The following is a 72,089-nucleotide window of genomic DNA, read 5'->3' as shown; positions in this document are numbered from 1 at the left end:
ACACGTTTTTAAGCAAATTTTTCTTTTTTTTTCATTTCAAAGAGGTTCATAATGGCCAAAAAAATATTGGCTACCTGGGAGCAACCTTTACTGCTGGGAGGAAATTATGGGTTTACGGTGTGTTTTGTGGCCAACATCATTCTTTCTAGTTTTGTCTGTGGCCTAAACTGAGAGAAAATAATTGGGAATGCTACGATGAAAATAATAGTGATTCCTCTTGTTGCTATGGTGACAAGAATACACTGAATCCATTACTCTGAAAAAACCTGCCTGGTAGTGTACTTCCGCGTTCTGCAGTGGGTGTATTTGTTAAGAATTTTAATCTGTCATCTTCCATCAAAATGGCACAGTGCTCAGAGAAATGTTTCACACCTGTACATTTAGCTGGTTTTGATTGTTTTAAAAGAAAACAGTGGAGAATAAATAGTCATGATTATATTGAAAATGTGAGTAATTTTTCTAAGTGTATTTTGCCAGGTACACACCTAAAAAGCACATTACAGCTTTGTTTCCACAGGAGCTTTGCATGAGTTTTCAGGTAATCCTATGACACAGGAATCAAAAGGTCTAGAACCCACAGGGCATGGCTCCCCTCTGTTCTTCTCACTCTCTCTTCTCTTCCTGGGAGTTATGAATCCCTGCAATGGTGTGTTTAACAACTTCTCCTGTCAGAAAAGCTTTTATACGCTCATTTGTTCGGGCTCCAGATGGTTTGTACCCATCTCCACTTGTGGTGCTCTCTGATGAAAAGTGAGGATTAACTATGCATCCTTTTCTAACTTCACATAGGCTTCTTTGGAACTTCACTGTTCAGTATTGCTTTAGGGATTCCCGGGTGGCGCAGCGGTAAAGAATCTGCTTGCTAATGCAGGAGATCCAAGAGACTCAGGTTTGATCCCTGGGTCAGGAAGATCCCCTGGAGGACGAAATGGCAACCCCTCCAGTATTCTTGCCTGGGAAGTTCCATGGACAGAGGGTTACAGTCCATGGGGTCACAAAGAGTTGGACACAACTGAGCAAATGAGCACACACACGCAGCACACAGTTGCTTTACGTCTCTGGTACAGATAAGCAGGAAATAAGGGGGCAAATATATTCTCATGCATTTAACTCAGGCTTTAAAAGTTTTTCCATTTATTTATTTTTGGCTGTGCTGGGTCTTTGTTGCTGCACGGGCTTTCTCTAGCTGTGGTGAGCAGGGCCTACTCTCTGGTTGCGGCACATGCGCTTCTTCCTGTGTTGGCTTTTTATGTTGCAGAGCACGGGCTCCAGGTGCGTGGCTTTCAATGGCTGCACGCGTGGGGTTGGGCAGTCACAGTGCACAACCTCCAGAGTGAGGGCACAGTAGTCATGGTGTATGGGCTCCGTCACTCCATGGCATGTGGGATCTTAGTTCCCACTCCAGGGATCAAGCCTGTGTCCCCTGCATTGGCAGGAGGATTGTTAACCACTGGACCACCAGCTGTTGTTGTTCAGTTGCTCAGTTGTGTCTAGCTCTTTGCAACCCGTGGGAAATCCCTTAACTCAAGACTTTACTTGTTCCTATGCGCTTTAGTTTTTGTTGCTACTGGAGGAATATTATTTCTTTTCAAGAAGTTCTGTTTCATCAGCTCTATAGAAGGATGGGCTTCCTTAGTTTCTAGACTAAGGACACTGTCTCCCCTTCTTCCTCATTTTGTGCTATATTATTGGCTTGGGCTTCCCAGGTGGTGCCAGAGGTAAAGAACATGCCTGCCAACACAGGAGACTTAAGAGATGAGGGTTCCATCCCTGGGTCAGGAAGATCCCCTGAGGGGAGGAGGGCATGGCAACGCACTCCAGTATTCTTGCCTGGAGAATCCCATGGGTATAGGACCCTGTCCACAACCACAGCGACTTAGCACGCATTGACCCAAAACACTTCTATTTAGATGATTCCAAAAAATGAAGTCAACTCTGATACTCTTTTTCTACTTTTCCCAAGAAAGGAAGGTTAACCACAATATGTTTTTGTGGCATTCTGAGATTTATTTCCTTGGAGTTGGTCGTGGTGATTAACTCAGATCACTGACGTCAGTGCTAGGAGACACATAACAAATCCCTCTCCAGAAAAGGAGCCTCCCCTTGGGAGTAGTAAAGGCACAAACTCTTCACCTTTAGGCTTCTTAAACACCTGAATCAGAGAAGAAGCATGTTTTCAGACATGCCAATGCAATCAATTTTGGTAACTTTCTCAGATCTGGAAAACTGAGTGAAAATCAAGGGGGAAATTTATGCATTGTACATATTCACCTTTTGAAGGACACAACTTAAGAGTGTTTCTTTTCATGTCTTTTTCTCTCAAGGAGGGGCCGGTTTTGAGGAGGGCCATTCACAGGTCCTCTGTCTCCTGCATGCCACTTGGCTATTGAGGGTCTCTGTTTTGCTGTGTCTTGATGAGGGCTCTTTGGGGGGGACAAGGAAACCTGCCCTGTCCCGCCGTGCTGCCCATTAGAAGACAGTCTAGGGGGAGCTGTGGGGGTTGAGGGTGGGGAGCACATTCAGAGAGCAAGGCTGACCTACTTTCTCTAGGACAAGTAGGATGATTCTGAGCTGTTTCTTAGTCTGGCTGGGCGCTGAAAGGCCCGGTCTTCTACGGGAGGGCTCAGCTGAGACCTTGCTGGGGAGGCAGTTTACTGTCAGCCAGAGGCTACTGCTGGGCAGAGAGCTTTCAGATACTGCCCAGCTCGGGAGTAGCCACCAGGCTCCTTGGCACCCCTGGACCAACTGACCCTGCAGCAGAGCTGGAAGTGGGGGATGATTTTGGAAACACCTCGTGCCTTGGATGCTGAGAAGTGTGACTGAAGAAGGGAACACTGGATGCCTGCACGTGACTCAGAGGACACACAGTTAAGCTAACAGATCCTGACCACCGTTCGCAGCACTCAAACTCTAGCTCTGTTGTTGTGGTTGTTTGTTTATTTAAATCTCTTGGCCACAGCTTGTGGGATCTTAGTTCCTCGACCAGGGATTGAACTTGCGCCCCCCTGCGTTGGGAAAATGGAGTCTTAACCACTGGATCACCAGAAAGCCCCTAAAATTCTAGTTCTTGAAGATTGGCATCATGGGTTGAATTGTCTTAGGCTTTCTGTGCTCCCTTTGGACCATTAACCTGATGAGTGCATCCTCAGTTCATGAGAATCTGACGCTCTGTGTGGAGTCACTATTTTGGCTCGAAGGGTGCGAATCTCCGTAGGGCAGGTCCCCCTCCATTCCAGCCCCAAATAAGGACCCTCTGGCAGTCCCAGAGAAGTTCTTTGCAACACATACAACAGACAGAAGTTTTGTGTCCAGAGTATAACTATGTCTGTAAAGCAGTAATAGGAAGATAATAGGAAATCAATGAAAAGAGTCACTAAGAGAAAGACCCAAGAAAGATGGGAAAAGACAGGAACAAGCATTTCACATTAGAGAGAACATAAATGGCTAATAAGCTTCTGAAAAATGTCACCCTCATTAGCAAGCAGGGAATTTTACATTTTAAAGCCATTCAGTTCAGTTCAGTTCAGTCGCTCAGTCATGTCCGTCTCTTTGTGACCCTATGGACAGCAGCATGCCAGGCTCCCCTGTCCATCTCCAACTCCTGGAGTTTACCCAAACTCATTTCCATTGAGTCAGTGATGCCATCCAGCCATCTCATCCTCTGTTGTCCCCTTCTCTTCCTGCCCTCAATCTTTCCCAGCATGAGGGTCTTTTCAAATGAGTCAGTTCTTTGCATCACGTGGCCAAAGTATTGGCGTTTCAGTTTCAACATCAGTCCTTTCAGTGAACACTCAGGTCTGATCTCCTTTAGGATGGACTGGTTGGATCTCCTTGCAGTCCAAGGGACTCTCTAAAGTCTTCTCCAACACCACAGTTCAAAAGCATCAATTCTTTGGTGCTCAGCTTTCTTTATAGTCCAACTCTCACATCCATACATGACTACTGGAAAAACCATAGCCTGGACTAGACAGACCTTTGTTGGCAAAATAATGTCGCCGCTTTTTAATAAGGTGTCTAGGTTGGTAATAGCTTTTCTTCCAAGGGGCAAGCGTCTTTTAATTTCACAGCTGCAGTCACCATCTGCAGTGATTTTGGAGCCCAAAAAATAAAGTCTGTCACTCTTTCCACTGTTTCCCCATCTATTTGCCATGAAGTAATGGACTGGATGCCATGATCTTAGTTTTCTGAATGTTGAGCTTTAAGCCAGCTTTTTCACTCTCCTCTTTCACTTTCATCAAGAGGCTCTTTAGTTCTTTGCTTTCTGCCATAAGGGTGGTGTGATCTGCATATCTGAGTTTACTGATATTTCTCCCGGCAATCTTGATTCCATCTTGCCATTACAGGAGACTAATTTATACCCATTTCATTGGCAAAAAAAAGCAAAACCAACTGTTGGTGAGTCAATGAGACAACAGGAACTCTCCTACAAGGCATTTAGGAGTGTATATTGGCACCATCACATCAGAAAACGAGTCAGCATGAACTAGTGACTCCTGCAACTCAGCGATTATACATCAGGGGATATAATGTGTAGAAGTATGTTTAGTATCATTATTTATAATAGTAAAAATTTGAAACAGCCAATATATCCTTCAACAGTAGATTGGATATATCAATTTTAATATGCTCATACAGCGGAGCACTACATAGCAAGGAAAATGAAGATAGTTTCATGTATCAATATTAGCAAATGCAAAAAACAAAGTGAAAAGAAACAAGCAAGTCACAGAAGAATGCGTCCAGCAAAATCTCATTATAAGTTGAAGGACAGGCAACAGTCAATAATACACTGTTTGGAGCTATGCATGCATGGGGTAGGACTGAAAGGAAAGTTGCAAACTAAGTAATATGAAAATCCTGGAGAAGGAAATGGCAACTCACTCTGATATTCTTGCCTGGAGAAATCCCATGGACAGAGGAGCCTGGTGGGCTACAGTCCATGGGGTCGCAAGTGTTGGACACGACTTAGCGAGTAACCACCACAAAAATGAAAATCAGAATGGTGCCCTCCATAGTGGAAATTGGAGAGGGGGTTTTTTGACAGAGATGGGCTCACAGAGGGTGTCAAAGTCACTGACAAAGTTCTGTGGTCTAAGCTGGGTAGTGGTTTGTTTGCTCTTGCTTTGTTACTATTTACTCGTTAAGCTATATATTACTTAAACACTATATGTATATGTGTATATAATTGGTCTGTGATGTTATTTCACAATTTAACAAATAGAGAAAGAGGAGGGGGAGGAACATTAAGTGATGTCCGGGGCCCATGTGAGGTGGATTCAGCTTTGGTGGGATGGGGTGGATATCCGAGAGGACTAATAAAGTGATATCTGCTCCGTTTCCACAGTGTCTGCTCTGGACTCCGAGTATATTCCTGATCAGATTGGGTCTCTGCGGTGCGAGACTGAGTCTACACACCTCTCCAATCTGTGTGCTCAGGGATGGCCTCCTGTAGAAGATGATGCTTGAACCGCGTCCTGAGGGGTGGGGGGCAATGTGTGTCCAAAAGCCTGGAGACTCATATTACAATGTAGTGTGGTTGCCATTTGTTCAAAAAATATTTATTGAGGTTCTATTAAAAAAAATAAAGGAATAGGGACACAGAAAGCTAGATAAAGCTCTATCTGAAAAGTGTCAGAAGTTTGCTTGAATGAAGTATTACAGAAACTGATGCAAAGAAGCTGCTGCTTTCAGTGGTAACAGAATCAGGAGTACCTCGGAAACATCATATTTCAGAGCTGGGAAGATGGGGAAGAAACAGTTGCTGAGCGGGGCTAGAGTCAGGCACTGTGTTCGGTGCTGTATGTATCAGGTGGGTGGAAAGGGCTTTCTAGGTGAAGGGGACGCCTGGGCAAAGGCCGGAGGAGGAAATTACAGGGTTCACTCAAGGAACGGTGAGCAGTTTGAGTGGAATAAAGCAAAATAATTTAGCGTTTATTGCAGGAGTCCAGCAGTTTTTCTGTAAAGGGCTAGATGGCAAATCTTTTAGGCTGTGGGGCAATGTGGTCTCTGCTGCAACCACTTAACTCTTAAGGTGCATCAGCAACGCATTCACACTCAGTGAGGGTGGGGTGTGTCTCAATAATATTTACAAACATAGGCAGTGGGCTGGTTTGGGCCCACCAGCCAGTTTACCAACCTTTGCTTCATTGAATCCTTGCCATGCGATGAAGGAGCTCTGTGTTAAGCACCGATGTGTTTTATCTCAGTCCTCATAACCGTCACAGAGCAGGACAGTGTCCATCACTACCATTCTCTTCCATTTACCGTGGAAACCTCCGAGAGATTAAGGTCGTTTAGTAAGGAGTGCTGGGGGGCAGGGTTCGAATCAGAGGATCAGGCTCTGATGTCACCTGTAATCACTGTGCTGCCTGAAAATTAGAGAGATTGTGGAGATCTTTGCTGCTGGGCCAAGAGTCATCTTGGTTGGACAAGTGAGAGCCATGGAAGGTTCTGGGTGGAGACGGATACACTCAGAGCTGTTGACACCTGCTTCTCCTCCACTGAAGTATAAGCTGTGGAGCAGCCTCTTACTTAGCTGTTTGCAGGCAGAGCGTCGAAGATAGATTTTAAGATCCTTTGAATTGGCCTTGCTGAGATATAAGCAACTCGGGTGACTGTCCAGTGCCGTGGGGAGAGGAGGACTGTCCAGTTGAGGAGAAAAGAAGCTTCTTCCCTGACAGGTGAGGAGTGGACAGCCTGCAATAAAGGCTGAAGCAGCTTCAGATAGACAGCCGTCGTTGCAGGCTTTCTGGACTTGCTATAACAGAGATAGGCTCTTTGGTTTCTGGCGACATGATTCGGGGACCCAAAGTCTACACTGTTAGCAGCTGCCCTGTGGCAGCCCTCTCCCCTCAGAGAGCAGTTTGGTGAGCCCATGTTTTTCATTTTCCAAGACTTCCCAAACATTCACATCATGTTGCTTCCGAATGGAAGGTTGACACTGTTTCCATCTCACCAGAAGGCAGTCACTTGCTAATCACCTCTCCATCTGAAAGACAAGGACCTGTGAGAAAGGGTCCTCACTAGCATATTTGAAGATGGGCTGGACAGAGGATGGGAGCCAATCACTAGTGATTTATATCCCAGTTCATGTCACCATAGCCGGAAGGAAAAGATTGAGGCCAGATTCTGAAGATCTTTACAAGATACAACTTCAGCTTCTTCAGCATTACTCAGTTCAGTCACTCAGTTGTGTCCGACTCTTTGCAACCCCATGGACCATAGCACGCCAGTCCTCCCTGTCCATCACCAACTCCCGTAGTCTACTCAAACTCATCTTCATTAAGTTGGTGATGCCATCCAACCATCTCATCCTCTGTCATCCCCTTCTCCTCCTGCCTTTGACCTTGCCCAGCATCAGGGTCTTTTCAAATGAGTCAGCTCTTCACATCACATGGTGAAAGTATTGGAGTTTCAGCTTTAACATCAGTCCTTCCAATGAACACTCAGGACTGATCTTTAGGATGGACTGGTTGGATCTCCTTGCAGTCCAAGGGACTCTCAAAAGTCTTCTCCAACACCACAGTTCAAAAGCATCAATTCTTCAGTGCTCAGCCTTCTTTATAGTCCAACTCTCATATCCATACATGACCAATGGAAAAATAATAGCTTTTACTAGACAGACCTTTTTTGGTAAAGTAATGTCTCTGCTCTTGAATATGCTGTCTAGGTTAGTCATAACTTTCCTTCCAAGAAGCAAGTGTCTTTTAATTTCATGGCTGCAGTCACCATCTGCTGTGATTTTGGAGCCCCCAAAAATAAAGTCAGCCACTGTTTCCACTGTTTCCCCATTTATTTGCCATGAAGTGATGGGACCAGATGCCATGATTTTAGTTTTTTGAATGTTGAGCTTTAAGCCAACTTTTCACTCTCTTCTTTCACTTTCATCAAGAGGTTCTTTAGTTCCTCTTCACTTTCTGCCATAAGGGTGGTGTCATCTGCATATCTGAGGTTATTGACATTTCTCCCGGCAATCTTGATTCCAGCTTGTGCTTCTCCAGCCCAGTGTTTCTCATGATGTACTCTGCATATAAGTTAAATAATCAGGGTGACAATACACAGTCTTGACATACTCCTTTTCCTATTTGGAACCAGTCTGTTGTTCCATGTCCAGTTCTAACTGTTGCTTCCTGACTTGCATACAGATTTCTCAATAGGCAGGGTAGGTGGTCTGGTATTCCCATCTCTTTCAGAATTTTCCACAGTTTATTGTGATCCACACAGTCAAAGGCTTTGACATAGTCAATAAAGCAGAAATAGATGTTTTTCTGGAACTCTCTTGCTCTTTCCATGATCCAGTAGATGTTGGCAATTTGATCTCTGGTTCCTCTGCCTTTTCTAAAACCAGCTTGAACATCTGGAAGTTCACGGTTCATGTATTGTTGAAGCCTGGCTTGGAGAATTTTGAGCATCACTTTACTAGTGTGTGAGATGAGTGCAATTGTGTGATAGTTTGAACATTCTTTGGCATTGCCTTTCTTTGGGATTGGAATGAAAACTGACCTTTTCCAGTCCTGTGGCCACTGCTGAGTTTTCCAAATTTGCTGGCATATCGAGTGCAGCACTTTCACAGCATTATCTTTTAGGATTTGAAATAGCTCAGCTGGAATTTCATCATCTCCACTAGCTTTGTTCATAGTGATGTTTCCTACGGCCCACTTGACTTCACATTCCAGGATGTCTGGCTCTAGGTGAGTGATCACACCATCGTGATTACCTGGGTTGTGAAGATCTTTTTTGTACAGTTCTTCTGTGTATTTTTGCCACCTCAAAAGGACCTCTAGTCTTTCCCATTCTATTATTTTCCTCTATCTCTTTGCACTGATCACTGAGGATGCCTTTCTTATCTCTCTTTGCTATTCTTTGGAACTCTGCATTCAAATGGATATATCTTTCCTTTTCTCCTTTGCTTTTCACTTCTCTTCTTTTCACAGCTATTTGTAAGGCCTCCTCAGACAGTCATTTTGCTATTTTGCATTTTTCAGCATTACTGGTCGGGGCATAGACTTGGATTACTGTCGTATTGAATGGTTTGCCTTGGAAACGAACAGAGGTCATTCTGTTGTTTTTGAGATTAAATCCAAGTACTGCATTTCGGACTCTTTTGTTGATTATGATGGCTACTCCATTTCTTCTAAGGGATTCTTGCCCATAGTAGTAGATATAATGGTCATCTGAATTGAATTTACCCATTCCAGTCCATTTTAGTTTGTTGATTCCTAAAATGCCAATGCTCACTCTTGCCATCTCCTGTTTGACCACTTCCAATTTGCCCTGATTCATGGACCTAACACTCCAGGTTCCTATGTAATATTGCCTTTTACCGCATTGGACTGTACTTCTATCACCAGTCACATCCACAGCTGGGTGTTGTTTTTGCTTTGGCTCTGTCTCTTCGTTCTTTCTGGAGTTATTTCTCTACTGATCTCCAGTAGCATATTGGGCACTGTCAACTACAAATTGGCACTTACCAAGAGCACTGCCAACGACTGAACAGCAAAGGCGTTTGCCATCTGCCTCTACGGAGACTGAAGCCCATGTTGCTGTAGCTGTTGACCTTCAACAACCCCTGAGGGAGTTCAGGGTGGAGTGAGGCGCTCTGTGCTCCAGGGAATCTGGTGGGACAGGTTCTTAGATAGTGGAACATTTTTAGGAACAGATTTTATGATCTCAATCCTTGGATCTCCTCATATCTAGAGAAGCACTAAATCCCTTCATGGTGATATCAGATCCTCATGGTATCATACAAAAAGCCTGAAAAATGAGCGCTTCATGGTATTCGACTCTTCCTTCACCAAACCTTATATACTGTCTTTCCCCCACTGCCGCTTTGGAGCAGTCTCTCAGAGCTCTCTGAGATGCTGCCTCCTGGGCTGCAGTCCTCAATTTGCCCCAAATAAAACTTAACTCACAGTTCTCAAGTTGTACATCTTTTTTTATCAACAGCACTTACCGACCTGGGGAGTTCATCTTTCAGTGTCCTACCTTTTTGCCTTGTCATACTGTTCATGGGGTTCTCAAGGCAAGAATGCTGAAGTGGTTGCCATTCCCTTCTCCAGTGGACCACGTTTTGTCAGAACTCTCCACCATGACCCGTCCATTTTGGGTGGCCCTACACAGCATGGCTCATAATTTCACTGAGTTAGACAAGACTGTGGTCCATGTGATCAGATTGCTTAGTTTTCTGTGACTATGGTTTTCATCCTGTTGCCCTCTGATGGAGAAGGATAAGAGGCTGATGGAAGTTTCCTGATGGGATAGACTGACTGAGGGGGAAATTGGGTCTTGTTCTGATGGGCGGGGCCGTGCTCAGTAAATCTTTAATCCAATTTTCTGTTGATGGGTGGGTCTGTGTTCCCCCACCTTGTTATTTGACCTGAGGCCAAACTATGGTGGAGGTAATGATAATGGAGACTTCCTTCAAAAGGTCCCATGCACAAAGTGCTCTGCTCAGTGCCCCAACCCCGCAGCAGGCCACCAGCCACGCATGCCTCTGCCGGATACTCCTGGACACTCCTGGGCAAGTCTGGGTTGGTCTCTTGTATGGTCACTGCTCCTTTCTCCCGGGTCCTGGTGCACAAGGTTCTCTTTGTTCCCCTCCAGAGTCTGTTTCCCAGTCCTGTCTAAGTTCTGGTGGCTCTATGGTGGGGTTAATGGAGACCTCCTTCAAGAAGGCTTCTGCCATACCCAGGTCTGCTGCACCCAGAGCCCCTGACCCCGCACAGTCCACTGCTGACCCGCACCTCCTCAGGAGACACCCAAACACAGTTCTGTCTCAGTCTCTGTGGGGTCTCTGGGTCCTGGTGTGCACAAGGTATGTTTGAGCCCTCTGAGCGTCTTTGGTGGGTATGGGGTTTGATTCTAAATGTGATTTTGCCCCTCCTACCAACTTGCTGGGGCTTCTCCTTTGCCCTTGGATGTGGGATATCTCCTCACAGTTGCTCCAGCAACACGCAGCTGCCGCTGCAAGACCTTCTAGAACTAACACCCAAAAAGATGTCCTTTTCTTTATAGGGGTCTGGAATGCAAAAGTAGGATGTCAAGAAATATCTGGAGCAATGGGCAAATTTGGCCTTGGAGTACAGGATGAAACATGGCAAAGGCTAACAGAGTTTTGCCAAGAGAACACACTGGTTATAGCAAACACCCTCTTCCAACAACACAAGAGAAGACTCTACACATGGATATCACTAGATGGTCAATACCAAAATCAGATTGATTATATTCTTTGCAGCCAAAGATGGAGAAGCTCTATACAGTCAGCAAAAACAAGACTGGGAGCTGACTGTGGCCCAATTATGAACTCTTTATTACCAAATTCAGACTTAAATTGAAGAAACTAGGGAAAATCACTAGACCATTCAGGTATGACCTAAATCAAATCCCTTATGACTATACAGTGGAAGTGAGAAATAGATTTAATGGACTAGATCTGATAAACAGAGTGCCTGATGAACTATGGATGGAGGTTCGTGACATTGTACAGGAGGCAGTGATCAAGACTATCCCCAAGAAAAAGAAATGCAAAAAGGCAAAATGGTTGTATGAGGAGGCCTTAGAAACAGCTGAGAAAAGAAGAGAAGCAAAAGGCAAAGGAGAAAAGAAAAGATATACCCATTTGAATGCAGAGTTCCAAACAATAGCAAGAAGAGATAAGAAAGCCTTCCTAAGTGATCAATGCAAAGAAATAAAGGAAAACAATAGAATGGGAAAGACTAGAGATCTCTTCAAGAAAATTAGAGATACCAAGGGAACTTTTCATGCAAAGATGGGCACAGTAAAGGACAGAAATAGTATGGACCTAACAGAAGCAAAAGATATAAAGAAGAGGTGGCAAGAATACACAGAACTGTACAAAAAAGATCTTCATGACCCAGGTAATCACGATGGTGTGATCACTCACCTAGAGCCAGACATTCTGGAATGTGAAGTCAAGTGGGCCTTAGGAAGCATCACTATGAACAAAGCTAGTGGAGGTGATGAAATTCCAGCTGAGCTATTTCAAATCCTGAAATATGATGCTGTGAAAGTGCTGCACTCAATTTGTCAGCAAATTTGGAAAACTCAGCAGTGGCCACAGGACTGGGAAAGGTCAGTTTTCATTGCAATTTCAAAGAAAGGCAATGCCAAAGATTGCTCAAACTACTGCACAATTGCTCTCATCTCACACACTAGTAAAGTAATGCTCAAAATTCTCCAAGCCAGGCTTCAACAGTATGTGAACCGTGAACTTCCAGATGTTCAAGCTGGATTTAGAAAAGACAGAGGAACCAGTGATCAAATTGCCAACACCCGTTAATCTTCAAAAAAAGCAAGAGCGTTCCAGAAAAGCATCTACTTCTGCTTTATTGACTACACTGAATCCTTTGACTTTGTGGATCACAACAAACTGGAAAATTCTTCAAGAGGTGGGAATACCAGACCACCTTACCTGCCTCCTGAGAAATCTGTATGCAGGTCAAGAAACAACAGTTAGAACTGGACATGGAATAACAGACTGGTTCCAAATTGGGAAAGGAGTATGTCAAGGCTGTATATTGTCACCCTGCTTATTTAACTTACATGCAGAGTACATCATGAGAAATGCTGGGCTGGATGAAGCACAAGCTAGAATCAAGATTTCTGGGAGAAATATCAATAACCTCAGATATGCAGATGACACCACCCTTATGGCAGAAAGTGAAGAGGAACTAAAGAGCCTCCTGATGAAAGTGAAAGAGGAAGTGAAAAAGTTGGCTTAAAACTCAACATTCAGAAAACTAAGATCATGGCATCTGGTCCCATTACTTCATGGCAAATAGATGGTAAAACAGTGGAAACAGGGAGAGACTTTATTTTCTTGGGCTCCAAAATCACTGTAGATGGTGACTGCAGCCATGAAATTAAAAGACGCTTGCTCCTTGGAAGAAAAGCTATGACCAATCTGGACAGCTTATTAAAAAGCAGAGACATTTCTTTGCCAACAAATGTCTGTCTAGTTAAAGCTTTGGTTTTTCCAGTAGTCATGTATGGATGTGAGTTGGACTATAAAGAAAGCTGAGTGGTAAAGAATTGATGGTTTTGAACTGTACTGTTGGAGAAGACTCTTGAGAGCCTCTTGGACAGCAAGGAGATCCAACCAGTCCATCCTAAAGGAAATCAGTCCTGAGTGTTCATTGGAAGGACTGAAGCTGAAGCAAAACTTAATACTTTTGCCACCTGACATGAAGAGCTGACTTATTGGAAAAGACCCTGATGTTGGGAAAGATCGAAGGTGGGAGAAGGGGATGACAGAGGGCGTGAGTTTGAGTAAACTCCAGGAGTTGGCGATGAACAGGGAGGCCTGGCGTGCTGCAGTCCATGGGGTCACAAAGAGTCAAATACGACTGAGCGACTGAACTGAACTTATAAGATACAAGGAAGGAAGGTTGACCCTTTAGGTCAGTGTCTTCTGAAGGGTGCTCCATAGAACCACACTCCCTTAAGATATTATTTAAACAGAGTCCCAGAATTGACATGTTATGTAAGGCTCATATGCTTCGATTTCCACAACTTGTAGCTTCACAGTGTGCGACAGGACTTTTAAGGCTCTGGGAAGTTTTACAGTAAAGAAGAGTCAATGTATCTTTGAACTTGGCTTCCCAAAATTAGTTGGCTATATAAAATCCTGACCTCAGTTAATATCTATTAAAATTTTGTTCTGAGTTCTCTGGCCCTCATTTTGGGAAATATTTTTGCAGATGATATAGGGTCAGTGGGGGTATTTTGGGAAAAGTAGGATCATCAGATAGATGATTTAGAAAAATAATTCAGGTAGTCAGTTAAAATTTGGGTTAGAGTTAGACTCAAGTTAGACAAAAGAATCTAAACAAATCAAGAAAATATTTTATCAGTCCAGGAAAAATGAAGGCCTAAAGTGTTGACAGTGATCACGAAGATTAAGAAAAACAGGTTTTGTCAGGATGTTTTTCTGAGACAGGATAAGATCATATGTGATGGACTGTATTCAGAAAAGGGAGTGATTTAAGGTTGTGCCAAGGTACCCAGCATGGTTGACCAGATGGACAGTTCACTGAGATGGTAAGTAGAGGAGTACCTCCAACATGGCTGTCTGGTAAAACAATGCTAACTCACAGTTTTCTGGTCCATACAGCTGATGTCACAGGACAAGTACAGGCAGGGTCAACACTGAAGCCTCAGGCTCTGGGATGTGGCAGAGACATTAGTTTATTGTCCCACAGATTCCTCCTCTTCTTTCATGCTTCTCTGTTCAATTTCAGTCTTCGGCTCAGGGTGTGAAAACTAGCAGGGCACACTGGCTAGAGACATAAGCAAGCCTCTTTCCTGTCAAAATGCTTAATTACTGCAATACATTATGACACAATTGGCCAGCCTGGTCTGTTGGAAAGGCTCAGAAACAAGAGCGATTGTTTCAGAGTGGGAGTTTCCAAGCTAATTTGTCAGAGAATTGTAGAAAGTCAGAGTGGGTAAAGTTTGTTAGAGGCAGCAATTAAAACTTGCCTCTGGATGTGTCTCAGGTGGGAGAATATTTAAAATCAGCATAAATATTGGATTGTGATTCTCCCCGTATTGGAAGAAACTGTAACAAAAAACATAATATTGTCTTTATGATCCTATTACAAAGAGGTAGTAGCTGAAAACTATGAAGGAAAGTACATGAATGACATCCATCCAAAATAGGAGGGCTCTGGCTTTTTGGAAAGGTCATGGGAGAGGTCAGTTTAATGGCACTATGACCACACGTTCTACTGCCAGGAATTTAAGGTTCATTGTTTCAAGCACCATTCTGTAATTTATAAATGTACTTCTGCACATTTCTCCTGTAGATATTAAAATGCCACAACTTAGACACTTTTACTAAGTTATATGTTCATATTTTAGCTTTAACATTTATGGAGGATTGATATTATTAGAAAGAGCTACAGGAAGAACATTTCTGCACCTTCATAAAATTCTTGAAGACACACACACACATATATCTATATTAATATTTTTGTTTTTTCATGGAAAAATTCACAATCACTTCTTTTAGGAATTCAGTACAAGAAAAAAGAAAATTATTGTTTTCTGAGCTACAACGATTTTTCTTTTTTGTTTTAATCTTAAAATAAATGACAGGAGGTTTAACAATTAATCACAGTAGATATTCTGTTTCCTACATCAGCATTGCGTTGAGTGGGGTCCAAGTAGCAGAGCCCCACCAGATCCTCTGTGCTTTAATACAACCGGGAAATACTGGACACCACAGTTCACAGTACATATGAATGTATCAAAGACCCAGAGAAGTCTGCAGAAAAGACACCTATGATGCTTTAGTCCATCTCCCTGCCTCCACCCCATAGAACAACTATTAACATTGCTCAGAATTAGTTTTCTATAAAATACACGCCTTTTATTGTGGTAAAATATAACATAAAATTTACCATTTTAACCATTTTTTAAGTGTAGTTCAGTGACATTAAGTCCATTCACATTGTTCTGCAGCTATAATACCATCACCGTCTTCAGAACATCTTTTCATCTTCCTTCAGTTCCCTCCCACAGGCACTGGCACCCACCATTCTACTTCCATAAAATACACTTTGGTACATACACATCTAACTGATTTGCGTTGGCCCCTTTGGATGTGGTTTTGGTTTGAAAGTTTACCTTCTTATGTTTTTACTGTTTTGTTAGCTGCTTTAAACCCTCTGACTCCTTTTAAAGATAAGTAGCTTATACATTTTATAACTAGAGATTCACCATACATATTAGCAGAGTAAAGACTGAGAATAGAGGCTTAATGAGAAACTGGAATCGTGACATCCTACCTGCATTTGTGTTACTTAACAGCGAATAATATGACCTTGCTCTTCCCGGGGAACGCCAAGATTCTGTGTGGCAGGCACACGTAAGCATCAGTAGTTAACCATGAACACCCTCCATTGGACCTGGACTTCACATACTGTTCCCTATGCTTGGAATGTCATCTTCATTCCCTCTACAAGCAGAGTTAAGTCCTCATTTCTTTTTCCATCTTTGTGTATAACTCTATTTAAGACACTCATGAACCATGTTTTACATAACTGTGACTGTTTCCCTGTGTGGCTGTGTCCTTCATTAGACTCTGAGGCCACAAAAGGTAGAGAGTGCTCTCTTTAGCTCTATGTAGCTAGCAGAAGATAGATTTTTCATAAATGCTTGTTAAATCATCTAGCCCAAACATCCAATACTGGAACAGTTTCCAGGACATGCTTACATTCTAGATGAGATGGCCTGTTTTAACAGTTACTAATATTTAGCATTATAATGGTGTTTTAGCCAATGCATAAAACACAAAAAAGGAATTTCCTAATTATTAGAAAGGAGTACACAAAATCTTTCACTTGTAACTGATAGAATTTTCTATCTAGAAAATCCAAGACAATGAATATATGATTCAAAATTAGAATGTTTAGTGAAGTTGCCTGCTAAAAAAGTAGTGTCTAAAAAATGATAGCCTCTTATATTCTAAAAATAAAGTCAATTAGTAAATATAATAAAAAGTCTTACCTGAAATAGCAGCAAAAATATGAGATATCTGGAAATAGTCTTCATAAACATGCAGGACCTATATAAAGAAAACAATGAAGCTGGTGAGATAATTGGTTAAATACTCACAAAAAAATAAGTTGGCTTTCTACCTTCTACCCTATACCAAAACAAATTTCATAAACAGGTAAATACAGATGCTGAAACTATTAAAGAGCCATGAAAATATATGTGAAAATATTGATCAGCTCTAGATAACAGTAACACTGTTATAAGCATGTATGTTTTTACCATAAGGAGAAAAGACCAGTGGACTTGATTACATTAAAATAAAAAACTTTTGCATCTCAAAAAACACCTTAAGCAATATTAAAGGTAAATGAAGTAAGGAAAATATTTCCAACATAAATGACATAAGAATTAAGCCCCAATTATCAAAAAGCTCATATAAACTGATAATAGGTAAACACTCCAATAGGAGCATGAATAAAAACTTGAATAAGTTACAAATGGCTACCAAGAATACAGTGGCCAGTAATCTTATGAAAACATCTCCAATATTATTAATAATAAAAAGGAATTCAAATTCAAATAGCAAGATGCCATTCTGTCCCAGCAAATGGATAAATCAATTAAAAGAAAGTAACATCCAGGGATGATAAAAATGAGATAATGTGGGACCATTCTCCCTTGTGGAAGGTGTGCAACCATTCAATAATGTGACTGGTGTGCAAAATTTCAGAATGTTTAATCCTTTGACCCAGTATCTTTATCTCTAGTAATTTATCTTAAATATATTGGGCTTCACTGGCAGCTCAGATGGTAAATCTACCTGCAATGCGGGAGACATGGATTTGATCCCTGGGTTAGGAGGATCTCCTGGAGAAGGAAATGGCAACCCACTCACTCCAATATTCTTGCCTGGAGAATTCCAGGGACAGAGGAGCCTGGCAGGCTGCAGTCCATGGGGTCGCAAAGAGTTGGATAGGACTGAGCGACTAACACTTTCACTTTCACCTCAAATTGTTAGTGGTGCCCCAACACCTCTTCTGAAAGCGGAACAGAGAGCTTTAGTCTTAACCTGGGCAATGGACCAACTAGCAGCAGAGAGAATCCTTGGGTAATAGCACCCGTGGTCCAGTGTCTCCAGCCAGACTAGATACTGAGAGATGAGACGGAACTTCACCTTGGCCAACTTGGTAACCAGCCCTCTGTGCCACATCTTTCAAAGCTGAAAACAGGCACACAAATACTACAGGTGAAAAAGGACCTGTATTGCTCAACAGCATGAAGTATTTAATACTATTGAACTGTACACTTAAAAGTGTTAAGAAGATATATTTTATGTTATGCGCATTCACAATGAAAAAAGTACATCTGTGCAGCAACATGGATACATGTTGAGAATATTACACTTAGTGAAATAAATCAGAGAGAAAAAGACAAATATGATATCATTTATATGTGGAATCTAAAAAATAATACAAATGAATCTATATATAAAACAGAAACAGACCAGACATGGAAAACAAACTTACGGTTACCAAACAGGAAAGGGAGTGGGGGAAGTATGGGATTAACATTTACAAACATACATAAAACACATAAACAACAAGGACCTGCTGTAGAGCACAGGGCATTATATTCAATATCTTGTAATAATCTACAATGGAAAATGATCTGAAGAAAGTATATAACTGAATCACTTGGCTGTATGCCTGAAACTAACTCAATATTCTAAATCAACTATACTTCAATAAAAATACATGTTATGTCATTAAAATGTAAAAATTCTCATGATGACCTGGTGTTTTAACAAAGGAGGTACTGAATTTATGGGCAGAGCTCATGGGTGCAGGGAATCTGTTGGCCAGCTCAAGTCAGCATTACTTCACAGGGGAAGCTTGTCTGTAATATACTTCCACATAATTTATAATTGCTTGTTAAATTGGTATTTTTCAAAATTACTATTAGGTTATGTCATATTCTCCATGCACAAAAATGGATCATTGATTCAAAACAGAGTAAAGTAATAATGTAAATATTATAACTCAGAGTAACAACATGAATGTGAATCAGGAACATGAAACATGGAATGCAGATCTGCATGAACTGGGAAAAATGTACCTGTGAGTGGGACTCAAAATCGGCTTAAGAAAAAACTGCAACCTACCTGACTTCAGGCTCTACTACAAAGCCACAGTTATCAAGACAGTATGGTACTGGCACAAAGACAGAAATATAGATTAATGGAACAAAATAGAAAGCCCAGAGATAAATCCACGCACATATGGACACCTTATCTTCGACAAAGGAGGCAAGAATATACAATGGATTAAAGACAATCTCTTTAACAAGTGGTGCTGGGAAATCTGGTCAACCACTTGTAAAAGAATGAAACTAGAACAGTTTCTAACACCATACACAAAAATAAACTCAGAATGGATTAAAGATCTAAACGTAAGACCAGAAACTATAAAACTCCTAGAGGAGAACATAGGCAAAACACTCTCTGACATACATCACAGCAGGATCCTCTATGACCCACCTCCCAGAATATTGGAAATAAAAGCAAAAATAAACAAATGGGACCTAATTAACCTTAAAAGCTTCTGCACATCAAAGGAAACTATTAGCAAGGTGAAAAGACAGCCTTCAGAATGGGAGAAGATAATAGCAAATGAAGCAACTGACAAACAACTAATCTCGAGAATATACAAGCAACTCCTACAGCTCAACTCCAGAAAAATAAATGACCCAATCAAAAAATGGGCCAAAGAACTAAATAGACATTTCTCCAAAGAAGACATACAGATGGCTAACAAACACATGAAAAGATGCTCAACATCACTCATTATCAGAGAAATGCAAATCAAAACCACTATGAGGTACCCTTTCACCCCAGTCAGAATGGCTGCGATCCAAAAGTCTACAAGTAATAAATGCTGAAGAGGGTGTGGAGAAAAGGGAACCCTCTTCCACTGTTGGTGGGAATGCAAACTAGTACAGCCACTATGGAGAACAGTGTGGAGATTCCTTTAAAAACTGGAAATAGAACTGCCTTATGATCCATCAATCCCACTGCTGGGCATACACACTGAGGAAACCAGAAGGGAAAGAGACACGTGCACCCCAATGTTCATCGCAGCACTGTTTATAATAGCCAGGACATGGAAGCAACCTAGATGTCCATCAGCAGATGAATGGATAAGAAAGCAGTGGTACATATACACAATGGAGTATTACTCAGCCATTAAAAAGAATACATTTGAATCAGTTCTAATGAGGTGGACGAAACTGGAGCCTATTATACAGAGTGAAGTAAGCCAGAAAGAAAAACACCGATACAGTATACTAATGCATATATATGGAATTTAGAAAGATGGTAACAATAACCCTGTGTACGAGACAGCAAAAGAGACACTGATGTATAGAACAGTCTTATGTACTCTGTGGGAGAGGGAGAAGGTGGGGAGATTTGGGAGAATGGCATTGAAACATGTAAAATATCATGTATGAAACGAGTCGCCAGTCCAGGTTCGATGCACGATACTGGATGCTTGCGGCTGGTGCACTGGGACGACCCAGAGGGATGGAATGGGGAGGGAGGAGGGAGGAGGGTTCAGGATGGGGAACACATGTATACCTGTGGTGGATTCATTTTGATATTTGGCAAAATGAATACAATTATGTAAAGTTTAAAAATAAAATAAAATTACAAAAAAAAAAAAGAAAAAACTGCAGATGGGAAATGCAATTAAAAAAAAAATAAAACCCCTTATTTTTACTGGACCATTTGCAATCTCTTCCTGGGTTTATTTTTTTTTTCCCCAAACTTTTCTGATAGCAGCATGCATGAGTGTTCAGTTGCTCATCTGTGTCTGACTCTTTGGGACCCCAAGGGCTGTAGCCCACCAGGCTCCATGTCCATGGAGTTTTCCAGGCAAGACTACTGGGGTGGGTTTCCATTTCCTTCTCCAGGGGATCTTCCTAACTCAGGGATCGAACCTGGGTCTCCTGCATTGGCAGGAGGATTCTTTACCACTGAGCCACCTGGGAAGCCCGTTAGCAGCATATAACTATTAATTTGTTCATATCATTTTCTAATAAAGCACAGTGACCACCTGATAGACCCAGTTTTTATTTTCATCTTCCCAAGGGACACATAATGCCTTCCAACTTGAAACAAATAAATTTTACCACTAAAAGTGGAGATGAGACCAAAATGCATAGACTTTATTCAAAGTCAAATTCTTTATGGCTAAGATATCATTAATCCCACTGTCAAGGAAGAGCTGGTTAGACCAAGCTACAGAAATGAATGCCATGAAGTACTGTGCAGGGAGAAAACAGAATCAGCCATCGCCTAAACTCCTGTATCAACTGATGCTGCAGGATGTCACATAAGTTATGTGGCATAAAATATGTAAAAGTACCTAACTAAAAAGCAGTAGTTTTGCTTTATAGTTGGACAAATGTGCAGCTCTTGAAAAAGATGGAGTACAGAAAATTTGATGACACTTTGTTCTGCTTCTCACTGAAAACTCATACTGTGGAAGAAGAAAACTTAAAATCGTGTTATTGACTATTTTGTCAATGACAAGTGATACAGAGTAGACAGTGTGATGATTGGGGCAGGGTTGAAGGAAACCAGCTACTAAAAGAAATGGTACTGAAGCGACACTCCACAGAAAACAGCTGGGGTCAGTAACAGGCCTCTGGTCTTGGGCACTGAAGGAAGGACTTTTAAAAATATGACTGTAAAATCCATGCAACCATGTATGCTCCTCAGCACACATCTTTTCAGTAAACCAGGAGAGTGGATGGGCAGAGATGACAAATGCTGCTTTCCCACGCTCAAGTTCACTGTCTCTCAAGGGGGAGGATGCTTATATAGCTTTTAAAATGAGGGCTAAGAGAAAGACTGTCCTTCAAGCAAGATACCCTCATATCAGTACACTCTGCGACTCTTGGTTCAAGCTGTCAGCCCAGGTGGTGAATCTGAAAGACTGCAAAGCCTGTATCTATCACTCCAGGGATGAAATGTTATTTTTTGTTACACTGAGCTAAGGTATCATCAGTTTATTTAAAAGGCAAGCGTAGTGTAAAAGACTAGGTGACTGAGTTTAATTCTTTTCCTTTGTCAGAAAAAGAAACTGATAATGTATAATAAAGACTATTTAAATCGTGTGTCCAAATGCTGAATAAATAAAAAGAAATACTTTCCAGAGCTGATATAATCAAAGAGTGAACTAAAACTTTATCCCTTGTTCCCTCCCACGTTTTAAGGATGCGATTCTCCTTAGCCTCGCATTAATGCAGAATGGAAAGTTGTCTTATGTAAAAAAATTCTCCATAATTTCTGGGTTCTTTTTCAATCTGAATATCCAAAACTACTTTGTCTGTGTTACTGTCAATTTCCTGACTGTGATGTTCTGCCAGAGTTTTTCTGCAAGATGTTCCTCTTGTGGGAAACTGGGCAATGGGTTCATGGCATCTTTCACTATTTCTTACAACCGCATGTTAATCTCAAAATAAAAGAGGTTAATTTTTAAAAGTTCACATCTATTCATGATAAAAATTCTTACCAAAGTAGGTTTGGAGGGAACCTATCTCAACATAACAAAAGTTATTTTATGACAAAACCACAACCAATATAATACTCAATGGTGAAAGGCTGAAAGCCTTCCCATGAAAATCTGAAACAAGATAAGGATACCCCCCTCACCACTTCTATTCAACATAGTATTGGGTCTCCTAGCCACTGCAATCTGATAATAAAAAGAAATAAAAGGTATCTAAACTGGAAGGGAAGAGGTATGCAGATGACATAATACCATATATGCTGCTGCTGCTGCTGCTGCTTCTGCTGCTAAGTCACTTCAGTCGTGTCCAACTCTGTGCGACCCCATAGACGGCAGCCCACCAGGCCCCACCGTCCCTGGGATTCTCCAGGCAAGAGTACTGGAGTGGGTTGCCATTTCCTCCTCCAATGCATGAAAGTGAAAAGTGAAAGTGAAGTCGCCCAGTTGTGTCTGACTCTTAGCAACCCCATGGACTGCAGCCTACCAGGCCCCTCCATCCATGGGATTTTCCAGGCAAGAGTACTGGAGTGGGTTGCCATTGCCTTCTCCGAATACCATGTATAGAAAACCCTAAAGATGCCACACAAAAATGACTGGAACTGATAAGTGAATTCAGCAGGGTGGCAGTTTATAAGAGTAACATACAGAAATTAGCTGTATTTCTTTACACTAACTATGAAATATCAAAATCGAATGTTTAAAAAAATCCCTTTTAAAATCACATCAAAAAAAATACTTAAGAATAAACCTTATCAAAAGAGGTGAAAGACATGCTGAGAACTATAAAACATTAATAAAGGAAACTGTAGATGACTCAAAAAAATGGAAAGATATCTCATGTCTTTCAGTTCAGTTGCTCAGTCATGTCTTGACTCTTTGCAACCCATGAATCGCAGCACACCAGGCCTCCCTGTCCATCACCAACTCCCGGAGTCCACCCAAACCCATGTCCATTGTGCTGGTGATGCCATCCACCATCTCATCCTCTGTCGTCCCCTTCTCCTCCTGCCCTCAATCTTTCCCAGATTCAGGGTCTTTTCAAATGAGTCAGCTCTTCACATCAGGTGGCCAAAGTATTGGAGTGTCAGCTTCAACATCAGTCCCTCCAGTGAACACACAGGACTGATCTCCTTTAGAATGGACTGGTTAGATTTCTAAGAATTAATATTGTGAATATGGCCATACTATCCAAAGCAGTCTACAGATTTAATACAATACCTATCAAAATACCTATGACATTTTCCACAGAACTACAACAAACAAGCTTAAAATTTATATGGAACCATAAAAGACCCAGAATTGCCAAAGCCATCCTGAAGGAGAAGAACAAAGCAGGAGGCAGAACCCTCCCAGACTTCAGACAATCAATGAAGTTAGAACATACCCTTGCACAACATGCAAAAAGAAACTCAAGACCGCTGAAGACTTAAAATTAAGACATGACATCATATAACTTCTAGAAGTCAACATAGACAAAACATTCTCTGACATAAATCATACTAATATTTTCTTAGGTCATTCTTCCAAATAAATAGAAATGAAAGCAAAAATAAGCATATAAGACCTAACTGAATTTACAAGCTTTTGTACAGCAGAGGAAACTATAAACAAAATGAAAAGAGAACCTACAGGATAGGAGAAAATATTTGCAAATGAAGCAACTAACAAGGGCTTAATTTCCAAAATATACAAACAACTCATACAACCCAATAACAACAACAACAACAAACAAACAAACAACCCAATGGAAGGATGAGCAGAAGACCTAAACAGGCATTTCTCCCAAGAAGATATACAAGATGGTCAACAGGCACATGAAAAGATGTTTACCATCAATAATTATTCAGTTCAGTTCAGTCGCTCAGTCGTGTCCGACTCTTTGCAACCCCATGAATCGCAGCACGCCAGGCCTCCCTGTCCATCATCAACTCCCGGAGTTCACTCAAACTCATGTGCATCGAGTCGGTGATGCCATCCAGCCATCTCATCCTCTGTCATCCCCTTTTCCTCCTGCCCCCAATCCATCCCAGCATCAGAGTCTTTTCCAATGAGTCAACTCTTCGCATGAGGTGGCCAAAGTATTGGAGTTTCAGCTTTAGCATCATTCCTTCCAAAGAACACCCAGGACTGATCTCCTTTAGGATGGACTGGATGGATCTCCTTGCAGTCCAAGGGACTCTCAAGAGTCTTCTCCAACACCACAGTTCAAAAGCATCCATTCTTCAGTGCTCAGCTTTCTTCACAGTCCAACTCTCACATCCATACATGACCACTGGAAAAACCATAGCCTTGACTAGACGGACCTTTGTTGGCGAGAAATGCAAATCAAAACTACAATGAGGTACCAGTTGATGCTGGTTAGAATGGCCATCATTAAAAAGTCTATAAACAATAAATGCTGGAGACATTGTGGAGAAAAGGGAACCCTCTTATACTATTGGTGTGAAGGTAAATTGGTGCAGCCGCTATGGAAAACAGTATGAAGGTTCCTTAAAATACTGAAAATAGAATTGCCATATGATCCAGCAATCCCACTCCTGGGCATATATCTGGACAAAATTGTAGTTCAAAAAGACACACACACCCCAATGTTTGTGTCAGCGCTATTTACATAGCCAAGATGTGAAAATAACCTAAATATTTAGCCACCGATGGTTGACTAGATAAAGAAGATGAGGTCCATATATACAATAGAATATTACCCAGCAATGAAAAAGAATGAAATAACACCACCCGCAAAATACGGATTGACCTAGAGATTATCATACCACGTGAAGTCAGAAAGAGAAATACAATATGGCATCACTTCTGTGTGGAATCTAAACTATGACACAAATGAAACAGACAGACATAGAGAATAGACTTGTGGTTGACACAGGAGAGAAGAGGTGGAAGAGGGATGGATTGGGAGTTTGGGATTAGCTGATGCAAACGACTATGTATAAGATGAATAAACAACCAAGTTTTACTATATAGCACAGGGAACTATATTTAATATCCTGTGATGAATCACAATGGAAAACAGTATGAAAAAGAATGTGTGTGTGTGTGTGTGTGTACATATGAAAGTGAAAGTCACCCAGTCGTGTCTGACCCTTTGCAACCTCATGGACTATACAGTCCATGGAATTCTCCAGGCCTGAATACTGGAGTGGGTAGCCTGTCCCTTCTGCAGTGGATCTTCCCAACCCAGGAATCAAACTGGGGTTTCCTGCATTGCAGGCGGATTCTTTACCAACTGACCTATCCTATCTCTTTATATATCTAAATCACTTTGCTGTACAGCAGAAATTAACACAACATTGTAAATCAACCATACTTGAATGAAGTAAATTTTAAAAAATTAATTGTACAAGAAAAGAAAGTTCAAACAGCAAAAATAATAATACCGTGATGAATAAATCTTCGTACAACTCTAAGCTTCCTCAAGTAGAATTATTGGATCAATCCTGGCCTCATAAAAAAAGAACAGTGAGCCAAGCTCAACAGACTATATCAATGTCAGTTTCGAGGTTGTGATATTGTATATAGTTACCAAGAGGTTATCGCTGAGGGAAAGCCAGTGAAGATATACAGAACTTCTATTATATCTTACAACCGTGTGTAAATTTATAACTATCTCAAAAAGTTAAAGTTCAGCATCTTATGATTTAAAAACAAAACAAAAATAAAATTCTTAGCTTTCTTGGCTTTTAAGCAAACTTCTTTATTTTATAAAGGGTACTGACAAGAAACCTTATGGTAAACTTAATAGTTACTGGCATAATATTAAAAGTGTGTGTGTGCTCAGTCATGTCTAACTCTGCAACCCCATGGACTGTAGCCCCACCAGGCTCCTCTGTCCGTGGGATTTCCCTGGCAAGAACACTGGAGTGGGATCTTCCTGACCCAGGGATCTAATCTGTGTCTCCTGCTTTGGAGGCTGATTCTTGACTACTTGAGCTATCAGGAATATTAAAAGTATCTCCTTTAAAATCAGAATCACAGTGAGGATATTCTCTGTTGCCACTTCTATTCAACACCGCACTGAAGGGTCAGCCTGAAAACTCTGAGAGCCTTGAAAGATGGACCTGTGTCAGGCATTGAGTCCTGTGTCTTCTAATTTAATCCTTGTAGCCAACCTTTGACCTGATTAGGTCCATTCAGAAACACAGTGACTAAGGTTTCGAGAGATGAAGTCACTTGCTCAAGGACACAGTAATAACAGTGATAAAACTAACTACTATTCACTGAGCACCTACTTCCCGCCGGACATGGCACTGAACTCTTGGAAACGTTTAAATCTCTAGCTCCTTCCTGCAGCACATCTTTGTGAAGTGTACAGCCCCATCCCAGGCATCGTCATCCTAAATCCTGGGGATCCACTGTGGAGAACAGGCTCCGCCCACAGAGCTTGCACTGTACGTCTTGACACAGACAGGAAACAAACAAGGGAGTCAAATGTTACAGCGGTGTTCACAGCTATTGAGAAAAATCAATCAGGGAAGGGAGAGAGGGAATGCTGGGATGAGGAGGGGAGGGCAGGACCGGAGAGGGTCTGAGCTGCAATCATTTGGTGAGGGAAGGCCTCCTTGAAGGCAGGCCAAGACTGAGGGTGGGAAGAGATGGGTGGCCGTGGGGAAGGGCAACCAGGCTCATCTCTGTTTCACAGAAGAAGATTCTGAGCTCTGGGAGGTCCAGTGACCTGCCCACGGCCACACAGCTCTTCACAATAATGAGACAACTGTGTGGAAGGTGCTTTAAAGACATCTTTTAAACCATTACAATAACCCTGTCAAATAATGATTATATTAACATTTTATATCATATATAGATATATTTCATAAAGTAGATTATTAATATCGGTGAGCTCCTTGCTTTAGAGGGGTAAAGACCTGCCAGACAGTGGTCCTTGGCACAGCCAGGGTCCCAGCCCAGGTCTCCATACATATGCCCTTTCCACGGCCACTTCATTACAAAAGTCAGACACAGACACGAGGGTGGGTCCCTGGGTGTCAGTTTCTGGGAGAGAAAGTTGTCTCACCTGCGGAAGTATCACAAAGCTCCCTCTCTTCTATCCAAAGAGCGTTGGTTACACTTGAGGGCCAGCTGGAAGCTTATCGACAATCTATTTCCTTTTCTCTGTAAATCCTCCTGTGCTGTTCTCAGCTGCTCAGTCCTGTCCAACCCTTTGCTACCCCGAGGACTGTAGCCCTGCCAGGTTCTTCTGTCTACAGGATTTCCCTGGCAAGAATCCTGGAATGGGTCGCCATTTCCTCCTCCAGAGGATCTTCCTGACCCAGGGATTGAACCGGAGTCTCGGGTGTTTCCTGAGTTGGCAGTGGGTTCTTCACCACTATGCCAAGTGCCCTTGGGTCCCACTAATTTTACTGATCATTAGAGTGTAAGGGCTGGCAGGAGGTGCAGGATAAATTTTTATCCGATCATCTTCTTCCCTGAAGAATCAGTTACTTTCACAAACACTCCCTTGATTACAGGTGAAGCTAATATTTGATTTCAAACATATTAAAAAAAATAGTTTATTGACGGTAATTTATCTGTTCAGCATTTGTCTGTCACAAACTGTGGGAGTTTGCCATCTAGTGGCTTCCTGCTACATCTACTTTTCCCCTGGAGTTCAGTGTTGGGTAGAGCATTTAGAAACAGAAAATCATCAGACAGAGTAGTATGAATGAGCAAATCTTTCTTATTCAAAAATGCAATTTTAAACAGGAACTCTACACGCACAGAGAACTAGATGGTAAGAGAATTAACAATTTCAGTATACATTTCCTGGTGTTATTGAACCCCTAATATTAAATTGTCCTTGATTTTCTAAAAACATTTACATAATTGGGAGATTGAGAAATAATGAGTGTCTAGCAGGTTTCAATCATGGAAAGACTCAGTTACAGGGCTCTTAATTTTAAATTCTGGTGAAAGTACAGGTAATATTTCTCAGAATATTGAGATCTAAGGATTTGATTGAGGTCTCATTAAAAGTAAAAAAAAAAAAAGAAAGGTTTATCCACCCAACTCCCATCTGTTACTGGGTGACCTTTGGCTTCTCCTTCCCCGCCCGCTGCACCCCCAACTAGGATGGAGAGCTCTGGGAGGTTGTCTTTCCTGTTGTTGTTTTTAAATTAATAAGTTATTTATTTTTGGCTGCACTGGGTCTTCGTTGCTGCGTGGGCTTTTCTCTAGTTGCAAGGAGCAGGAGGCCACTCTCTAGCTGTGGTGCTGGGGCTTCTCACTGTGGTGGCTTCTCCTGTTGCAGAGCACAGGCTGTAGGCACACGGGCTTCAGTAGTTTCTCAGTTTCCAGAGAGAGCCTCTGGAGACTCTCTCAATTAGTTGTGGCTCACGGGCTTAGTTGATTCGAGGCGTGTGGGATCTTCCTGGACCAGGGATTGAACCCGTGTCTCCTGCACTGGAAGGCAGATTCTTTACCACTGAGCCACCAGGGAAGCCCTTTCCTGTGCTTCTGATCACAAGCATCTCTGCAATACAGTGGGTCCCAGAGCCAGACGCTCTGGATTTGACCTTGGGCAAGTCGATGAGGTCGTGTCTCAGTGTCCTCACTCGTCAGGGTCGTTGTGAGGATCACAAGAGCCGGTGTATGTAACGTGTCTAGCACTGTGCCTGACACACCTCAGCGCCATGCACAGCACTGCTCTCGGGATTCTGCCCCCTTGCAGCGCCTGCCGCTTTCTTCCTCAGGCTCACCCCGGTCCAGCCCTTGTGGTGAGGGTGACTGTGAGGTCTTGGTGGCCAGGCGGCCCCGTGGAGATGGCTCAGCATGTGGATGGTGTCACCTGCTGGATCGCACAGGGCAAGTACGCTTCTGCCCCGAGGATGCTCCGTAGGTCCAAGCAGCCAAAACCTCTGATGCTGTGAAGTGATGACATTGGACTTGATGGTCTCTGGGGTCTCTTCCCTACTCTGCTGTCCTCTGGCTCAAGCAGGAAGCGATTGTTCCAGCAGGAGTGACGGACAAGGTCTTTCAAGCCAGGAATAAAAGGCTGATACTGAAGGAAATCCTAGCTGCCTTGGACATCCATCCTGAGCCCAAACTCCAGGCAACTAACTCCTGGTGACCAACCTTGCTATTCATCTGCCCGCATGCCGAGCAGATGCCTACTGAACTGCCACCCTGAGATCATGCCAACCGGCGGGCCAGGTAAGTGCAGGAAGGCACGATTCTGTTGTGAACAAGAGTGACATGCTTTTTGTGCCTCCAATAGTGTCTCCCCCAGAACCAGGCATCTTTGAGGTTTTGATAAATAAAACATGAGCTGAATACATGAGGCTGGAGTTCAGTGTCAGCTGGACGCCCTGGGATGTAGTAGAATGCATTCAATACTTGTACCAGAGGCATTGGTAAGTGCTGACTCTGCTCCTGGGCTATTTTGGGGAAGTAACTTAACACCTCTGAGCCTTGTCTGTTTAATGGAATTCAGATGCCCACTTACGCGGGTTTAGATTATTCTGGCTGCATGAGACAGGAACTCTGACTCCAACTGGTGGACAAGGAAATGCAGTCCCTCCTGTAAGGGAGAATTTTTTTTACAGGAACCAACTCACATCCAACCACCAGGCTATCCCTGAGAGGAAAAGGAGTTGATTCACCCCCTTTTAATCATGAGCTGCCTCTGGACTTCCCAGGTGGTACAGTGGTAAAGAATCTGCCTGTCAAAGCAGGAGTCACAAGAGACGTGGGTTCAATCCCTGGGTTGGGAGATTCCCCTGGAGTAGGAAATGGCAACCTGCTCCAGCATGCTTGCCTGGGAAAATCCCATGGACAGAGGGCTACAGTCCCTGGGGTTGCAAAGAGTCAGACACGGCTGAGCACTCACACACGTGCCTCCATGTGTGCGTGTGCACACACATGCCCTCCACAGGGTTGTGTGCCATAACTGCCTTGAACTGAGGAGTAGGGTCCCTACACACTGATGCTTCCAGAGTGGCTGCACCATTTTACATTCCCACCAACGGTGTACCAGGGTTATGGAGACATTTTTGATGGTTATAAATAGAGGGTAGTGCTCCTGGCATCTAATGGGTAGAGGCTGGGGATGCTGTTAAACACCCCATGGTGCTTGGTACAGTCCCCACAACGCAGAGTTCATCAGCCCTACAAATCAGGAATGCCAAGCTGGAGAAACCCTGATGGTGAGTGAAGCTGACCAGTCAACAGATCCTGTCTTTGATGAGAAATTTCTAGTTACCGCTTCTATTACCTCATTGTAAAATTTGACCAGGGGCTTCCCTGGTGGTATGGCAGTAAGGAATCTGTCTTGCAATGCAGGGGACACCCGTTTGATCACTGGTCCGGGAACATTCCACATGCCACGGAGCAATTAAGCCTGGGCACCACTGCTTCGGAGCCCATGCACCCGAGCCTGTGCTCCATGATCAGAAGCCGGTGCACTGCAACAAGAGAAAAGTCCTTGCAGAGCAATGAAGACTCAGCACAACCAAAAATAAATAAACTCAATTGCTAAAAAAAATTGACCAGATAGTTGATGAGAGACTATGACATGAAAAAGAAACATCTTTCCTGATCAACACAAAAATAATGCCTGAAGAAATAGAGACAGTACAGGGAACTAAAGGGAATTAAAAGCACACATCCACACCACCGTCAGCAGTAACTTCTGTTGTCTCTTCAAGGAGATTTGAGAAGATGCCTATCTCTGTACAAAGTATCACAGAAGAGGAGCAATTACAGAAAGGAAGCTCTCCTGGAAATTAAAAATACACCTGCCAAATGTGAGCGTCAACAGAAAGAGCAGGCTGGCTTTTCTCTGTGAGACCTCCAGACCCTCTCTCGGCTCTGTTCTGCCTTGATGGGAGCCTGGCACACTGCCTTCTACAAATCAGAGTGTCTGGTGTTTTGTGGTATCCATCTTCTGGTTTCTGCTACTGCTGCTGCTAAGTCACTTCAGTCGTGTCCGACTCTGTGTGACCCCATAGACGGCAGCCCACCAGGCTCCTCTGTGCATGGGATTCTCCAGGCAAGAACACTGGAGTGGGTTGCCATTTCCTCCTCCAATGCATGAAAGTAAAAAGTCAAAGTGAAGTCACTCAGTCGTGTCTGACTCTTAGCAACCCCATGGACTGTAGCCTACCAGGCTCCTCTGTTCATGGGATTTGCCAGGCAAGAGTACTGGAGTGGGGTGCCATTGCCTTCTCCAATTGTCTTCTGGTTTGGTTCAGCCAATGAAAGGAGCTGCCGGTGATCCGAAGACAGGCATCTTCGCTATTCCCAGATTTCACCTATGAGAATTAGCCTTCCTGCTAATTTATAACCCCCACATCAACACTCATGTCGCTTCCCCCTCATTTATGGACAGAGAACCAAGAATTTTACTTGCCGGACGTACACATTCCCAGCTGAGGTCCAACCAGGCGAGCTCAGCCTTCTTGTTTAAGCTCTTAACTATTAACAAGTGTCCGTTCTGTGGCCTATTTGGTGCCACGGTTTCACGTTTTTGTGCTTTTTATTGGTCATTTTGCTGTTTCAGATGGCCTCCAAGCATGGTGCCGAGGGTGCCTTGCAGAGGAAATACATGTGTTAGACGAGCTTTGTTCAGGCATGAATTACAGGGCTGCTGGCTTTGAGTTCAATATTAATGACCAATATATAGGAAATAAAGAAAAGAAAGTTAAGTCGCTCAGTTGAGTCCGACTCTTTGTGACCCTGTGAACTGTAGCCTACAGGCTCCTCCCAGGCTCTTCCATCCATGGGATTTTCCAGGCAAGAATACTGGAGCGGTTGCCATTTCCTTCTCCAGGGAATCTTCCCGATGCAGGGATTGAACCCAGGTCTCCTGCATTGTGAGCAGACACTTTACCATCTGAGCCACTAGGGAAGCTCCACACAGGAAATTAGAGGTCCTTAAATAGAAACACACAAGAAGCAAGGTTCTGTATGGTATGTTGACATACAGCAGCCAGAGGCTTCCAGAAACCTCACCTGGTATTTTTCCTAGGGGCGATGGTTCAGTATTCACGACTTAGTGTTTGTGGTGACTTTATAGAAAATAATTATTGGAATAAAGAGATCGAGTGCAGGAGCCTCGGGTTCGACCCCTGGGTTGGGAAGATCCCCTGAAGAAAGAAATGGCAACCCGCTTCAGTATTCTTGCCTGGAGAATCCCATGGACAGAGGAGCCTGGTGGGTTATGGTCCATGGGGTCACAAGAGTCAGACACGACCTAGCAGCTATCAAGGAGATTGACTTCCTGCCTCCCGCCTCAGCCCCTCCTGTGCTGAGTTCTGGTTCTGGAAGGGCTGCTTCTCTTCCTGTGGCCACAGCTCCCGTCAGATGGCCCCTCTTTCACGGCAACTGAAAGTCCGATACCAGTGGCCTCTCTTCTGCCTCTCACCACCCCCAGGCTCCAGGTCAGAGGTGCCTTGCGCTGCTGCTGGTCTACGCAGGTCTCCCCATCCTTTGTTGGTTTTTTAATCCTCTGTAAAGTTCCTTCATCACTGTTTCTTTGGTCCCTCTTTTGCACATGCCATTTTTTTCCTGCCAAGATCCTGATAATCTAGTTAAATAGAAAATGTACTCTAGGAATTCTCTTGTATGTAGAACAAAAGATAATGAGTTTGTTTTTTTTTTTTTAATGAAGGAAAGAAAAAAATTTACATAGAATCAGTCCAGGAGCTAGATTCCTGACCGACAGGAATTCAGGCTAGAGGGAGGAGAGTTAACAGAGGATTGGAAAATATCACCAATACAAGACCATATTTCATAGAATGAAAGGAGAGCGGGAAGGTTCTAATTGAACGATCCAAGTAAAGTTAATGTCAAAAACCCTCCTCAAGCTATTCAGGGCATTGAGTATAAAGAAAAGATGCCAAAAAGTTTCAGAGAAAAAAACAGAAGATAACAAGGATAATCTACAAGTGAAGAGGAATCACATCAGAATTTGGGATCTTATTAACAGCACAGATGCTATAAGCAATGGAACAAAGCCATCAAATTTCTAAAGGGAACTAACTGCAATTCTAATCTGAATCATCAAAGGTAAGAGAAGAATGAAATACCTTTAAATAACTGAAAACTCAACATCCTGACTTTTCAAGCACTAAGCACCTTTTCTTAGGAAGTTACTTGTGGGTGTTTTAGGAAATTGTACATTCAATCCAGGCATCACCAACTCAATGGACATGAGTTTGAGTCAACTTCAGGAGCTGGTGATGGACAGGGAGGCCTGGTGTGCTGCAGTCCATGGGATCGCAAAAAGTCAGACACGACTGAGCAACTGAACTGAACTGAACATTCAATCCAGAGGAGTCGTGGAGAAAAGTTCCAAGTCGGCAGCTCCAGAGAAGGTCTGGAGAATTAGTCCATATAAGAAGAGGAGCATGGAGATTAGAAGAGGAGACCAACAGAAGATGCTCGTCTAGGAAAAAAGGGGACAACTTGTACGATCAATAGCTTGGAATAACCCGGCTATGATCAAGCTACATGATGAAGAAAATAGTCCTTAACTCAGGGAAACAGTACGTCATACAAGAGAGGCACAAATCCTAAAAGAGAACCAAACCACGGTATGATTTTGAACAACCGGAGTAAACTATTGAGCAGTCGAGCCATCCTGAAGCACAGTGACCTCTGTAACTGCAAAGCTGCCGGACTTGCCAGATTTGCAGATTCAGCTGGTGAGGAGACCCTGAGCCCAGAGGGACCTAGACAGCTCATCACTGCAGCAGAGCAGGCTGCAGAGTTTCGTGGCCATGTTGGGTCCCTTTGCTCCCCTACCTTGGCTCATGGGGACTGTGGAGCAGGCTCAGGTGAATGCCGCGCACCTGATGGGTTTGTACACAGCGAGCAGCGCAGAGCCTGGGAGATGCTGATCTCCTGTGAGAATTGCTGATCTCCCATGAGAATTGCCATCAAACCTGTCCCCCTCTCCTTCCAGGGAGAGAAATTAGCTTTATTACCCTGGAAGATCTCAAGGAGCAAAGGGAGAAGTGTCCGGCTTCAGTACTCTAGACTAGTGGCTCTGGAGAGAGACTTCTCTACAGCAAGCTGGAGAGATCACTGTCCTTAAGAATGAATCTGCCCTCCAAGGATGGAGACGCTATCTCCAGGTTCCCAGGCTGTCTGTGAGGCAAACATCCCTGAACAAAGCTGCTGCTCCCCTTCGCTCAGCAGATGTTTCTGATGCAGAAACCCCAGAATGATCTCTCAGCGAAGGCAGGAAGCTGCATGTGGGCTGGGGGCGGGGTGCCTTCTCCTTTGTGTAGTGTTGAAGGAATTAGCATAGAGAAGGAAGTGTGAGTGTTCTTGGGCTTCCCTAGTGGCTCAGCTGGTTAAGAATCTACCTGCAATGCAGGAGACCCCAGTTCAATTTCTGAGTCGGGAAGATCCACTTCAGAAGGGATAGGCTACCCACGCCAGTATTCTTGAGCTTCCCTCGTGGCTCAGCTGGTAAAGAATCCACCTGCAATGTGGGAGACCTGGGTTCGATCCCTGGGTTGGGAAGATCCCCTGGAGAAGGGAACGGCTACCCACTCCAGTATTCTGTCCTGGAGAATCCCATGGACTGTTTAGTCCACGGGATTGCAGAGAGTTGGACACCACTGAGTAACTTTTACTTTCAGGAAGTGTGATCATAGCCATCGCTTGATGTTGCATTAATTATACTTACACGGCTGTGATCTACGTGGTTTTCAGATTCAGAATCTATCCAGAGAAATCGTGAAAGTCTCACCAACAGTTATTATAAAGACTGTTAAGTGTTGATAATATACAAATAAAGGCCAGGCTCACAGAGATTGGGAGACTGGAGGAGAGGGTGAGAAAAGGGTGGGCGTGCTGATACCTCACTGCACAAAGTGAGGAATTACTGTCTTGAATGGTAACTCAAGCTACGAGCTGCTGAATACATGCCACAAGCCATGTTCAATATTGTTTTAAGTGCTTTTCTTGTGTTAATGTGTTCACAACAGACTTATTAGCCACAAACTAATATCAATTTCACAAACTAATATTAATTTCACTTTAGAGAGGAGGAGACTGACATACAAGGTCACACTGATAAAGAAATGGTGGGTTTACTATGATATCTGAACGCTCCAGGGTGACAAATGGAAGAAACAAGAGTCAGGTGGGTGAGATGGACCTAGAGATTACAAAATTAGGTGAAGTCAGAGATCAACAAACATCATATGATATCACTTACATGTGGGATCTAAAAAAATGATATAAATGAACTTATTTACAAAACAGAAATAGATTCGTAGACATAGAAAACTTATGTTATCAAAGTGGGGGAGGGATAAATAAGGAGTTTGGGATTAGATGGTACACACTACTGGATATAAAATAAACAAGGACCTACTGTACAGCACAAGGAGCTATACTCAATATCTTGTAATGACCTATAATGGAAAAGAATCTGAAAAATAATATATGCACATGTATACATATATTCTGCTCTATATATAGAACCAACTCACTGTGCTGTCTGAGTGCTCGGTAGTGTCTGACTCTACTTGAAACTAACACAGAATTGTAAATTAACTATACCTCAACTTAAAAATAGATGTTTTTCTGGAACTGTCTTGCTTTTTTGATGATCCAGCAGATGTTGGCAATTTGATCTCTGGTTCCTTTGCCTTTTCTAAAACCAGCTTGAACATCTGGAAGTTCACAGTTCACGTATTGCTGAAGCCTGGCTTGGAGAATGGATCATCCAGCAGCCTGGCTTGCCGCTGGATCATCGAAAAAGCAAGAGAGTTCCAGAAAAACATCTATTTCTGCTTTATTGACTATGCCAAAGCCTTTGACTGTGTGGACCACAATAAACTGTGGAAAATTCTGAAAGAGATGGGAATACCAGACCACCTTACCTGTCTCTTGAGAAACCTATATGCAGGTCAGGAAGCAACAGTTAGAACTGGACATGGAACAACAGACTGGTTCCAAATAGGAAAAGGAGTACATCAAAGCTGTATATTGTCACCCTGCTTATTTAACTTATATGCAGAGTACATCATGAGAAACGCTGGACTGGAAGAAACACAAGCTGAAATCAAGATTGCCGGGAGAAATATTAATAACCTCAGATATGCAGATGACACCACCCTTATGGCAGAAAGTGAAGAGGAACTAAAGAGCCTCTTGATGAAAGTAAAAGAGGAGAGTGAAAAAGTTGGCTTAAAGCTCAACATTCAGAAAACGAAGATCATGGCATCCAGTCCCATCACTTCATGGGAAATAGATGGGGAAACAGTGGAAACAGTGTCAGACTTTATTTTTTTGGGCTCCAAAATCACTGTAGATGGTGACTGCAGCCATGAAATTAAGACACTTACTCCTTGGAAGGAAAGTTATGACCAACCTAAACAGCATATTCAAAAGCAGAGACATTACTTTGTCAACAAAGGTCCATCTAGTCAAGGCTATGGTTTTTCCAGTGGTTATTTATGGATGTGAGAGTTGGACTATAAAGAAAGCTGAGCTCAAAATAATTGATGCTTTTGAACTGTGGTTTTGGAGAAGACTCTTGAGAGTCCCTTGGACTGCAAGGAGATCCAACCAGTCCATCCTAAAAAAGACCAGTTCTGGGTGTTCATTGGAAGGACTGATGCTGAGGCTGAAACTCCAATACTTTGGCCACCTCATGAGAAGGGTTGACTCATTGGAAAAGACCCTGATGCTGGGAGGAATTGGGGGCAGGAGGAGAAGGGGACAACAGAGGATGAGATGGCTGGATGGCATCACCGACTTGCACATGAGTTTGGGTGAACTCCGGGAGTTGGTGATAGACAGGGAGGCCTGGTGTGCTGCGATTCATGGGGTCGCAAAGAGTCAGACACGACTGAGCGACTGAACAACTTAAAAAAATCGTTCACCTTTTCTGCGTCAGGTGGGTGATGCAGGCTAGGGAGGACCGCCACTGGGGTGTGTGTGTCATGGAGCAGGAGGCTGCAGGAGCAGGGGCGGTCACAGATGCAGACTTCTCACGGTGGGTGGGAAGGTGGCTCATCGAAAAGTGGGGGCATTCTGGAAGGGGCAGGTGTGGAATGTCGTGAGTGGGGGTGTTGATAAGACCTTACGGCTTCACCCAAAGTGACTCTTCTGACACCCAGTTCCCAGGTGGATTGGAAGGTGATGGAGGGAGAAAGGTGAGGAGGGAGGGATGGGTAGATGAATGAATGGGTACAAAGATGGATGGATGGATACACAGATAAACACACACATTCACATACATGCAGAGCACACAGGGATTGAATTTCCTGCTTTAGAAGGGAGAGGGCTCACATGTTTCAGCCGAGTATTCTGGCGTTTGTATTAATTTTCCATCCTCTGTCTCTCTAATTGTATTCCTATCTTTTTTTTTTTAAAGGCTTTAATGCCTCAGTCACTGACTTAGATTTACATTATTTGCTTCTATTTACACAACTGTATGAACAGTGTTTCCATTTCCACCTTTGGATATGTGACAAATGTAACTCTTTGATTTTTCTTCTTTTAAAGATGTAACATGTGTTATGTTGCAATTACAAATCACATATATGAAAATCTAGCCAGTCCATCCTAAAGGAAATCAGTCCTGAATATTCACTGGAAGGACTGATGCTGAAGCTGAAACTCCAATCCTTTGGCCACCTGATGCGAAGAGCCGACTCATTGGAAAAGACCCTGATGCTGGGAAAGATTGAGGGTAGGAGGAGAAGGGGGCGACAGAGGATGAGATGGTTGGATGGCGTCACTGACTCAATGGACATGAGTTTGAGTAAACTCTGGGAGTTAGTGACGGACAGGGAGGCCTGGCGTGCTGCAGTCCATGGGGTCGCAAAGAGGCGGACACGACTGAGCGACTGAACTGAACTGAACTGATATAAGAAAAAGGAAGAAATAATGAAACCTCCTAATTCCACATGATTTTTTTTTCCATTTTAAAACAGTTTTACTGATTTATTTTTGGCGGTGCTAGGTCTTGGCTGCTGTGTGGGCTTTTCTCCAGTTACGGCGAGCGGGGCTGCTGCCTCGTTTCCGTGTGTGAGCTTCTCACCGTGGGGCTTCTCTCGTCGTGGAGACAGGCTCTAGCGCACGTGGGCTTCAGTAGTTGCTGCTCCCCGGCTCGTGAGCACAGGCTCAGTAGTTGTGGTGCGTGGGCTTCGTTGCCCTGAGGCATGTGGGATCAGACCACTGTCTCCTGCATTGGCAGGCAGCTTCTTTACCACTGAGCCTCCAGGGAAGCCCCACACAATTTTTTTGTCCACAGGAGAGAAGGGGAAGACTTGTTTTCTGTTTTGTGATTTCACAGTAATGAACACTGTCGAAGAAGAAAACAACAAGAAAATAAAGGATGGACATGAGGACAACGTGGTTATTTTTTTAGGGTGCCCTTCTGAAATGGAACTGGGAATTATTTAATCTCACATATGTGAGCACTTGCACCTGCAAAGGGGAGCACTGAGGCCGTGTGTCGGGTAAACACAACCCCGAGGGACAATTCAGCTTGCCCATCCTCACGGAGGGCGCAACCAGAGAAAAGAGGGTGGTCGCAGGCTTTTTCTGCAGCTCAGCCCGAGGCCGAGGGGAGGGGCCCAGCCCTGGTCCATTTCGTCTCTCACTGTACCTGCCTCGGGGAGGGGGGCCTGGATTTCAGCATCGAGAGGGTTAATCCATCACTGGCCCTTTTCCAAAGCTCATACCAAACGCTGGGCCAGATCAATAGCCCTGAAACACTCAGGTCTGGCGTAGAAGGGAGGAAGTCAGAAGACGCTTTAATGGAACAAGGCCAGACGTGCTCAGAGGGAGGCAGGCATCAGAAGTAGAAGCCTGATGCTTAGAGACAGTCATACTAAGTGAAGAAAGTCAGAAGAACAAAGACAAATACTGTATGGAATATGTGGAATCTAAAGTGCGACACAAATTAATTTATCTGCAACATGGACTCACAGACATGGAGAACAGATTGTGGTTGCCAACTATTATATATATAGGATGGATAAATAATAAGGTCATAGTGTATAGTACAGGGAACTATAATCAATAGTCTGGGATAAATCACAATGGAAAAGAATATAATGTGCAGATATACATGTGTGTGTGTGTGTATATATATGTGTGTGTGTGTGTACACATATACAAGAGCTTCCCAGGGGACAGAATGGTAAATAATCATCTGCCGGCCAATGCAGGAGACTAGGGTTTGATCCCTGGGTGGGGAAGATCCCCTGGAGAAGGGAATATGGCAACCTGCTCCAATATTCTTGCCTGGAGAATCCGATGGACAGAGGAGCCTGGCGAGCTACAGTCCATGGGGTCACAAAGAGTTGGACACAACTGAGCAGGCTCACACACACACACACATACGTATAACTGAGTCATTTGCAGTACAGCAGAAATTAATACAAGACTGTAAATCAACTATACTTCAATAAAATAAATTAAAAAAAAAGAAGTGGAGGCCTGATGGCTTCATTAGAGCCACTCCTGGCCGCTCCCCTCCCCCCTCACCGGCCGCGGGGTGTCTCTAGCCCGTTAGAATTGCCCGAACCAACAGGGGCTCCCCGGCTTGTGGGACCTACAAACTCGTCAGGCTGGGGGTTGATTTGAACTTCACCGCAGTGTGAACTGGGCCTGGTGCTTCTGATGTAACAGTTGCAGACATGAGATGAATCCAACCCTTGGTGGTGTCACCTGGAAAGGGCGAGCTTTTGCAATTTTTTTTTTTTTTTTTAAAGGAAAAGTCCTCCAATTTACCACTGACCCTGGAGACAAACGATGGCCCTCTGTGTGTTGCTTTCAGATCTCTGGAGGGAGGCAGGAAGTGTTGAGGGGAAGGAGCCTGAACGGGAGGATGCACTGAGTCTCCTTCACTCTCGCACTCACACCACCTCTGGCACCAGGCCTGTGTGTTTGCCCATGAAATGATTCTGGCACTAACTGTCTGGTGTTAGCCTTCAGGTCGAGGGCTCAATCCCACGAGACTCCCCCCCCCTCCCCTCAGATGTCAATGGCAGTATCCCGGAACCCAGGGAATCACTGACTTAGGTTGACCAGTTTATTATGTAACAAAGGATATGATAAAGGACACGGATGAGCAAGAAGAGACACAAAGGGTGAAGTCTGGGAGGGTCTCCCTCCAGAGTTGGGGTGCACCACCCTCCCAGCACGGAGATGTGTCTGCCAAGCCGGAAGTTCTCTGAACCTCGTGCTTTGGGGATTTTCTACAACCTTCATCACGTAGGTGTGTGTGTGTGTGTGTTAGTTATTCAGTCATGTCCCACTCTTTGCGACTTCATGGACTGTATAGCCTGCCAGGCTCCTCTGTCCATGGCATTCTCCAGGCAAGAATACTGGAGTGGGTTGCCTTTCCTTTCTCCCAGAGATCTTCCTGACCCAGGGGTTGAACCCAGGTCTCCTGCATTGCCGGCAGATTCTTTACCATATGAGCTACCAGGGAAGCCCAAGGTGTGAGTGATCATTACTTAATCTCCAGTCTGTTTCTCCTCCCTTGAGGATGGAGGTGCAACTGAAAATACCAAACTTCTAATCCTGGCTTGGTCTTTTCAGCAATGAGCCCCCAGTCCTCAAGTATCTAGGAGCCACCAGGAGACTTTAGAACTAAGACACTTCTAATCACACAGGAAATTTCAAGGATCTAGGAGCCCTGTGTTAGTAACTGGGGAGCAGAGACCTGCATATATATTTCTACTATCTCACAAGTGCTCAGAAAGGAAAAGATGCACGTGTGCTCAGTCGTGTCCGACTCTTTGTGAACCCATGGACTGCAGCCCACCAGACTCCTCTGTCCATGGGATTTTCCAGGCAAAATACCACAGTGGGTTGCCATTTCCTACTCCAGGGGATATTTCCGACTCAGGGATCGAAGCCTCGCCTCCTGCGTCTCCTGCATTGGCAGGCGGATTGTTTACCACTGAGCCACCTCTTTGTGAAAGTCTGGAAATAGTCAGTCCATAACAGCAATACTTTGTCTACCAAGTCTCCTGATGTACGACTCTTTCAGTGCTCAGTATCAAAGCCTCTTATTTCCTCTACCTATAATCATGCTTCAGAGACGTATCATATAACTATCAAGTCTATCTATATCATTATATATGATTTCAATGATTTTGTATATACATATAATTATGTCAATATGGTTACATATATAATTCTATATACATGAAACACAAATTTACATCTCCAGTTCTGTGTTCCCGATTGGTATAATTGGGTACCTACTGAATATCTTTGGGTTCCCCTGGTGGCTCAGACAGTAAAGAATCTGCCTGCAATGTGGGAGACCTGGGTTTAATCCCTGGGTTGGGAAGATCCCTTGGAGGAGGGCATGGCAACCCACTCCAGTATTCTTGCCTGGAGAATTCCATGGGCAGAGGAGCCTGGAAGGCTGCGGTCCATGGGGTCGCAAAGAGTCGGACACGACTGAGTGACTAAGTGACTGAATATCTTATAGGTGTCTTGAACAGAGTGGATTTGAAACAAAGCTCTTGATTTGCAAATCCTCCCACCTCCATGACCTGCCTCTCCCTTTCAATCATTTCAGACTAAAATCTTAGCATGATCTTACATTTAGGATATAATTTAATTGATATGTCCTTTAATATTAGGCTTTTAAGATTTTTCTTTGCTCTTATAAAATACACTTTAGATTTCATCTTTGTGCATGAAGCTTTGTTAGCATTTCTGATGATGTCTTTTGAATAGACATCCAAAGAATCAGGTTCTTCCCAATTTACTGGGCCCAGGAAAAGGGTATGCATGCGTGTGTGACCCCTCTTTGTGACCCCAAGGATTGTAGCCCACCAGGCTCCTCTGTCCAGGGAGTTCTCCAGGCAAGAATACTGGAGTTGGGTTGCCATTTCCTTCTCCAGTGGATCTTCCTGATCCAGGGATTGAACCCATGTATCTTATGTCTCCTGCATTGGGAGGAAGGTTCTCTACCTCTAGCGCCACCTGGGAAGCCTCAGGCAAGATGTTCAGTTCAGTTCAGTCACTCAGTTGTGTCTGACTCTTTGCGACCCCATGAACCGCAGCATGGCAGGCCTCCCTGTCCATCAACAGCTCCTGGAGTTTACCCAAACTCATGTGCATTGAGTCAGTGATGCCATCCAACCATCTCATCCTCTGTTGTCCCCTTCTCCTCCTACCCTCAATCTTTCCCAGAATCAGGGTCTTTTCCAATGAGTCGGTTCTTCACATCAGGTGGCCAAAGTATTGGAGTTTCAGCTTCAGCATCAGTCCTTCCAATGAACACCCAGGACTGATCTCCTTTAGGATGGACTGGTTGGATCTCCTTGCAGTCCAAGGGACTCTCAAGAGTCTTCTCCAACACCACAGTTCAAAAGCATCAATTCTTCAGTGCTCAGCTTTCTTTATAGTCCAACTCTCACATCCATACGTGACCACTGGAAAAACCATAGCCTTGACTAGACCGACCTTTGTTGACAATGTCTCTGCTTTTTAATATGCTGTCTAGACAAAGTATAAATGTGTCTAAATATTTAAAAGTTATAAATTTAATAAGAAAACACTTAAACTATGTGCTAGCCTTCTACTTTGACAAATACACCTTCCTAATGCCCTGAAATGCCAGGTTCAACTTGAGAAGTTTTAGATTCCCTGGAGTCCTCTGATCAAACACCCTGGTGTGAGAACAGGGCGCTGGCACCGCCACGTGGCCTGACCCCTCCCCACTTTGTTTCCCTCTGTGAGGGGCTTGTATGTGAGTGTGTGTGTTCACACCCTGGGCTGCACACTGAAGCGCTCTCCTTCCCGGCCAACATTCACACTCTGCTTACCCTAAGGGTGTAAGAGACATGAGACAGCCCTGGAGGCTGTCTGGGGGCTGTCTGGCAGGGCTTCCAGAGTTCCAGGTCTCTGGAGGGGGGTCTAGGTGGGGAAGTGGGCTCCTGGCCTTGTGGGGGAGACCACAAGAGAAGAGGGTGAGAACAAGGTGTTCTCTAAACTGCAGGGGAAGAGGAAGGACCCGTCCCCTCCACCTGATTCTTCAGAACTAAGTCCATCTGAGAGGCAGTCCAAATGCTAAGTGTTTGATCGTTTTCCCGGGAGTCTTCCATAAAGACGGGACCACTTTCTATGCCTTCTAGGCTTCCCTTTCTGGAATTCCCAAGCATTTGTTCGCTGTGTGGCCCTGGGCAAGGGGAGTCTGCTCTCCAGGCCTCTGTTTGCTCATCTGTAAAAGACACTCCTTTCTGGCTCTAGCCTTCTCTGGTTCTCTGAAGCCAAGCCTTGTGATTTGTCCACTCGTGGCCTGAATTTCTGCAGCCTCCCGTGGTCTGTCACAGTCTCTCCAATGCTCGTATCTAAATACACACGTGTGTGCTTCCTCAGACACACCAAAGCTCGCACCATAAATTCCTGCCAGGCCAGGAGCCAGCATCCGGAACCAGGCAGGCTTCCTGCTGTCTTTACCAGTCCACCGAAGGTTCAGGAAAACAGCAGCCTCTCACTTGCGATCCAGGCAACTTTGATTCCTGCTTTCAAGTTTTCCTCTCTTCCAGCCATCTGTCATAAAATTTACAGCTGTGAAACAAGGAAGCTGCCCCCTCTCTGGTTCCCAGAGCACTAAATCCTAGTGCCTCTGTGGTTATCTGGAAGATTTATTACGTTTCACGGCAAGGAGCTGCCCCGTGTTTATCCTCTGCCTCACCTACTCTGCTCCAAACGTAAAGGAGAGATTTATCTTCAAACCCCGGGACAGCTTTAGGTCACTTGGAGCTACATATGGAGGGCTTTACAAAGAGAGACTTTTCGTTTCCTGAAGATGGCACTGCAATTTTACTTCTGTTCCACAGATACTGCGTCACACATGGAAATATGCAGTAGGGGCAGCTGCAGATTCGTGTCAGTGAAAACTGTCCAACGGCATGACTGCGTGAATGGACATGCCTATGGTGGAGATGTAAAACTGGTGAGAATATGCATCTGGAAAGGGAACTCAGGATCAGTTAATGTTTTTTTCCTAAAGTGTTGCTTTTTTAAAAAACTCCGTCCTCGAGGATCTAGACCTACATCCTGTTTGGACAAACTGAAGAGAAAAATTATCAAGTGACCAGAAAAGAACCAGAGCAAACTCACTTTGCTGTGTTTTCAATCCCTTCATCTACCAGCTTCACACCATTTAAATCTAAATCAAACACGATTTACTACAATTAATTATTTCAGATGGAGTGAGTGACATCTCAATTTAATCCAGATGTCCTTACAGTCTCTGCCCAAGAAAAGTGGGCATCCCTTCTACTCCTTCCCCACATCCCACCTGTCTAAAGACTCATAAGCCACCCTCCCCCGCTTGCCCATCTGTCTTCAGATTCTGGTGGCAGTTATGACATTTGGGCTGCAGGACCCAGTGGTAGATCAGACCCTATCCCAGTGGAAACCCGTGTGTCCAGAGGCTTTGGGCAGCTGGGCATCTTGAGGTCTGTTCTCTACTCTCTTAAGACAACTGGCAGGGAGTCTGGTGCCACTTCCACCAAAGGAGACCATGAAAGAAGGTGCTCATTTCCAGGAACATTCAAATCCATCCAGATGCCAGAACAACTTGTGAGTCATGAGCTCTTTGAGAGCATCATACAATGTATTATCGTCTATATCAAAACTAAACAATCAAACAGCTAAGTCTGTATTCAATCGAGAGCATCTTGGTCTATGTTCCAGAATAGAGAACATTACGATAACCAAAGGTTTAATAAAACTTATGAGAAAACATGAATTTGGGCAAACTTTGGGAGATAGTGGAGGACAGGGGAGCCTGGCGTGCTGCAGTCCATGGGGTTGCAAAGAGTCGGACAAGACTTAGCTACTGAACAACAACAACAACTAGAAAAAAGCCTTGAAAAAAGACACAAATCTATTTTCATCAGCCTAGTCCTGCAGAATGTATGAAAGGTGGGGGTCCCTAACACAGGCTCGCTGCGGGGCACCCAGGACTGGTGGGGACCAATTGGCCTTGATGTCTTTTCTGTGTTATAGCCTTCGATACTCTCAACCACTCTGTGATGCTTAATTCTGTGGATGCCCACATATTTCATCAAAGATGATTCTGTGTATGTCTGTGAGGGTGTTTCTGGATGAGATTAACATTTGAGTCTGTAGATCGAGGAACGCAGACTGCTCTCCCCAGTGCTGGTGGGAATCAGCCTGTCTGTTGAAGGCCTGAATAGAACAAAAAGTCTGAGCAGGGGAAAGCCCCTCTCTCTGCCTGACTGTCTTTAAGTTAGGATATTGGTTTTGCCTCTGAACTCGGACGTGGGTTGGAATCATACCATGAGCTCTCCTGGGTCTCCAGCTTGCCAGCTGCAGGTTTTGGGACCTGTCAGCTTCTCTAACCATGGAGCCAATCCTGCATAATAAATCTCTTTATGTACATGCATATGACCCTCAACAACACGGGTCTGGACTGAGCAGGTCCATTTATACAGGGATGCTTTTCAGCAGCAAATACTGCAGTACTACTCCATCTGTGATTGGTCGAATCCACAGATGCACAACCACAGATACGGAGAGCCCAGCATGGGGAGGACCGACTATACGTTATACCAGGATTCTCCACTGTGCAGAGGGCTGGCGCCCCAAACCCCATGTTGTTCAAAGGTCGACTGCACTTCCTATCGGTTCTGTCTCTCAGAAGAACCCAGGCTTGCACACACTCCATGGGGGCCATGTCCTTATTTCCACTTTCCATGAGGGGACTGAATATTCACTGGAAGGACTGATGCTGAAGCTGAAGCTCCAATCCTTTGGCCACCTGAGGCGAAGAGCCGACTCACTGGAAAAGACCCTGATGCTGGGAGAGATTGAGTAGGAGAAGGGGATGACAGAGGATGAGATGGTTGTTGGATGGCATCACTGACTCAATGGACATGAGTTTTGAGCAAACGCAAGGAGATGGTGAAGGTCAGGGAAGCCTGGCACGCTGCAGTCCATGGGGTCGCAAAGAGTCGGACACGACTGAGCGACTGAAGAACAATGAGGGGACTGAGATGCAGCTGGGTGGTTAAGCGATCTGTGTGCGGTCTGAGTTGGGGCTGGCAGGGGAGAGAGCTCGTGCAGCCCACTGCCCCCAGCCCAGGGCTGGGACCCTGGCCTGTGGGTGCTCCCTGCATGCGGGCCCCTTAAACAGGTCCCCAGCCTCCCTCCTGCCCCCCAGCCTCCCTCCTGCCCCCACCCCCGCCTCTCTCCCCGTCCCCAGCCTCCCACTGCCAGCCTCCATTCCTAACCCTTAGCCCTGGGTGAGGAGGAGGGGGTCCTCTGCTTGGGTAGTCTGCTCATCCTCCCACAGACTAGAAACAAGCCTTAAACAAAGGACACGTTCAAAAGGAGACTCTTGACTTGAGTTGGGGAGACTCTCATTTTGCAAGATGTAACTGGACCACTGACTGCTGCCAAATGGCCTCCTATATGACAGGGCCTCCTGGACACATTCAATTTTCCCGGAACTCTGACATAATGCTATCAGATCGAAAGGGAGGGGCTGAAGAAAGGGGGTATGATGGTCAGGCAGGAAGAAAAGGCCAGCAAGGCACCCAGGAGCCATCCTGGGCTTAGGACGGCCCGGCTGGCCCAGCCCTGACCACCGGTGCCCCTTGGGCTCTGTGCCACGGTCCCAGCTTCTCTGCTTCCCCTGGTCCTCGTCTGGGGGTGGGGACACCGGTGGGAGAGCACTGACAAAAGTGACAAAGCTTCCTGAAGGTCACAAGGCCCTTCCAGCAGCTGAAGATCACTTTCAGGGGTCCTTACCAGGCTCTGGGGGACACTCAGGGTGGGTGTCTGCCGGGGTCCAGCCCCGGCTGATCCAGGGAATTCGAAGGAGAGACGGCTAGGCGAGGGTCAGGGAACAACTGCTTAATTACACTTTAATTAAGGATACAAAGAGTAATAGAATAAGGATAGCTCAGTGAGGAAATTCAGTGGAGAAAAGCGGCTGAAATAAGGATAGCTCAGTAGGAAAATTCAGTGGAGAAAAGAAGCTGAGTGGCTTGGTTTACGCGGAAAATCAATATAACCCGTGACACCAGGTTAGCTCTGACCACGGAGGCCGCAGGCGCCCTCTCGAATAGCGGAAGGTGCCCCACCTTAGACACCTTCTCGAGTGGGTCTTAGAAGCCCAGGCAAATAAATGGTCGCAGAGGACATCCGCGCTCCAGATGGACACTCAGCTGGAAGTTAAAGGGAAGAATGACATGGGGAGACCAAATTTCAGTGAACAAGGCCCGCACTTTATTTTCCAAAGTAGTTTTTATACCTTAAGTTATGCATAGAGGATAATGGGGGAAGGGGTAGAGTCATGCAGCAAGCCAGGCTTTTTTCCTGTAAACTTATCATATGCAAAAGTTCAGGTGATAGACATCATCTTCTGGCCAGGAGGCCTGTTAACATTTTAAGAAACTTATCTTTCTCTAAAGGTGATTATTCCAAAGTCAGGCGCCAGCCTTCCAAAAAGCATTGGACAAAGCTGCATTTTACATTTCTATACACCCATTATATCAATCAATACACTGCCAAGGACACAGTAGGTAAGGAGTATGGAGACTTAGCAGCAAACGTTGGCCCAACAAGTGAAAAACCCTTCACCAATACAATTTCTAATCAATCTTTTAGCTACTCAAAGGAATCTGTGTTTAGGCAGTTTAGAACATCTCCTGCCTCTCACAGTTGGGAGGCTCTGAACAATCACATGTGGCCGGAAAAACCCATTCAGGCAGGCTAGAGGATTTCCAAAGGAGTTTGTAGGTTGAAACACTGTCACATCCAGGAATTATTAACTGGAGCTGTAAGCTAGCTCTCTTTTCAGAGAGAGGTAGTGGGGGACAGCCCCCCGTAAAGTCAGAGGTGTAGGTGAAAGCACAAGGCAGAAAGTAGGCAGACTCTGGTTTTGGGGGTAGATGCTCGAGAATTTCCAGGGGGACTCCTGAGGCTCGATCCCGCCTTTGCGTATGCCGAGCCTCCTTCCTCATGACCTTTGTCATGGGCGGAGTGCCTCACGCTGGCTCCCGGCAGTGATAGAATTCCAGTTGAGCTATTCCAGATCCTCACTCAATATGCAATATGCCGGCTCCCGGCAGGTGTCCCCCAGAGTGAGCGTCTAGTTCAGTCACCTTGGACCTCTCCAGCTCTCCCTTCTTTCAACAGAACCGAGCCCTCTCCGAGAAGGTTGTTCTGGGCAATTGCAATCAGCCCAGCCTCTCCAAAAACCATGTACACACGCAGCCCGAGGAAGGTGGCTGTAAGCCCACGTGGGTGAACAAAAGCATTTAAAAAGAGGACTATGTGGGTCTTGGGATCTGAGAGCCGAGTGGCGCTGTAGGGGGCTGCTGAGGGTCTACGGCGCAGGCCCCGGGTCATGCGCAGCGGAGCGGGTAGGGGAGAGGTAGAGCGGAGGGGAGGAGCACAGAAAGAGAAGGTGTTCTCTGCTCCAGCCCCTGAGACCTGGAATGAGCCCTGATGGCCCTGTTTCGATAAACAGCTTCATTTACTATTTCCTGGATGTTACACCGGTCCTGAGCGGCTCTCATCCAGGGTCCCGCGGGTACCTTTCAGCAGCACCTGTAGCTACTTTTGGACGAAGTGGATTCTGTGTAGTCAGCGCTATGGAGGTCTCCCTTGGTGACTCTGGACAAAGGTAACATCTCAGAACAAGCCCGGGTCCCACGTCTCAATGACTGCTGCACACGAGGGAGACAGAGCATCTCCTACAATCCGTGTTCCCTCCCACACCCTGGGGAGACACGCAGCCAGCCGCCTTGGGTGCCTGCTGTGCCAAGTGACACAAACCGGGCAGGTATTCAAATAATATTAAACATTGACGCTGGCATTTCCGGGGCCACATCTGTCATAGACCACGTGACTCACATTGGTCGCCTCGAGTCCCCCCCACCCCTCCCTGAGCTCCAGAAATGCCGTGTTTGCAAAGCCACGCATGTGCGGCTGGCTCAAGGGTCCCTGCAGAAGTGCCCTGTAGCTTCGGAGACAAGGGAGGGTCCCCTTTCTCTCCAGCTGGCTCCCTGTTTCCTACAGGTTAGAGGAGGCCCCCCAGGGAGCGGGGCAGGGGCCAGGATGAGTCACTGCAAGCACGGGACGCAGGGACACGGCCTGTCCTGGGTACCTCGCAGCCATCAGCCCGGGAACCGAGTCAGTTCTCTTGAGACAAAACCACACAACACGGAACAGTTTTGCTCTGCAACTAGAGCTAGAAACAGAGCCTTCGTGTGGGAAATTTCTCAGAATGTGGCCAGAAACACTTTAAATTTGCTGCCCTACCCAAAGAGCTAAAGTCTAACTGGCATGTTTAACTCAGGTTCCATGAAGACAAGATGATCTCTTCTCTGACTCACCTGTGCCGGGGCATCCCTCACTTGGGTGGTCCTCCCCTGCCTGGGCGCTAGACTAGTGACCCAGTGGTTGGCAGGACTCTGGAGACCAGCAGTAGCTTTACTAACAGTTCTCAGTGATGCAGGGCCCACCACCTTCCAGACTCTTTTTCACTGACTGCTGCTACTGCTATTGCTAAGTCACTTCAGTCGTGTCCGGCTCTGTGCGACCCCATAGACGGCAGCCCATCCGGCTCCCCCGTTCCTGGGATTCTCCAGGCAAGAACACTGGAGTGGGTTGCCATTTCCTTCTCCAATGCATGAAAGTGGAAAGTGAAAGTGAAGTTGCTCAGTCGTGTCTGACTCTTCGCAACCCCATGGACTGCAGCCTACCAGGCTCCTCCATCCATGGGACTTTCCAGGCAAGAGTACTGGAGTGGGGTGCCATCGCCTTCTCCGTTTCACTGATTGCTTCCTTTTAACTCTCACAACAACCCTCTAAAGGCTAGAATGATGCTCTCCATTTCCCAGGCGTGGAAAGCTCAGGTAACTGCGGACAAACTGTCAGGTAAATGATGAACCTGAATCAGAGTCAGCTCCAAGCTCTGTGCCCTTTCTCTGTGCCCTTTCTACTGCACTGTGCTGATTTCTCCTGAAAGTCAAGCTTGGAATTGAAAAAAAAGGAGGCAGATTTATCAGAGAGTAATGCAATCAAGCTATGAATAAAAGCGCTGGTTGAATCTGCAAAGTAGTCAAGTGCTTCAGCTGATTCTGAACTTTCCATGCAAGTTCAGGCTTCGTCCCTCAGTCCCTGATCTTTTTTGTCATCATTGTTCGCCAGAATCTCCCAACCGCAGGCGGCACCATGGACATTTCCATCTGGTAAGTCTAAGCGGTGGGCTGTTGGGTGTTTAGTATCATCCAGCCTCTACCCACCAGATGTCAACAGTATCCGCTTGCCTGAGACATCAACATGTCTCCAGCCATTGCTAAATGCCCCCTGTGGGGAAAATCACCCTAGCTGGGGACAGCGGGTTAAATATACCTCAGGCTTTGTTGGTGATCACACCCTTGGCTGGCTTAGTCCTCCCATCCCTGTCTGCTCCGCACACTTCCTCTCCTGGGAGCACGTCCTTAATACGTCATCACACGCAGGCAAGTCCTCTTCTGAGTGTCTGCTTCTGGGGACCCCCCCCCCAAGATGCTCATTTGCTGCAGATAGAAAGCAAGCCCACAAGAGAATGGATGGCTTAACTTTGGATGTCATTGTAACCCTTTGTGTTAAAAGGAAGGTCCCTTCTGGTTCTAACACTTTGTTATCTACAAAGACCATGGGCAGTGGGAACCTGGGGTTGGATTTGTCTCCAGAACTGGGTGCCAAGGGATGCGGAAGACGGAAACCCACAAGAGCAGGCACAAACAAATGTCTGCGGACTAAATGACTGAACGCGCGGTTGAGAACGCAGAGACTTAGATGGAAAATGTTGAAAACTGGATTTGAGGCTCTTCCCTATAAGTTGAAAAATAGCATTCAACGTGGAAAGGCTGTTTAACCTCCTTTACCCCCAGACAGGGGCAGGAAACTGCAGGGACACATCTGTTTTTCAGGAAGTCAGGCTAACTGTTTGTTGCAGAGACGGGGAACTGGCACCACGGAAAACCTGGAGCTTTTTTAGCCAGGGGATGGCTAGGAAGGACTTGTTATGGGACTCGGGCTTGTGTTCAGTGACTCAGGGCTGGTTCAAGGTCGTGGGGCTTCGCTCCGGATGGGATGATGGCAGGGAGCAGGTGTGATGAGGTGTTTTAGCAGACGAGGCCGGAAGATGGATGGGCTAGGCCCAGGCTGGTGCTGAACCGCTGAGAATAGCGGCCACCATGTTTGCCAGCACAGGCGTGGTTTGGACCACAGCCCTATTTCTGTGTTCAGACGTGAAGCAGGGGTGGCCTTGCCCCTGTCCCGTTCCACCTGGGTCACAGAGCTCCGCAGCTGGCATGCTGCACCACTGCCCGTGTAACAGGGCAGTACCAGCCTGACTAGTGTGGGGCCACCTCCTAGGTCAGGGCTGCTCCCTCTTGCTCCGAACCTCTCTCACTGTAGAGAGATTAAGATGGACTAACAGATGGTGGAGAAATTTGAAAAGGACTAATAACAAGGAAAAACAAACAGTAACTTGGGTGTGCGTGCTAAGTTGCATTCAGTTGTGTATCACTCGTTGTGACCCCCTGGACTGTAGCCCATCGGGCTCCTCTGTCCATGGGATTCTCCAGGCAAGAACACTGGAGTGAGTTGTCATGCCCTCCTCCAGGGGATCTTCCCCATCCAGGGACTGAACTCTTGCATTTCCTGCATTGGCAGGTGGGTTCTTTACCATTAGTGCCACTTGGGAAGCCCGGTAGCTTGGGGACACATTTAAAACGTATATTCTGAACATGAATGTTAAATTTCGTGGACTGCTGTTAAACACAGTGGAACAACAGCAAAGATTTTGATCTTCAGTGTGGGGTTGACATGAGCCTGTGTGAGAACAGAAATTCTCCAGAGTGATAGATTTTCTTTTGTTTTCATTCTGGCCAAGAACACATGTGCACACACTCACACACACACTATCATGGGACACAGACAGGGCAGGAGTAACAGCACCATCATTTGTGGGACAGAGCAGCAGGAGCTGCTGCATAGGCAGCCTGGTCCAGCTCTGGGACACAGGCTGACTTGGAGGAACCCCGAGTGCCCTCTGATCTGAGGACACATGAGACTCAGCTCCATCGCTACGAATTATTGCAATTTTAGAGCACATTTCAACTATGAAAATAAACCAACCGGCCAGGATGACCAAGCCTGAGGCCACTGAAGTGCCTTGCCGGGAAGGTGCCAGCCAGGCTCTGCCTGAGGTGGGACTTCAGCCTCCTCTGACCTTGCTCTACCTGGAAGCTTCTAGAGAAAAGGAAAGGCATTTGAAGGGTGGGGCTTTTCTTCATCACAACCTCCTCTTGGTGTTTAACCTTGGGTTTTCTGAAGTCGGTGGAGACGACGTAATCTACTTCTTCCCTGCGATGAACAGTCATAAGCTATGCAGCCCTGGGCTTGAAATGACTACGGCTGTAGTTACAGAATCAGTGCACTCGGCCCCGTGTGAACTGTAGCATCAGATGTGCAGAGAGGGCGTGTCTCCCTGTGTTTGGGGGGATGGGCTGAAGGGGGGCTGAAGCTTTGCACCTTCACTTCCGTTGCTGCTTCTCCCACAGTCCTTCTTCCTGAAACCGTTGACACTGATTCGTCCCTGACCTTGCCGGGCTCTGCGTCCCATATAGCCCATGTTGACATGCATTCTGCCCAGTCTTCATCTTTCTTTCTGAGCAGTTTATCCTGTGACTGGTGTGTGTAGCAATTCGCCTTGCTGTGAGTTTTGTTCAAACACATGGGCTCTGCTGGTCAGAACAAGTGGGTTCAAATGCTGTTTCCTCCTCTTGCTAAAAGTGTGGTCTTGGCAGTGGGCTGCTTCCTAACTGGGGGGCTGAGAGGGCCTGTGGAAATGAGGCGTAAAGGCACAGCTTTGCAATGTGGTCAGTTCACAGTGAAAGTCTGGGTTTGCTTTTTTTCTGGTTTCACTGATACAAAGATCACTGTAAGAAGTCAGAAACCCCACTTGAGAGCAATTCTAGGCTCTTGTCAATTCAGATGACACTGCTTCCTGCCCCCACGTCATTCCTTGTACAGCTCAGCCTTCTCAGAATGCCCTTTCCTCACATTTGGGATTCGCTGGGGGCTCAGACAGTAATACAGGAGACCTGGGTTCAATCCCTGGGTCAGAAAGATCCCCTGGAGAAGGGAATGGGTACCCACTCCAGTATTCTTGCGTGGAAATCCCCATAGACAGGAACCTGGAGGGCTACAGTCCATGGGGTTGCAAAGAGTCAGACACGACTGAGTGACTAACACTTTCACTTCTTTTTTCCAGAAAGTTGCCTGCCTAATCTTACAAATCCTGCCAAGATCCACTAAAAAAACTTCTTTCCATGAAAACTTCCCTACTTAGTCCACCTAAAGAAAGTACCCTTGTCTTTAAAACTCTCATACCTGAAGTTTATTTTAATAAAAATAATAATGTTTGATGGGCCATTATTCCTTGAAAATCACTTTATGTGTATTTATTGATTGAATTCTTCCCATTTGTCAGATAAGAAAACAGGCCCAGAATCTGAGTAAATATCCCCCACCGCATAGTTCATCAAGGGTGGTCAGAACACACAGTTCCCTGAGAAACGCACTCATTTGTGAGTCCTGTCTTCACCTTTTAACAACAGGCATCAACATTTGGGTGAATAAACTGTCACACGAAGAGACAGCTCTGGGTTACAGTGACTGCTGTCTCCACGTCGTCCCCTTTATCAGAGATGAACATGGCAATCACTCAGCCCCATGGGGTCGGCGTGGCTGCCTCCCTTTTTTCACAGGAGTCCTCTTTCTTCCAGTTCCAATGGTGGGAAACCAGGTTTTACCACCATAAAAGGAAAGCTGGAGACGAGAGACAGATTTCTAGAGACCACAGAGCATTCTGGAGCCTGTAGCATGTGATGGGGCTTCCCTGGTGGCGCAGATGGTAAAGAATCCACCTGCAATGTGGGAGACCTGGGTTCAATCCATGGGTTTGGAAGATGCCTTCTAGAGGAAAGCTCTTGGAGGGTCCATGCTCTTACTTAGTCTTTGAGAAAGGCAGCTGGTCCATGCTGCAGTCCTTGAGGGAGTGCCTGCTGAGACTCAGAGGGTTCTTGTGGAGCTCTGACCCTCTGGGATGCACTACCTCCCCTGCTGACTGGCTCTCTCCATGTTGTTGGCAGCAAGTGCTGTGTAAGCTGGAAATGAAACTTGGCTTCCTGTGGAGGAGCTGCTTGGAAAGAGGGTCTTTCAAAGGAGCAGTTTCTCTACTATAGGGTGAGTGTATGGGATGATACGTGTCCCCCAAATTCCTATGTTGACATCCTAATTCCCAGTCCCTCAGAATATGACTGTATTTAGACACATGCTGTGCTTAGTTACTCAGTCGTGTTCGACTCTCTGTGACCCCATGGACTGCAGCCCTCCAGGCTCCTCTGTCCATGGGATTCTGCAGGCAAGAATACTGGAGTGGGTTGCCATGTCCTCCTCCACGGGATGTTCCCATCCCAGGGATCAAACCCAGGTCTCCTGCATTGCTGGTGGATTCTTTACTGTCCGAGCCACACGGCATTTAAAGAGGCAGTCAAGTTACAGTGAAGTCATTAGGGTGGGTCCTAATCCAATAGGGGCTATTTTCCCTGGTGGCTCAGATGGTAAAGTGTCTGCTACAGTGCAGGAGATCCGGGTTCAACCCCTGGGTCGGGAAGATCTCCTGGAGAAGGAAATGGCAACCCACTCCAGTATTCTTGCCTGGAAAATCCCATGGATGGAGGAGGCTGGTAGGCTACAGTCCATGGGGTCATAAAGAGTCAGACATGACTGAGCTACTTCACTTTCTTTCTTTAGTCCAATAGGACTGTAGCATTCTAAGAAGACAAGATTAAGGCATAGACAGGCACAGAGGGAAGACAGCCATCTGCAAGGCAAGGAGAGAAACCTCAAAAGGAAACCATCCTGCCAATATGTGATCCTGTACTTTCAGCCTCCACCCAGAACTGTTAGAAATAACCTCTGTTGTTTACTGCCTGCCGAGTGGCTTCAGTTGTGTCCAGCTCTTTGCGACACTAGGGACTGTAGCCCGCCCGGCTCCTCTGTCCATGGGATTCTCCAGGCAAGAATACTGGAGTGGGTAGTCGTTGTTTCTCCAAGGGATCTTCCCGACCCATGGATCGAACCTGGGTCTCTTGTGTCTCCTCCATTGGCAGGTGGGTTCTTTACCACTAGCACCACTTAGGAAAGCTGATCTGTGGTATTTCATTGTGGTGGCCACAGCAGAGTAATGTGGTGGGTGGGCTGCAAAGAATGGCTACGGGCTCCTTTCACAAAAAATCTGATACGCTTGGTGGCCCCAGAAAAAGGTAAGTTTGGGTGTTCATCTAATTGACAAAGGGTGACTTAGCTGTCAGGGCTCTGTGGCTTCTCACTGAAAAGGATTTGGGAGAAAGAAACAGAAAAAGGTATGACTGAAAATAAGTTTTAAAAGCATTCTGTGGGCAACAGCTGTGGAAGAAGAGGGAACCAAATTTATAACCATATAAATTTTAATAGGAGTTTATAATCTTTTATGACTGTTATCTCTAAGTTAGAGTCCCTATAAAGAGGATTAAGTATAAAATTATGCTGGGCAGTGTTCCCAGATGACATAGATGGAAATAAGGCTCTTGGAAAGGATGACATAGGTCCAGGGGATGGTCACCTTGAGTAATCACATTGAAGGTCAAAAATCACAAACAAGAACCAATCTGTTTTAACTCCTATCCTTTAAACTGAGCAGGACCCCATGGGGCTCCCGGACCTGGGAGCCTTTCTGTCCAGCCTCCAAGACCTTCCCTGAGTTCCAAAGGGGCAGATTCTAATCACGGAACAGTTGCTAATCAGGGAAGGGAGGAGGGGCTGAGAAACAGTAGGGCAGCCCTGGGGGTTGCTAGTTCACCTCAAGGGATGCATACAATGAATCAAGGTAAATTGGAAGTGGTCAAACAGAAGATGGCAAGAGTGAACAGAGGCATTTTAGGAATCAGTGAACTAAAATGGACTGGAATGGGTGAATTTAATTCAGATGACCATTATATCTACTTCTGTGGCCAAGAATCCCTTAGAAGAAACGGAGTAGCCATCATAGTCAACATAAGAGTCCAAAATGCAGTACTTGGGTGCGATCTCAAAAATGACAGAATGCCCTCTGTTCATTTCCAAGGCAAACCATTCAATATTACAGTAATCCAAGTCTATGTCCCAACCAGTAATGCTGAAGAATCTGAAGTTGAATGGTTCTATGAAGACCTATAAGACCTTCTAGAACTAGCACCCCAAAAAGATGCTCTTTTCATCATAGGGGACTGGAATGCAAAAGTAGGAAATCAAGAGGTTACTGGAGTAACAGGCAAATTTGGCCTTGGAATACAAAATCAAGCAGGGCAAAGGCTAACAGAGTTTTGCCAAGAGAATGCACTGGTCATAGCAAACACCCTCTTCCAATAACACAAGAATGACTCGACACATGGACGTCACCAGATGGTCAATACCAAAATTGGATTGATTATATTCTTTGCAGCCAAAAATGGAGACGCTCTATATAGTCAGCAAAAACATGACTGGGAGTTGACTGTAGCTCAGATCATGACTCCTTTTGCCAAATTCAGACATAAACTGAAGAAAGTAGGGAAAACCACTAGACCATTCAGGTATGACCTAAATCAAATCCCTTAACGATTATATAGTGGAAATGACAAATAGATTCAAGGGACTAGATCTGATAGACAGAGTGCCTGAAGAACTATGGACGGAGGTTAGTAGCATTGTACAGGGGGTAGTGATCAAAACCATCCCCAAGAAAAAAAAATGCAAAAAAGGCAAAATGGTTGTCTGAGGAGGCCTTACAAACAGCTGAGAAAAGAAGAGAAGCAAAAGGCAAAGGAGAAAAGAAAAGATATATCCATCTGAATGCAGAGTTCCAAAGAAGAGCAAGGAGAGATAAGAAAGCCTTCCTCAGCAATCAATGCAAAGAAATAGAAGAAAACAATAGAGTGGGAAAGACTAGAGATCTATTCAAGAAAATTAGAGACACCAAGGGAACATTTCATGCAAAGATGGGCTCGATAAAGGACAGAAATGGTATGGACCTAACAGAAGCAGAAGATATTAAGAAGAGGTGGTAAGAATACACAGAAGAATTATACAAAAAAGATCTTCATGGCCCAGATAATCATAATGGTGTGATCACTCACATAGAACCAGACATCCTCGAATGTGAAGTCAAGAGGGCCTTAGGAAGCATCACTACAAAGCTAGTGGAGGTGATGGAATTCCAGTTGAACTATTTCAAATCCTAAAAGATGATGCTGTGAAAGTGCTACACTCAATATGCCAGCAAATTTGGAAAGCTCAACTGGCCACAGTACTGGAAAAGGTCAGTTTTCATTCCAATTCCAAGAAAGGCAATGCCAAAGAATGTTCAAACAACCACACAATTGCATTTATCTCACAAGCTAGCAAAGTTATGCTCGAAATTCTCCAAGCTAGGCTTTAACTGTACATGAACCAGAGCTTCCAGATGTTCAAGGTGAATTTAGAAAAGGCAGAAGAACCAGAAATCAAATTGCCAACATCTGTTGGATCATAGAAAAAGCCAGAGAATTCCAGAAAAACATCTACTTCTGCTTTATTGACTATGTCAAAACCTTTGACTGTGTAGGTCACAACAAACTGTGGAAAATTCTTCAAGAGATGGGAATACCAGATGACCTGACCTGCCTCCTGAGAAATCTGTGTGCAGGTCAAGAAGCAACAGTTAGAACTGGACATGGAACAATGCACTGGTTCCAGATTAGGAAAGGAGTATGTCAAGGCTGTATATTGTCATCCTGCTTATTTTATATGCAGAGTACATCAGCCAGGCTGGATGAAGCACAACCTGGAATCAGATTGCTGGGAGAAATATCAATAACCTCAGATATGCAGATGACACCACCCTTATGGCAGAAAGCGAAGAAGAACTAAAAAGCCTCTTGATGAAAGTGAAAGAGGAGAGTGAAAAAGTTGGCTTAAAGCTCAACATTCAGAAAACTAAGATCATGCCATCTGGTCCCATTACTTCATGGTAATTAGATGGGGAAACAGTGGAAACAGTGAGAGACTTTATTTTCTTGGGCTTCAAAATCACTGCAGATGGTGACTGCAACTATGAAATAAAAGACGCTTGCTCCTTGGAAGAAAACCTATGACCAACCTAGACAGCATAATAAAAAAGCAGAGACATTACTTTGCCAAACAAAGGTCCATCCAGTCAAAGAATATGGCTTTTCCAGTGGTCATGTATAGATGTGAGAGTTGGACCATAAAAAAAAGCTGAGTGCTGAAGAATTGATGTTTTTGAACTGTGGTGTTGGAGGAGACTCTTGAGAGTCCCTTGGACAGCAAGGAGATCAAACCAGTCAGTCCTAAAGGAAATCAGTCCTGAATATTCATTGGAAGGACTGATGCTGAAACTGCAGCTCCAATACTTTGGCCACCTGATGGGAAGAACTGACTCACTGGAAAAGACCCTGATGCTGGGAAAGATTGAAGGCAGGAGGAGAAGGGGACGACAGAGGATGAGATGGTTGGATGGCATCACCGACTCGATGGACATGAGTCTGAGTAAGCTCCTGGAGCTGATGATGGACAGGGAAGCCTGGCGTGCTGCAGTCCATGGGGTCGCAAAGAGTTGGACATGACTGAGCGACTGAACTGAACTGACATCTTTGAGCTCGTCACAGAACTAAAATCCAATAAATGAAAGATGCCTGCATTCTTCACCCCAGAGAAGATCACTTGAGGCTGGATTAAAGAAGCCAGAGAAGCTCATCAAGAGATTACATGAAAGCACATTAAAGAAGCACAGCCCTGCTCTTATCAGCAACCCCAGCTGTCCTTGAACCATTGCTATAAAACTCCTCACCAAATCCTCACCGATTCAGTCAGTTCAGTTCAGTTGCTCGGTTTCGCCCGACTCTTTGCGACCCCATGGACTGCAGCATGCCAGGCTTCCCTGTCCATCATCAAAGCCTGGAGCTTGCTCCTCAACCTCGCAGGTTGGGACACAGTTTTGAGAGACAGGAGCCCACTGTATCTCCCTTTGCCTAGCAAAGCAATAAAGCTATTGTTTTCTACCTCACCCAGAACTCTTGTCTCTGAGATCAGATTCGGCACCTGTGCACAGAGGCTGATCTCTCAGCATCACCCTGATGACAGCTTCTGCACAATCCCTTGGGCTGTCACTTTCCATCAAGAAGACTCTTCAAGTAGGAAAGGCCACTTAGTGCAAAGATTGTCTCTGGGCACGGCCAGTCATCCCAGGAGATCTGTACGGTGCCCTGACCCCTCATACCCGCTGTGGATGGAGCAAGAAACTGTCCTAGGAGCAGAGGGCTCCCTTGTCTACAAGACAGGTAAGTCACGGGCAGGTGATGGACAAGGTCCTCCGGAGGTTTTCTTGGTGAAAGTCAGGGAACTTCAGTTAATCAACTAGAAGCAAGATTAGAATATTCTCTGGAGACCTTCTAGTTTTGTTTGCTAGCAGCTGCACGGACATCCTAATTCCAGCTGAGTGGCTTGAAACCCAGGTGCAAGGGCTTCTGATTTTCCCAGTTAATTCTCAGAAGCATGTTTGCTGGCATCTATGCCGGTCATCTGTTTCACTGACTAGGACAAGTTTCCCAAGACAGCTTGGAAGCAGCTAGCCTCCCCCATTAGTTTTCTTTTAAAAATTTATTTTTAATTGGAGGATAATTGCTTGACAATATTGTGTTGGTTTCTGCCACACATCAACATGAATCAGCCATAGGTATACACATGTCCCCTTCCTCTTGAATTTTCCCCCCACCTCCCACCCCACTAGGTTGTCACAGAGCACCAAGCTGAGGTCCCTGTGGTTACAGCAACTTCCCGTTAGCTATCTATTTTACACATGTGGTGGTTTAGTAGCTATGTCATGTCCGATTCTTGCGACACATTTTACACACAGTAATGTATATTTCAATAAACACATGCTGACTTTTCTGCCACAGGTGGGTCGCATATCCCACAGCACCTTCACAGGTTTTCTTGGTGAAAGTGGAACTTGTGTGAAACTTGATTTTCACACATTATGTGAAAATCAAGTTCTCAGAAATCAAGCCTCTTGTTTTAATTGCACCAAATGTTTCAAGAGATTGTGTAGCCTCGGATTGTCAGAGTCTGCCTGGGGTCGCTGACTCAGGACTTTGGCCAGGGGCAGAGGACACCTGGGTCACTGTGGGTGGGGGAGTTGGCTGCCCAGAGGGTGTGATGAACTAGAGCCTGATTGAGTCTACCTTCAATATTCCACAGGGGGTCAAGCTGGTGTTTAGAAGCACAAATTGCCTTGGTCTCCTCTCTATTAGGATCAGACCTTCAACTAGCTGCCCCTGGGAGGATAGAGGCACAGGGCCCAGCTCCCTGCAAGGCAAGGTGTGCCAATATGCAGGCAAGAGACCACGTCTCAGCTTGGCCAGCCGAAAATCAGACCCAGCCGATTAAGTTCTCTGGGCCTGTTCACCTCCCTGGAGACAGGCCTCAGGGGAGAGAAAACTTTGCCCTCAGCCCCCCTGGCCCCAGTGATCTGAACTGGCTTCATCTTTCCCATTAACCCAGCATATCTTGCAATCAAGCACCCTTAAATTCTCTTTCCTACGTTATTTTACTAGGCTTTGCTAATGGGCACAAAATTGTCTCTTATATTCCTCTACTACTGAGAAGCCTAATCACCATCCCACAGGGAGAAGGCCACAGACCTCTCGGTTCCCACCGCTCCTTTGCCAACTTTTCCTCCAATCACACCCCCCTGGGCCTGTGCCAGCCCCAATCAATGACACCACCCTTCAAAATCCAGGATTAACCTTAGATTCTTTTCATTTTTTCACACCTTAAATCCAACAGCAAGTTCTACTGTCTTGACCTGCAAAATATATCGTATTATCCAGCTACTACTTCTACAATTTCTATTTATACTTTATTTCAAGCCATCGTCATTTCTCACTTCAACTATCAGGACAGCCCTCTAACTAGGGTCATGTCATCTACTTCCGGGCCACCTGGAAAGGTGACTGTGTATATGTCCCTCCCTTGCTCAAAGTCCTCCAATGGCCTTCTGTAAACATTTATACAAAATCTCCACCACGGCCTAAAAGGCCCAGTGTGACTTGGCTCCTGGCTCCCTCCGGCCCCGTTTCCTCACTCACTCCTCCAGTCACCCCAGTGATGTGCTGGGTCCTGCCCTAGGGTCTTGGCACTCGCTGTCCCATGTCTGGAACACTCAGAGCCGGGGAGAACAGTCCAGGCTTCCTTGTGTGCATGGGTAGGGCTCATAGTGAGGAGAGGTCAGTGGGCACAAGGGACTGTATTAACAGAGAGATGGGGATCAGATAAGAACAAGGTGTCTACCCTGCCAGTGCCGGCTTGGAGAGAAGCTGATGACTAGACTTGAGATACAGTACATCACCCACAGGGGCCAGCGGGAAACAGGTGCAACATTTGTGCTCAGTCGTGTGTGACTCTTTGTGACCCCAATATAGCCCGCCAGGCTCCTCTGTCCATGGGATTTCCCAGGCAAGAATACTGGAGTGCGTTGCCATTTCTTTCTCCAGGGGATCTTCCTGACCCAGGGATCAAACTTGCATCTCCTGCACTTCTGAGCCATTGGGGAAGCCCATGGGAAACAGAACGTGTTGGAAACACTCCTGGAATTTAAGACTCTGCCTCAGGGAGAAATAACCCTGGATCAGAAAGTGACTAGATTGCATTTTCTGCTCCCAGGTAGCATGGAGAGCTCCTAATGGCTTTAAAAGTCTGGTTGTACGTCTTGCCCACCTGAGTCAATGGCAGTGCTCATTCACACCTGCTACATCAATGTTGATGTTTCTGGAACAAAGTGAAGTGGCAGCTGATCTCACCAAACAGTGGCCCCTGGCTGCCCAGAACAGTTCTCTCTCACCCTTAAGTCACACCATGGTCAGAAGAGTCCTTTCTTCTACCCTCAGCCCCTGACCAGAGTTTCATCACGGCTTTTCTTATGATGACCATCACCTCCTGGGTAATGGCAGGTGGGGCAGGACCTATGTTTTGCTGGCTTCAGGGGAGCCCTCCACAGCAACCGCTTCCCACGGTCTCTGTGGTGGGCTCGAGTCCACACCAAATCATCAACATGAAGCCCCCATTACTGAAGGCATACCAAGTATAAGCTCTATCCCAGTGACACCAGAGAAGTACGACCGTATCCTGTCCCTGCCTGTGGTGGCGTGTAAGTCCTTCCCGGGTTGGAGAACATTTGCCACATTCTAGCCAGTAATTTCATTACTGTGCTGCTTGCCTCTAAGTTTGTCAGGGTCTTAGTCCTTCCCCTTGATAACTTTGGAGGAACCAGCTCTTCTGTGTGTGACTCTCACATCCCTCCAAACCTCAGCCCCAGGGATGGGTCTCAACTTCCCTGGAGGGTCTCTTGGTTCTGCCCCAGAAGGAAAGTGAGTCTGAAGGCTGAAATTCCCGTGCCATTCCAGGACAGGTATGGTTGCTAGGAGGTATTCAGGCAGCATTTTAAATAGGTGTTATACTAAAAATTGGAGGATAAGATTTGAATAAAATGAAACCAGAATTACTCATAGCTCATCTAGCCAGAGAAAGTTCTAAAGTTATCGCCACATGCTTATTTTTCGACAGCATGCTGATGAAAAGGGAAACGTGCCAATTCAGGGTTATAATCGGATCTCAAGCAGCACACCTGAGCTTCGTAGCCAGGATCAGGAGGCCTTAAGAACCGAGGTGCCTGCTGCTATCTGATGCCAGACACCCAGTAGCAAGCAATTTAGCACAAAGCAGCTCTGAGTCATTGAAACGGAGCTATGATCCTTGTCTCCCCACCAGGCCCTCTGCCTGCTTTTTGCCAGCGGAAAACTTTAGTCAAAGAGTAAGTTTAATCAGAGAAGTGAGAAATGCTGAGAGAGAGGAAAACAGTCTAAAGAGACTAAATAATATTAATGTAGTCACTAAGCATAGTCAAGGACCTTTAGTTCTTTCTCAAGGGCTGTAGATAATATTCTGAGCCATATCCTGTGAGCTGTCTTATAGATATCAAAACACTAGGTGGAGAAGTTAACTACGTGATGACCAGGACTTAAGCTGCCACAATGCCAAGAACTGACTGCAAAGAAATGGAAACAAGTGCACTTTGGAACTAAAGATTCAGTTCAGTTCAGTTGTTCAGTTGTGTCCGACTCTTTGTGACCCCATGGACTGCAGCATGCCAGGCTTCCCTGTCCATCACCAACTTCTGGAGCTTGCTCAAACTCATGTCTATTGAGTTGGTGATGCCATCCAACCATCTCATCCTCTGTTGTCCCCTTCTCCTCCTGCCTTCAATCTTTCCCAGCATCAGGGTCTTTTCAAATGAGTCCATTCTTGGCATCAGGTGGCCAAAGTATTGGAGTTTCAGCTTCAGCATCAGTCCTTCCAATGAATATTCAGGACTGATCTCCTTTAGGATGGACTGGCTGGATCTCCTTGCAGTCCAAGGGACTCTCAAGAGTCTTCTCCAACAGCACAGTTCCAAAGCATCAATTCTTTGGTGATCAGCTTTATTAATAGTCCAACTCTCCCATCCATACATGACTACTGGAAAAACCAAAGCTTTGACTAGACAGACCTTTGTTGGCAAAGAAATGTCTCTGCTTTTTAATATGCTGTCTAGGTTGGTCATAACTTTTCTTCCAAGGAGGAAGTATCTTTTAATTTCATGGCTGCAGTCACCATCTGCAGTGATTTTGGAGCCCAAGAAAATAAAGTCTCTCACTGTTTCCATTGTTTCCCCATCTGCTGCTGCTAAGTCGCTTCAGTCGTATCCGACTCTGTGCGACCCCATAGACGGCAGCCCACCAGGCTCTCTGTCCCTAGGATTCTCCAGGCAAGAACACTGGAGTGGGTTGCCATTTCCTTCTCCAATGCATGAAAGTGAAAAGTGAAAGTGAAGTTGCTCAGTCGTGTCCGACTCCTAGCGACCCCATGGACTGCAGCCTACCAGGCTCCTCTGTCCATGGGATTTTCCAGGCAAGAGTACTGGAGTGGGGTGCCATTGCCATCTCCAGTTTCCCCATCTATTTGCCATGAAATGATGGGACCAGATGCCATGGTCTCAGTTTTCTGAATGCTTCATTTTAAGTGAACTTTTTCACTCTCCTCTTTCATTTTCATTAAGAGGCTCTTTAGTTTTTTGCTTTCTGCCACAAGTGTGGTGTCACCTGCATATCTGAGGTTATTGATATTTCTCCCAGCAATCTTGATTCCAGTTGGTGCTTCATCCAGCCCAGCATTTCTCATGATGTACTCTGCATATAAGTTAGATAAGCAGGGTGACAGTATATAGCCTTGACATACTTCTTTCCCAATTTGGAACCAGTCTGTTGTTCCATGCCCAGTTCTAACTGTTGCTTCTCGACCTGCATACAGGTTTCTCAGGAGGCAGGTAAGGTGGTCTGGTCAAGTAAGAGGTCCCACCTCTTGAAGAATTTTCCACAGCTTGTTGTGATCCACACAGTCAAAGGCTTTGGCATGTCAATAAAGCAGAAGTAGATGTTTTTCTGAAACTCTCTCACTTTTTTGATGACTCAGTGAATGTTGGCAATTTGATCTTTGGTTCCTCTGCCTTTTCTAAATCCAGCTTGAACATTTGGAAGTTCATGGTTCATGTACTGTTGAAGCCTGGCTTGGAGAATTTTGAGCATTACTTTGCTAGGGTGTGAGATGCGTGCAATTGTGTGGTAGTTTGAACATTCTTTGGCATTACCTCTCTCTGGGATTGGAATGAAAACTGACCTTTTCCAGTCTTGTGGCCACTGTTGAGTTTTCCAAACTTGCTGACATATTGAGTGCAGCACTTTCACAGCATCATCTTTTATGATTTGAAAAAGATCAACTGGAATTCCATCACCTCCACTAGCTTTGTTCTAACTCTACCTAAACCAACCAAGATGATGCTAGTCAGACCACTGATGACCAATTAAAGACGACTGTTAGAGATGACCGTGCTGTTTCTGTATGAAACCTCCTCCCACTCTGTCTATAAAAGCTCTCACCCCCTGCTTGTAAGGTAGGGGGAGTTGGCCTTTGGACAGATGTCTTTCATCCTCTCCCCACCAACAGTTGCCAGCATCTGAAATAAAGCAAACTTTTCTTTCCATCAACCTGGCCTGTTTACAGGCTTTTGAGCGGCAGCGACTGGATCCACCACGCATATCTTTCGCCAACATCATGAACCCATTAATCTGTAAAATGATGCTCAGGCTCAAATATGTAACCATTTCTATTTCTTTCTGGTACTAATTTCATAGACTTTTGCTGCAGAATTGTAGACTTGGAAGGGAAACTTGAAGCGTTTTGTAGAGGAGGGGTTTGGGGTACCGGGTCCACACTAGGTCACAGGGCTTCCCAGGGGTACCGCTTGTGGGAACCCAGGACCCTGACCTGCGTAAGACCCACCGGAAGCTGTTTCTCACAGCACCTGATTCATATCAACCGAATACACAACCTTGCACCGCGAACAACCTCACGCCTTTTCCTGGATTTTTCAGAAAAAACGGGAAAAGTACCTGTTCTGATATCCCAACCCGTTTAGTCTCATAGAAGAACAAGAAGGAAACCAGTCCATCCCTTCTGTTGGGCGGTGGCCCGGCTATCTTGCGCTGGAGAAATGGCCGAGAAGTCACCACAAGCTCGGATTAGGAAGAGGTGTGGTCAGCTTTCAGACGGAAACTGGGTTGGAGGATGGACTGGACCAGGAGTCCCAGCAGAGCTGACCCACAGGACACCCCCTCTTCTCTTTGTCCCAGGAAAGCAGAGGATGCAGCGCCTGCCCCGTCCCCCAGGCCCAAAGACACACAGACTCCTGGGTAAATCCTTCCCATCTCCGCTGCATCCTCGGGGAAGGGCCTGCCTAGGGGAAATATTGGCCCCACCTGAGTGTCTCTGTTGCGCCTTAACAGCTTGGGACGAGAATTCCAGTCTGTGGATCACTTCTAAGTCGGGCTCTGTTTGGGGAGAGAGGGGAGCCAAGAAACTGGCCTGAAGGGTTATGGAGAACTCTCTAGAACCACCATCCCATAGTACCTGTTTGTAGAACTCAGCCTTTGGTTCAGGGGATAAAGTTTCTTCTCTAAGAAGTTTCTCTAGGAAACAGTCGCTGGTTTATATTATCCCTCCATGGTGGGAAGCCACAGGGAACTGTGTTCTCATCGTGGTAGACTATCTACAACATAAAAACTTGCCCTTCTGCCCATTTGTAAGTGTGATTCAGCGGCCTTTAGTACATTCACATTGTTGTGCATCCATCAAGGCTGCTTTCAAACATTTATCAGCTCAAGCAGAAACTGTGCTCAGGAAGCAGATAACTCCCCAGTCCCTAATCTGCCAGAGATACAAGAGACGTGGGTTCGATCCTTGGGTTGGGAAGATCCCCTGGAGGAGGAAATGGAAGCCCACTGACTGGTATTCTTGGCTGGAGAATGCCACGCACAGAGGAGCCTGGCGGGCTACAGTCCCTGGGGTCTCAGAGTCAGACCCGACAGAGCACGTGTGCTTCTGTATCTGTATCCTCTCCACCTCCCCTCCCCCCAGAACCTCTATTCTACTTTCTATGTCTGTGAATTTGCCTAGATACTGCATATAATGGAATCATATAGTATCCATCCTGTTGTGTCTGGTTTATTTCACTTAATGTTTTCAAGGGTCAGCCATGATTAAGGAAAGCTTTAAAATAAATATTAAGTGGTCATAGAAAAGTTTGATAGTATAATAATTAGAAATAAAGTGATTGAGGGCTGCCCTGATGAAAATTAACCTTTCCCAAGTACTTTCTATGTGCCAGGCACTATCCTGGGAAGGGCACATAGTTGTTTTTAAAACCCTTTCAAGGACAGCATGATGAAGAGGTTATTGTCATCTTCATATTACAGGTGAGGATGAACAAGATGAACCCAAATGGTTCCAGGAGTTGAGTTAGTCAGCTGGCTCTGGGTTCCAATTATCTCCTCAACTGCCCTGGCTCTCTCACCATTCCTTGTTTTCTTTCCCCACCTCACTGCTGTTTGAACCTTTAAATTGGCACCTACTACAGGCTTCCCTCGTAACTCAGATGGTAAAGAATCTGCCTGCAGTGCAGGAGACCCTGGTTCGATTCCTGAGTCGGGAGGATCCCTTGGTGAAGGGAATGGCCGCCCACTCTAGTATTCTTGCCTGGAGAATCCCATGGACAGAGGCAGCCTGGCGGGCTACAGTCCATGGGGTTGCAAGAGTTGGACACGACTTAGCAACTGAACCACCAAACCACCATTACAGACTCCTGAGTATTAGAGTTATTTGTGTGTTATCTCCTGACTGCCTGATGGGATGGGTTTTGGAGAGAAGAGACTCATTTTCAGGGCTCAAAACTGTGCTTGGCACACTGCAAGCTGTAATAAATGTTTGCAGACTTGATTGAACAGCACACCTGCCACAGTTACACTTTGTACAAAGAGCACTCCCCCTTCCCTGCCCTGGGGGACTTTTAAATAATTTGTTTAATCAAGGTTTTTGTTTTAAACCAGGAAGCGACTTGGCTTGTTTCCTGGAATTGACTTAATCTCCCCACTTGTGATCTCATTTCTCACTTGGTTCAGCACGCCCCCCCCGCCCCTCGCCCCCATCCCAGAGGTCTTAGAAAAAGGAGAACCTTAGGTCTTTGCTGTTGCCACAATATTGGTGTTTTTTTTTTTTTTTGACTGTTTCTTAATAGTTTCTTCTTCCAGCTTTGTAGGATACATGTGAACCAGAGTCCAAGCAAATATGATTACAAGCACATTTTTCTTATTCCTGGCTTTCCCTCTAACCCAGAGGAGAGCCACAAAAAGACCCACCTGCTTCTGACAAGCATGGTTAGTAGATTAAACTCTGGCTGTGCATGTGTGTTCATGAGGATAAGAGGGAATTTGCATTACAGAGAAATACCCACAGCCACGCAAAGAATCTCGGGAGACAAGCAATACCACGGGGTGGGGGTGGGGCTGGGGATGGGCTATGAGGGTCTGTGGAAGGAAGGCATCCTTTACCTGAGTGCTGAGTGCGCCTCCGTCTGGCCTCTGGGACCCTCTGAGGCTCTGCAAGAGTTTATGAGGAAAGAACCAAGAGGCAGCAGCAAAAGACAGGGCAGGAGTAAATTACGAACTGAGTTTCAGTCAAGATATTATTAAAGAAGTTATGAAAAAATGGCTCAGTAGGTTCACTGGGATGCCTGGTATTGTGTATAAATACATCTTAAGATCTTCTCCCAAGTAACTGTCCAAAGGATGTCATTTCCTTTCTTTCCCTGATCCCAGTTACTGTAAAGAGGGTGAAGTTTAATCTGAAACATGGAGAACCTGGTGGCTCAGAGGCAAAGAATCCACCTGCAACGCAGGAGATGCTGGTTCGAACCTTGATTCAGGAAGGTCCCCTGGAGAAGAATGTGGCACCCACTCCAGATTCTTGACTGGGAAATCCCCATGGACGGAGGCGCCTGGTGCGCTACAGTCCATGGGGTCCACAGGGCTGATCATGACTGAGCGACTGAACAACAACAAAACATGTTGAGAATTTAGAGTTTTGATCAAGCAAGAAAGTTAACAGTAGTTGTAAATCACTCCCTTGCTTAAGAATCTGTCATGGCTTTTCATCACCTGTGGGATAAGCAGTTTGTCTTTAATTTGAGTCTCTCCATCCCGAGGTCCCTTTGCTTATCTTATATTCTTCCTGGTCAGTCCCAGCTAACTGCTCTCTGCTCTCACCAAGACCCTTTACCCTCCGCTTCCAAAACACTCCCCACTCTCACTCCCTGTGTGTGTTTCCCTGATGAAAATGTCCTTCTATTCAAGCTTACCCAGACCTAGTAGTCTTCCTGCTGGATCGTCCTCTGTTGAGTCCAGTTCACATTGATACATCCCTGTTCTAAAAGCAGGCATCCCCAAAGACTGCTGGTGGAGTGTGAATTGGTGCCAATTGGAAAAAAAAATCAAGAGCCTCATAAATGCTCATATCCACAGGGAGTGCTCAAAGGACTAAGAAAAACATCCGAAAAGCTATTCAACCTCATTCATAATCAGTGTAATGCAAATTAAAGCAAATTAGATTAATATTCAGATAACACTTTCTACCTCTTCATTTGGCAGGTATGGAAAAATGCCAGGGCTTGGAGTCGATGAGGGCGTGTCGAGTGTCAATTGGTAAAATCCTTGGCAGGACCCCTTTGGCACTGTGAATGAAATATATATGCCAGTTGACAGAGAATCCCACCTCTAGGAATTTATCAGAAAGAGCGTGCATGCGTGCTCAGTTGCTAAGTCGTGTCTGACTCTTTGTGACCCTGTGGACTGCAGCCTGCCAGGCTCCTCAGTCCATGGAATTCTCCAGGCAAGAATACTGGAGTGGGTGGCCGTTCCCTTCTCTAGAACTGGCCCATGTGCCTTGTTACGGGCTGAGTTGTGTCCCCTAAAAAGATATACTGATGTTCTAACTCCTGAACCTGTGAACATGACTTGATTTGGTGCTTCTCATGAACCAAAATGGTTACCTTAAACGTGGTATGAACAGTAAAGAAGACTAAATTTTAAACAGTTTGCACTAGTATATGAAGGGCAGTGGCCCCAAAGTGCACCTGTGATGTCCCTGTGACACCCCCACCCCGTCTGTGCAGAGCTGACGTCACAGATGACAGCTGGTTTCTCAGGGCACTGGCCCCATGGAGTGTCTGCTGGTGGTTGTGTCTGGACGTGGCCAAGGAGGCAATCCACACACGGTCAAGTAATCTCGTCACATGACCCAATGTCTGCTATTCGTTCCTTTGCCTCAATTCTCCCAGAAAATAGTTGTCTTCCTGAGAAGACGCTCTCCCCGCAAATCAATCACATAACCCAGTACAGGTGTCAAGGCAAAACCTTTTGATCCAGAATAAATTCAGTTACCTGCTTTGCTCCATTGGCTGGTTTCATATTAAGGCGATTCACGTTAACTCATTTTTCTTTCCCGTGTGTCCCGGGCTTGTATTTTATAAACCAGATGGGGACACCAATTGAACTTTAGAGTTTGCCTCTGTGGTGCTTAAGCTGAGATTCGTAATGACAAGCCTGGCAGTCATCAGTGTATCTGCTACACTTGCAGTGATTTAGAGGGAAGGCTGTGGCTACCGCTTGGAATAAAAGTGAACAAACCCTATAAATTTACTTTAGAGGAGTTATACCGTGATCACCCAGAAACGTTTAATAGAAGCTTCTTGTGTTTTTGTCAAAGCTGAGGGAGTGCTTCTCGCAAGATCTCTGGTTTAACCAGGAGTGCCTTTACAATGAGTACAGAATAGGGCCACCTGCCCACTGGACCAGCTTCAGAACTAGCACTTGGCTGGAAGAAGTGCTGTTCTGATTGACTCAGCAGGAGCGCACACCTTATTCCATTCATGAAGGAGCAGTCGGGCTGGGGGTGCGTCATCGCTGGTGGGTCCGGAGTAGTTGGAGCAGCGAGGGGTCATCTTTCTTTCAAATCCTTGCAGAGGGGTCACTGTCTGTTTATCTGCAGAACCAGAGGGTGACCCCCCCCTGCCCCACCCTGAGTTTCCTTCACTTCCACAATATAAGGAACATAATTGGATTTAAAAGAACAGAAACGCTCTGCTGTCATTCCCCTTCCACATTGTCTTTGTTCATCTGCTATTGCTTATTCATTGATAGATTGTATTAGAGGTTAGTTTCCTGCCGTCCGCTCATGCATCAGCCCTCTGCAGTCAGGATTTAATTGTGCTGCCTGGTGATGAGCTGCTGCTTCTCCTGGCCCCTCTCTCATCCCTCCAACTCCCGCTGGGCTGAGAGTCAAGCTGATGATAATCCTTAGATTTTTTTTTTTCTTTTAACCATTATCTATCTATGCTAGGTGTCTGTTTTGTTTTACTTTATTTCCATCCCATCCAAACTCCCATTTCCTCATGACTATTCCGCAGGTGGACTAATGGCTATCATATTGTGTTTTCTATGTAACATATTTTGTAGAATATATGTACATGGCTTCCCAGGTGGCGCTAGTGGTAAAGAACCTGTTTACCAATGCAGGAGACATAAGAGATGCAGGTTCAATCCCCAGGTTGGGAAGATCCCCTGGAGGAGGAAATGGCAACCCGCTCCAGTATTCTTGTCTGGAGAATCCCATGGACAGAGGAGCCTGGCTACAGTCCATAGGGTCACACAGAATCAGACATGACTGAAGTGACTTAGCACGCATGCATATATATACATATGTGTGTGCTCAGTGGTTCAGTCATGTCTGACTCTGTGTGACCCTATGGACTGCAGCCTGCCAGACTCCTCTGTCCATGGAATTTTCCAGGGAAGAATGCTGGAGTGGGTTGCCATTTCCTCCTCCAGGGGAGCTTCCTGACCCAGGGATTGAACCTGTGTCTCCTGCATCGGCAGCCGCTTCTTTACCACTGAGCCACCTGGAAAGTCCAAGCTCTTATCATACCGTTTTAATATCTTTCATGACTTCAAAGCTTGCCCTCGTGTTTCATTTTAACTCTTACCTTCCTAGACCTAAGAATTTTATCTTCCAACTTTCTTTTTGTGAACAGAAAATAAGTTCATGATTTTTGTCATCTTGGCCTTTTTCACCTCAGCCATGTCTTAATTTCCATTTTATAATTTGAATTTCTCTATTTAGAAGAAATGAAACTTTCTCAAGCTTTGGTTCTAGGTACTCAAAAAAAAAATGTCTTCATTCTTTTGGTAAAGACTTGGCATACCTGTTTACTTACCTGTCCCAAGAGATGTTAGTTATCATGTACCCAAAGACTGAATTAAGATGAATGGAAATGCAGAAAAAAAAGAAAAAAACCCAACTTTGCCTTCTCTTTCTGACAAAATTCCTTAAGCTTAGGTCTTTTGCAGGCATGTTGGTATGTTTGTGTGTTGAGGGGAGGGTTGTTGGTAGAAAGAAATC

At 45.2% G+C, this 72,089-nt stretch overlaps 1 long non-coding RNA gene across 1 annotated transcript; it reads right to left on the bottom strand.

Moving 5' to 3' along the window:
* Positions 1-38,020: 38,020 nt before the first annotated feature.
* Positions 38,021-66,792, bottom strand: LOC123334848. The gene is made up of 3 exons (XR_006553002.2): positions 65,693-66,792; positions 50,448-50,614; positions 38,021-38,373 (listed from the first exon to the last, which is right to left on the bottom strand). It is a non-coding gene; the product is annotated as an uncharacterized LOC123334848 (long non-coding RNA).
* Positions 66,793-72,089: the final 5,297 nt, after the last annotated feature.

The sequence above is a fragment of the Bubalus bubalis genome, chromosome 8 (genome assembly GCF_019923935.1).
Source record: "Bubalus bubalis isolate 160015118507 breed Murrah chromosome 8, NDDB_SH_1, whole genome shotgun sequence".
In the NCBI taxonomy this organism is placed as follows: domain Eukaryota; kingdom Metazoa; phylum Chordata; class Mammalia; order Artiodactyla; family Bovidae; genus Bubalus; species Bubalus bubalis.
This window is presented reverse-complemented; position numbering and strand designations above follow the sequence as displayed.